Source organism: Pinus tabuliformis, chromosome X (assembly GCF_031772625.1).
Source record: "Pinus tabuliformis cultivar Carrire ecotype Pingquan chromosome X, CPIR1, whole genome shotgun sequence".
Lineage (NCBI taxonomy): Eukaryota > Viridiplantae > Streptophyta > Pinopsida > Pinales > Pinaceae > Pinus > Pinus tabuliformis.
Window position 1 is genome coordinate 210,493,118 of NC_142308.1, and position 72,089 is coordinate 210,565,206.

Sequence of the window (72,089 nt, forward strand, 5' to 3'; positions counted from 1 at the left end):
ATGATATCAATGGCATATTTTTGTTGACCAACAAAAATTCCATTAGTATATTGGTGTATTTCAATGCCTGAAAAGTATTTCATGACTCCTAGATATGTCATATCAAACTTTGTTTTCATTGCTGCTTTGAAATATTTTAACATCATGTTTCCTATATAAAGAAGATTATCTACATAAAGGCATACAATAAGAATTTTACCTTCATGCATTTTGGTATACAAAATTGGCTCGTGATTGCTTCTACAAAAACCACTTTTGATGACATAGGTGTCAATGTGACTGTACTAAGCTCTTGAAGATTTTTTCAAACCATACAAAGCCTTCCTCAATTTGTATACCTTATTCTCCTATCCTAAAACTTCAAAGCCAGGAGGTTGCTCTAGATAAACTTCTTCCTACAATATACCATTTAGAAAGGTAGATTTTACATCAATTTGATAGACTTTCCATTTGTGTTGAGTTGTTGTGGACAAAATGGTTTTGACAATGTCTAACTTTGCTATTGGAGCAAAGGTTTCACCATAATCGACACCAAACTATTGTGAGAATCCTTTGGTAACCATCCTTGCCTTATGTTTCTCAATCTCTCTTTTTTCATTCATCTTGGTCTTATATACCCATTTTACACCAATTCTGGTTTTGTCTTTTGGGAGATCATCTACTTCCCAAGTTTGATTCTTCTCTATGGAAGCAATTCCTTTTTTCATTGCATCTACCCAATGCTTTTCTTTAACTGCTTCTTTAAAATGAGTTGGTTGAGATGAAAGAAATGCAAACATAATTTGCTACCCAAATTCATACTCCTACTCATATATTTCTCTGATGCTTCTTGTTTTCTGATTGTCTTCTGAAGATGTTGAATCACTGATGGATTCACTACTTGAAGATGTACCATTTTTAGAATGGTATGTCTCTTCTTCAATGTGCAATATTGGTGGTTGTGTTGGATAAAAATACTAAGTTGAAGCTTCATCAACTTGATCAGACCAAGATTTATTTTCAAAAAAATTACATCTATGCCTAAAACAAACTTCTTGGTAATTGGATTATAAAGTCTGTAGGCCTTTGACTTCTCACTATAGCCTACAAAATACATCTTTCACTCCTATGATCAAGCTTCTTTCTTAGATGCTCAAGAACATGTGAAAATGCTACTGATCCAAAAATTCTAAAGTGAGATACATTTACCTTTTTACTATCCCATGCTTCTTGAGGTACTGTATCTTGGAGACTGGTTATTGGAGATCTGTTGAGAACATACACTGTCGTCGAAACTGCTTCCACCCAGTATTTATTTGACAATTTCCTCTGGCGGAGCATACATCTATCCATGTTCATGATTGTCCAATTTTTCCTTTCTACTACTCCATTCTGTTGTGGAGTATATCTTACTGTATTCTACGTTATGATTCCTTGTTGTTGAAAAAAAGCTTTGAAGTCATTAGAGCTGTACTCTCCTCATCTGTCAAATCTGTGTACTTTCAAAGGCTTTCCACTTTTCTTTTCTACTTTTTCTTTGAATTCTTTGAACTTGGAGAATGTATTTGATTTATTTTTAAGAAAATACACCCATGTCTTCCTGCTATATCCATCAATGAATGTCAGAAAATAAAGACTACCGCTAATGGACTGTGTCTGCATTGGACCACATAAATCTATATGAACGAGCTCTAAAGGCTCTTTTGCTCTATAGGAGGATGTGGGAAAACTATCTCTTTTATACTTGGACATAACACAAATTTCACAATTACACTCTTTTTCATTCATAGTAGGGAGACCAATGACAATTGACTGTTTCTGAATTGGACTGAGAGTCTTGAATGGGATATGGCCATATCTAGAATGCCATAGTTTAGATTCATCTATTCTTGACACATTGTGGACTAAAGACTGTGAGAGATTTCGACTTCGAAGACTCAAAGGAAACATCATATTCTTGGTTTTTTCAACCTTTTCTATCAGTCTTCTATTGGGAGGTTTATCATAGATATAGCATCTCTTCCCTTGAAATCTTACATCATAACCATGTTCCATCGGTTGTCCTACACTAATGAGGTTATGCTTCAGATTTGGAACATAATAACATCAGGAATGTATTTCTACTGATTCTGTTTAGTAAGAATAGGGACTATACTTTTTCCTTCAAATTTAATGCAATAACGCTCTCCAAGAGTAATTTCTGATGTTATGGAAGCATCAACATAAGAAAGCAGATTTTTGTTACCTATCATATGATTGCTGTAGCCATTGACCAACAACCAAAGATCCTTGTTGTGAGTGTCTTCAAAAAGATGACAGGAAAGAAACATCGTTTCAGAGGTTTTGCCTTCATTGTTGGAGAGATTGACATTTCCTCTTTTCTGATATGACTGTTTCTTTCTACATTCATGTTCATAATGCCCAAATTTCTTGCAGTAATAACATTGGACATTATATTTTCTCCATGGTCTCTGCTTCTCTGAGTTTGGCTTTTTGGAGGTTTCCACTGCTCTGTTGCATGATGATGTTCTAATCTCCCTCTCCTTCATCCTCTGTCTCGCTTGTTGCCGCCTCTATATCCTCTACCTCTGCCTCTGCGAAAAGAGAGTTGTGCTTTGAAAGATTGTTCCATGGAATCTTCTATCAAGTTGAGTCTTGTTTCGTGTGCCAGAAGTGATCTAGTCAACTGTTCTACTGAGAAAGTTGTAAAATCTTTGGATTCCAGAATGACTGTTACAATCATGTCATATTTCTTGGGCAAACTTCGAAGGACTTTTTGAACAATTTTTCGATCTGAAATGGTTTCACCGATGAGCTTGATCTGATTGACTATTCCCACAACTGTAATCATGAACTAATCAACATTTTCTGTGTTAGTCATCTTTAGGGTTTCGAACTATGATCTCAATCTTTGTAATTTTATTGTCTTAACTATATCATTACCTTGATATGCAACTTTCAATATTTCCCAAGCTTCATGTGCTATGGATGCGCTAATTATCTTGTCGAAAATACAGTCATCGACTGAGTTTTGTATCTAACATCTGGCTCTGTGTTCTTTCTTTCTGAGTTTAGTAGTTGCATTCCTCTGATTATTGGACATGGTTGCCAATGCTTCTTGGGTCGACTCTACATAGGCAACTTGAAGTGTATCCCAACACTCTTGAGCTTGCAGGAATGTCTTCATTCTCAAATACCAAAACCCATAATTTTTACTAAACAAAATCAAAATCTGTAGCAAAGCACTAAAAAAGAACATTTCTTAAAAGACAAATCTACGCACCCTTTTATTTAAAAATAAAATCTCCTTTAAGAAAAATGCAACTCCCCCAATTTTTTTTTCTATAAAAAAACATTTTTTGATTTTCATTTTCTAAACCCTCTTTCCACCCCCAAAAAAATAAAAATAAAAAAAATCAAAGAACAAACTCTACCTTTGAATTTAGACAAACCCCTTTTTAATATATCTCTTTCAAAAAAATACCTTCACGAAAATCCTTTTTTTTTAATCATGAATTAAAACCTTTCATAAATAAAAGCCTTCGTGAATAAAGTCTTTTATGACTTTGTATTGTTGTGAACTGTTTTTTCGAGATTACGGAAACAACAAATATTTTTGAGATTCGAAAAAAACAACAAAATATTCAGTGGTTTGGTGCATTAAAAAAAATGAACCTTTGAAAGAATTTTCCGGCAGATTTTGTTAATCTTTTCATTAAAAAAAATTGTGAATTTCTCAATATTCACTTAAATATACACCTATAGAATAGAACTGAAGTAACAAATAAAATGACACCTAATAGAAATAGACACTTATGGAATAGAACTGAAGTAACAAATAAAATGACACCTAACCCATAGTGATTAATATCTCAACAAAACCACAAGGGACTAAAACCATCAATATGAACCTGAGTTAGGCAAAAAAACAGCCCAACATAGTACAAAGGTCTGCATACACAGTAGTACTCGAAGTCAAAACAATTAAAAGAATGGCGGCCAAAGGAATGGAGCGCGAAGGAAAATGTTGAAGCAGAAGAAAAGTTTGTTCAATGCAAGGAGTGGATTCAATTGTCAATATAAATAAAATATATATGCTTTTTCCTTGTCAGTATAAATAAAATATGTGTTTTTTTACTTAATCCCACCAAACCAATTTGGTATTTAGATGTTATGTATATAATCCAATGTTAATATTATAGAGCCAGATGTTGTCGTCCCTTTATGTGGAATAGATAAAGTATATAAGCTAAGGAATATACCTTAAAGCCCATGAAACCATGTACTGTATTTCTAGTGAGCTGCCCGTTAAACATCAACAGCTCATGAGAGAATCTCAACCGTGCCCTATGTTGAACACAAAAGTCCATGGGATTAGTAATCATTCACAATAAATGGTGAGAAATTTTATCTCGACTTTTTATCTCCTACCTGGAGAGGTTAGCTTCATTATTTTGAAAGTTTTGCATATCGCTATATTAGTTGCTTTTCAACCAGATGGAGTTCAGAACTCTCCTTCTAGACTCTAGATGAAAGTACAGCGACGGTGGTAGTATGACTGAAGTCATGAGATGCAGGGTTAAAAAAATCACCGGCCCTGCTTCTCGCATCTCATGACTTCAATCATATTGTCAACGTCGTTGTACTTTCTTCTAGAAAACTCCTTTTCTAGAAGGAGAGTTCTGACTTGATCTTGTTGAATAGTAACTACAATGATATGTAAAAAAGCTTTCACTCTTTAAGTCCTGTCGGTGTGTTCTTTAACGCCACATCTTGTGGATTCAATCATGTTGGCCAACACCGTTGACTACCTTTTTCTATAAAACTCATTTTCTAGAAAGAGGGTTCTGAACCGACCTGTTTGACAAGCAATCATAATGGTATGAAAAAGAATTTCAGAACAGTGAAGCATACATATCCAAATAGGAGATAAAAAGTTGTGATAAACATTCTCGCTACTCATTTGTGATTGATTACTAATCTCGCCGACTTGGGTGTGCATCTTCAATTTGCATGGTGTACGGTTGAGATTCATTCTTCCATACTGTTGCAGCAGCATTGAAGCTTCTCACAAGCTGTTGATGTTTAATGGGCAGCTCACTAAGAATACAGTATATGGTTTCAGGGAGTTTAAGATATATTATTGATCTCTTAGAGGTGAATAAATGGAGGAAAGTATTATTGACGATGTACTAAAATAATGATAGTTTAGAACATAGTGATGTTCATGAGGCTTATTTGTATGTATTTCCAACAGGTAGGCTCTGATAAAATCAAGTCCACCGATTACTCAAAACCCAACAACAGATGGTCAACAGTGCCAGACAGGATCGGAGTTGGATTCCGCGGTCTCTTCGCATTAACGGCAAGCAATTTCATCCACCTACTTATCACTTGTCGTTGTCTCTTCCAGTTTCCCCCACCCAACTGATTGAATTGTCGTTGTCGATTCCAGTTAGGAGCTCTGATTGATTCGCTAGACGCTCAAAACTCTCCCAGTCATATCGAGTTAGCGCTCATTTGCAGCGGAGGAATCTTGAAGCATCTCCAAGTCTCGAGCACACGGAAGATTGGGGTATGTAATGGTGTTTCGCTAGATTCACGCTGGAAAAGCTATAAATGAGTAGGTTTAACAATATCTGGCATAGGAAGCTTCTGTGTTTACTGCCTCTTTTTTATGGTCTTATGATAGGCATTTAGCATTACTTGGATATGCTCCTCAATGAATAGCTGGACATTCCCGAACTATCTCTATTGTATTTTGACCATGTTTTGTGGATACAGAACCGAAACCCACACGCTAAATCAACATGTGTGTCTGAAAGGCAATTTATGTGAACCTACCTCACTTGCATTGAAGTACGACCATAGCCAATTGGTTAGTTCGACGAGGAGGATTCCAAAACTGTAAAATATCACTATTTTCATTTAAGAATCCTGAAATTGCACACTTTGAAGGGACATACCTCTAATTTCCATTACAACAACAAAATATAAAATCATGGTTTCAACCTCCTGCTTTCTCCCAAACTACAGAATCAGGAAACACTGAATTATTGATTATCTTTATTGTACATAAACGAGTAAAGGATAATTACCACTGCAGAATTATTACGATAAACGAGTAAAAGGATAATTACCACTGTAGAATTAAGTATTAAAAGAAAAAATAGAAATTGCCTCAAAAGTGCAAAGAAAGCTTATAAGATTGTTAAATTGAATCTTATAAATTGAAAAAGTTATATCTTTTTATAATATTTGATATATTAAATTTAAATTTTATTAACCTTATTATATATTGAAATATAAAAACATATTTAAATTTTCTTTACCTTATTATATATTGTAATATAATATAAAAATGACAGTTACTAAGTAGTGTTCATTGTACGTTTCAAGCTGAGAATATTCATATCTGAAAGTTGGTCAAATTTGTGTGAAAAATGCCTTATAAGTCGTTGATTTATGGTTAGTTTTAGTGCTTCAAAGATGGCCGCCCTTCCAATCATTCCATAATCTTTATGCGGCTTATCTAGCACATTTCAAGTATGATCTCCTTTAAATCATGGCCATTACTTTAATTTATGGTATTGTTTCCATGCTATCTTTGAATGACAGGGTCGTTTATGACATAATTCTTTCTTATGATAGTTATGTATGTATGTTGGAACTTTCATGTTCTAAGGGGTCTGTCACGCCCCTACACCTGCGGTAGTCTTTCAACCACTTATAGTGAGGTGCGGCACCACCGAACACTTTCTTTTCACCAATACTTATGTTCGTGGACTATGCCTAATCCATTTTCTCCTACTTAGTTTGTGTTTCGCAACCAAGTATTATTATGTTTATCCTTTATACCAATGAATACCCATACTCATTCATTATCAACAACAATTATAAACGAAGAAGACAATTGCACAATATAAAGGGAGGGGCAACTGCCCACAATATGAGTTTGCCCGAATCAATATATTATATAATCTTCACTTTTACAATGTACAAGTTAAATCTTGGGAAACCCCAAATTTACACTTCGTCAATTTTCACAACTTCGGCAAACTCAGTTGCCCAACTTGTCGGCACCTTCGCATGGTCGCCGCACGACTCACCAACCCGTCGTTCACCTCGTTGCACGTCTTCGCCAGTTCGCTATTTGTTTGATCGCAAACACCCAAACCGTGTATCCCTGTCCACACGCAGTCCCACTTGCCAACCTTTGACAAATTCCCAAATCATGTGAACAGCACGTAGTACCGCCTGCCCAACTCTACGACCTCCAGTTCCAACCTTCATTCACCTTCGTGCACACTTGCACGATGGGCGGACGCTCACCTGAGTCACCAAGACACCCACGCCAAGTCGTTGCACAATCCGGGCGCCCCTTCGCACAATGCGGGTGCCACATACCCATGCACATCGTCCTCCAACCGGCGGGTGACCTTGCCCGTGCCCTTCACCCAAACTCAAGACAAGCGACTTGCTACCGTGCGGCTTCGCCCAAGAACAGGTGCATCTCCTACTACACCTTCCTTCCTTATTACTACGCACCTTGCCTTGCGCCTTTCTTATGTGAGCGAAGATCTTCAAACGATGAGCGAGTGAGTTCGTTGCAAATAAGAGCAACCGCTCCATAATATATACACAAGCGTGGGTGAAGTCTGGCTGCCCAGCCGACTCACCCAACGTCTCAAACGCCATCACAAATACTCCACTATACATGTCGGCTCCTTCATAAGTGTAGGTCGGCCTCCACAATCTTCTCTCATGCCATCACGCATATAAACATGCCAAGCTCCTTTCTCTTATGCACATTACTCCATCGCATAATCAAGGAACTCGCATTTCACATAACAGTAGCTCGTGCACTTCGACCGAACGTTCGCACTTCGTCTAAAACGTGCGCTCACCCACGATCACCCGTCGCCCGAACGCGTCGCACATCGGGTGGAGACCTCAGGACGTTACAGGGTCTGTGGGAGAAGGACGCTTTGATGATAGGAATTATTTTGGACATTTGTCCACTTGTGTCTCAAGGTTTTCCTTGCCTTTAAGAAATTGTGCGGTAGAAGATGAGCAAACTTTATCAATTTTCTTTGCGCAGAAGCGAAAGGAACACTATGAGTTCCTCCAAGTTTTGTAGATGTGATCTCTAAAATAAGTTAGTTACATATAATTTTTTTCATATAAGTTTGGTTAGAATGTATCGCAATACCTCCCACTAGATCACCCAATGCTAAGCAGCCAAGTCATTGTACCATGCTTTTTCATCTTCTTTCCCCACATTTCTATGTATTTGGATGGATACAACATAAGAAACACTACTCCAAAACAAGAAGAAAATGTTTCACGTGGCTCCTTGATCCGTAAACTGTCGTGGATGTTCCACTGGATAGTTCGTCACAACAGATTTAATAATATTATATTAAAAATATCAAATTCTACACTATTACAGTTTTATTTAATTTCTAGATCTATAAAATTACCTGTAATTAGTGCATGCATGTAAAAGTAAATCAAGCAGAAAAGTAGACAACAACATAATGAGCTCTCATGCACACAATACACAAGATAAACTTTCTGGGAAACCCTTTCGAGAGAAAACCAGCTAGCAGGTGAGGCTGCTTCACTCTCTTTCTCTGTTTGGAAATATGGATGTAGATACAAAGAAGTAATGTCTATGGCTTGTGGGCTACTGCAGTGCACAAATCCTCTTTGTGTGCTCTACCTCGTATCTCTCCTGGTTGTCTTTACTCAACTACGGAACAAATTTCTCTCGAAAGAATGGAATGCCTCTACCTCCTAGTGGCCGAGTTATAACACAACCCGATAGCCTACTAGTGGTTAAGTTTGACTACATCATCTCTCAACTAGAGTTACAAAATACACTCTTCTAGAGTCTTCTACATCACAAACACATGGCTAGCCCTTTTTCCATGAATAATGGGAGCTAAAGCGGCATCCTCTCGAACTATAGGTGGGAAAACAAGAAGGTCAACTTCTGAGTGACATAACTTTTGAATACAGACTCCGATTGGCACGATTCTTGCATCGTTGGAAAGATTTATGTGTGTAGAATAGCATGAAAAGGTGTTATGCATACGCAAAAGCTTTTATCCCTAAAAAATGTCATTGGATTCCTCAAAACGCTCCTGAAAGGTTTCAGACCCAGTTTCGCTAAACTGGGTCCTGCCGATAAAAACGGTTGCCTGAGCTGATTCCTCCACTTTTTCCACTCCAAATGCATTGAGATGGATGAAAAACAATAGAATGATCCAATTCAGATCACTCCTTAACTCCTTCAGTTTCCACTACCTGAAATCAGGAAAACATTCAAGAACGCGAGCAATCTAAAGGAGACTAAAAAGATATCATATGTATAAAATCAGTCAATATTACCACGGCAATGTAATCAATGATGAAGTGGTACATGGTTTGGGCTAATGCCAACTTGCTAACTAGTGGAAGAACATCAAAAGCATCACATGCTAGTAGAATGGCATTCTTAGGGTGAGGTCCCACATAAGGAATCTTTGCATTTGGAATGGACTCTATGGGGTATGATGCTCTGGTACTATCTAAAAATTAAAGAAATGTCAAGGAGAGATTACTATACAATGCATACGAAAACATAAATATTAGCTTTAGTAGTTCAACGATAACAATTTGGAAATTATGAATTTTTCACCAAACACTGTTTAGAATTTATATTAGATTATAGAGCCAATTGAAGAGATCCCAAGCCTGATTGTCATGTGTATTGATAATCAAGTCAAAATGGCTCATTATTGATTGTCATATTTTAGCTGCATTTATGAACACATTAATCAATATGTTCAAGTTGCAGAAATGATACTAGTGATGGATTTGTCGAGTAATCCAACTCTCTTGTATACATATCAAACAAAATTATCTGATAGTACCACAAAAACAACAAAAAAATTATTTTTTTAGATGAATATTCATCTAATAAGCTATATATGTATGATGAACTCAACTGCACTTCTCTTGAAATACAACCAATATCACTGGGCTTAAATTATAAAATAGATAATAGCAAACTCAATGGTTCCAATTTTTACTGATTTCCATATCTCAGGTTCTTTCTCCTTGAAAGGTCAATACATTTTGCTTAACACCCTCCTTGAATATTTGATATACCATTGTCACTCCAGCCATGCTCGTCATCTCCAGTCAAATACCAGTTTGGGTTTGTTGATAGTGTAGTCTTTCTAGTTCCTTCATGCATACAACCTTTGTTATTGATGAGTTCTACAAAACATCAAATATAAAACAAGAATCCATAAAATAAACATCAAATTGTAGTTAGAATTTGAAATCTACAATTCCTCATAGTCCAAATAGTAGATTCACATATCTTTCCTTTCCCATATTGCAGCTAGAGTGGAGATAAAATTCCTTTCTTGGGAATTAGGTGACGCATCACAATAAATAATCCCTTCTTCATTTCTCTAGCATCTTGGGTTCCAAGAATTACAATTTATTTTTGGGCAAGGTTTAAATCAATGGTCATGCTGGAATTCATATAATGAGTGAATTGAATGCATGGAAATTTCCCAGCATTATAAATGGTGAAATCTAGAGTACCAAAGTTCTCTAGCTCTTGAGAAATAGGACTTATGCACCTATTATAAACCAAAGAAAAATATTACTACACAAGAACTTTTTTGAAGTATTCCTTGCTTGAAGGTAATGGGGCCACATGTAATATATATGAACTTGAAAGTTGAAGCACTTTGTAAAGAACTAGAAAAAATGATGCCACCTATCTTAAGCATCCAAGTGGAAAACAAGGGACCGAGAAAAGGAAAATCAACACAAATACTAAGGAATAAGCATACACTATTGAAAAATGGAGTTGACTTACATGTTATCCACGAATACAAAATGATATAATCATGCTGAAATGATGCACACTTTTAGGTGATGGTCTGAATCCTAGTTCAAACATTGATCGTTCAAAAAAACCTACATAAGAGAAAAATATTAATATGATCACAATTTATTGTTCAAAGTTGGTGAAATTATATTGATTTCTTGAAATCTATACAAAATGAACCTAGATTGCCTCCTTATATAAATTCATGAAACTAGGCATATACAATGAACCATGGTAGTTCATGTATAAATGATGTTATCACCCTGATGAACCAGGCATGGTCAAATGATCATTAGGTCACACTAGTCACCACATGCTTATGAATTTAAGCTTTTTGAAACCATCATGATCATGTAGAAGATATGCCTTAGTGTTATAAGTAAAATCTCCAAATTGTCGGGAGATCTAACTCAGATTTTGTTAAATAAACATTGACTGTGAGCATACCTTATCCAATGATGTCAAAAAATCCCCTGCCCTTTCTCGATTGATGAGGAATTTATGTTCGTCCATTCAATGTTTGGTGAGCTTATATTTAAAAGAGAAATGTAGAAGGTCAATTATTGAGAAAAGGAGGAAATGAAAACCTCAATTATAGGAAAAAAATTATTTTCTTTCATTTTTGTATTAAATGTACTCATCAAGTCCAAATATTGTTGATTCGATAAACATGTGATGTCGACAATTTTACTCTATTCATTAACCTTCAATGCGATTTCTTTGTTATGTAACATTTTCAAATCTACCATATCAGTATTGGGGAAATTGTTTCTTTCCAAGAAGAATTTATTCCTCTTTTGTATGCTCCTATTAAACTATCAAAGTTTTTGAGATCTCATAAAATATCAGAAAGTTCAAATTTCCTTCAATGTAAATGCCTTGTTGTTAAAAGAGTACATACTGCTAGGAAAGGAAGGTAATAAAACTATTCTCATTATTTTCTAGTGAATATGAGCTCATCACTTAGCTAGATGGAAATATTGTTCCTTACCTGAGATGGAAGGAAATGGATTGCTTACATGCCCAAGAAGAGCTAACTCAGGTGAGACCTTTGAGAGCAAACTCTAAGAAGGATTGACTCCACACCAAATAAGTAAGTAAGGTTGGTATGGGATGATCCAAACAACAACAACCCTTGCATCAAAAAAATGCATTAAAACTTTTAAAGGTGGAGCTAAAGTATGCATGCTTGTCCTTTTTGCCTTTGTTTAAGGTGGGACAATGCCCATTCCTCTAATTTGGCTCGCAATGTAAGATTGTATAAAGCTTTTTTTTTGTTTTTTGATTTCTTTTGTTATTTTTTAATTTTTTTTTTGCACCGATGAATATAACACAGATTTGTTTCAAAAATAAAGAAACAAGGAAATAATAACTTACCAAAGGGATTTCTGATTTTTGTCCCAACCCTAAAACCCACCACAATAGCAAGGCATAGAATTATGAGGGCATAGTTAACCTCTGGAGAGTAAATCTAACCCTCATTTTCTCATGAGGTATGAAAAATATTGACTTGAGGGAAAATCAAGAGCCATTAATTGTTTTATAATTGAGAAGGTTGCAGAAATAAATGCTTGGCTGACAAATATTTTTGCTAAAGTGGTAGCGATAAACATTGGCCAAGACACAACATTTGGTATTGACTTGTAGAATGTATCACTTACATTTTCTATATTCTTGATCAAGTAAGTTGCATGGCTAGAAAATGTGAGAATTAGAGCTGGATAAACCATCATATAAAAGGAAATCTACAATTTGTATCAAGAAGTAGAAATTTCTTATGATTCTAGTCTATGAAACACATATAGGACTTAGATGGAATAATGTTTTGATTGCCCAAATCATTTGAACATGAATAAATCTCCTACCAAAGTGGCCCAAGTTAGCAAGCATGGCCTCCACACCTGTTTTAAATAGATAGAAGGTTACATAAGGCATTGTCTCTTTTTCTAACAAGTGATTAGAGGATATATACTCTCAGATATGAAATTAGTGTTTAACAATATAAGAAAATATATTGCTTTGACTTGAGAAAGGAAAGAAAATTCAAAGGTATTATGGCATACATTATAAAATATCTTCAATTGAGCACAAACCTGTTACACATAAGAAAGCACTCCCACCATCAACTATCCTTGCTTATAAGTTAACATTTTTTAGTTTTCAACCATCTCTAATGAACATGACAAAGATTGTGAAAATATCAACTTCACATGTTGTTTATGTCATGAAAATGGTTATTTTCAGAAAGTTTGTCTTATCAATAAAAAGGATCACCTTGACCTTAACATATAATCTAGTCAGAATAAGATCACCAATCTTGAGGTAAGGTTCTCACCTATTGAATATGAATTCTCATCAAAATTCAGATTCAGAGGCTACCTCCAAAACCCAAAAATATTGTAAAAAGTATAGTAACCCATTGGTAATGAAATAGTTCAGCAAAATAAATTTGAAAAACGTATGATAGAGCTATTAATTGACCAACTACATTGTTACAAAATTAGATCCAATGCTTTTGAAATAAGGCTTATGAAGCAAAGAAAGATTTTTTATAGTCAAAATGATGGGAAATCCTCATATATAGTACTTGTGGAGCATCCAGTAGAAAAGCACAAGTGCAACATCCAATAGAAAATCACAAGCTAGTTAATGATGTGCCCCTTCTAGCAAGTTCAAATATAGGGGTGATGTTGTCAAAGGTTTTCTAAAAGTCAATCCCCATGTCACTCTTCTGAGTAAGAAAGGGAAGGAAAATAAATATGAAACTATTAATCTTCTACAAAGGGACCGAGTTTTGTAAAGGGAAGACAGAAATGTAAGCACATTAAACTTATACCAATGAATCTAGGTTCAAATCTCAGCAAGAATAGAACTTGCAAAATGAGTTCCTGGTGGATTTTGACCATGTTTCAAATTCAAAATTCATTCAGAAGAAAAGTTAGGTGGCATGGAGTGATAAAAGTACAATGTACCTACAGAGCCCCGAGGGAGAAGGGAGAGAATTTCAAAATGCGTTCATAAGTATGACAAGATTCCTTCATGTCTCTAAGATAATAATGTGCCTACACCTTCAGCAATTTACACTCTATCTCATATGGTTTCACTAACCTCATTTTGTCAAGGGTTTCAACAATGCCATGTACATTGCACTTCATCATCATGGTATACAACAAAATCTTAAGAGAGTTCATGTCATTGGGTCATGTTTTTAGATATTCAATGACCAAAGCTTCCCCTCCATATCCATCCCCTTCTTCTTCTCCTTCCTTGAATTGTGTCGTGGGAGTTGGAATGGTAAAATAATTTAGTTGGCTATCAATGGCGGAGAAGGAATTTAGCAGGGCGCTCCTCCACATGCCAATGCAGTCCTACAAAGCATCGAGCCGAAGGCATTGAAAATAGCTAGAAAACCTGCCAGTAAGAACATGATAGCAGGCTCTTCTATCCTTTCCTTTTCTTCCGGTGGGGCTGAGTCTGGCCAATCCCTAAAAATGGTGGCCACTAACTTTGATAATTTATTATTATTAAATCCCAAAAAATTATTTGGGTTTTGTTTGGAATGTAATTATTTTTTAGGCCTTATTCAACCTCTCCATCTTGGAAAAATAGTTTTAGGGTTCGATCTTAGTGCATCCCCGACACTACTTCCACACCACCACACCTCGTTCAAAGTCAATGTGGTACGTATTTTTTCTAGTCAAAATTTCAAGTTGACAAGTTGGCTACCATTAATCCTACCTCCATTTTTTAGTGGGAAACCAAAATGTCTATGTTTGATGGACCATCCATTTGGAGTTGGGCACCCACACAACTGTAATATCCCTATCCCATCCCCTCCATCTAGTTATTAGTAGCTAGCTTGCAAACCCAATCCAAGTCAGTTATATTTTGAGGAGTGCCAACTATGTGAACATATACAAGAATAATAAAACCTTATGTGAGGGGAAACATTATAGTTTATCTAAATTAATTTAAGAATAGTAGAACCTTGTCTTATAGCCTAACTTACCCATTTTCAAACATGAGCAGGTAAAAATAAGTTTCAATGGGTGTTAAAGAGAAAATAAATACATACAAACTTTAAAAGCAGCCACAACCTCCCCACCCAACTTTTTAAGCATTCACAGGGGGATTCTATTCTTCCCACAACATTTTGATCAAATTCCCCATATAGAATTGAATTTCTTATTTTTATAGAAAAAAGGGAAAATACGAGAAGGAGAAAGTAAGATGGAGTTCGAATCTCTGCAAAGTGCTCTCGTTGATGCAAAGAAGATGTCCAAACCCTATGTCAAACTTTAGCTAAAGAAAATTAAATAGAAATTAAGATTTATCTTGACTGGAAAAAGCACCTCCATCAAGAACTTATGGTGCTCGCATACTTAATATGCTTCTGATATGACGGTCCACCAAGGTCACCTAGATAAAACTCATTCTCTTGTGAACTCTCATAGGGTGAAATCTGAAATGCTAGAGGCAACCTTCAAATTACACTAAATTATTTCCCTCCCTCTTCCTATTTCATGCCATGATGCCCGCACTATAGATGGTCATCATATAAGTAGGGGCTTCACGAGAATAACCTTGGGGTGCATCGAACCTGCTGGTGTCCCATTTGGTGTTGTACAACTCAAGCGACATGATTCTTAGGTCGACGTCTCAAGTTCGAGACTCTACCCCTAGGGCTGAAATTCTCCAGAGCATGGAGGTGTAGGTGAGGAGGTCATCAACTCCAGTAAAGATAGCAGAGTACTAGATATAGCCGTATTTTAGCTTCGGTTTCTTAAGGAAGATGTCACTACGAGCTCCAAGTCTTTAAGATATATGCAAATTTTTAAGTGGAGGGAGGACAAAAAAAATGAAAGAATCCTGTTTGTTGGTGTGAACAGTGTCTGCTCACCCAAAGCCCGCAGAGGAAATGCCTATCAATGTACTTATGAGGGAAAATTTTATAATTATTTTATTTTGTATTTTATTTAAATACAAGAATAAAATAATCATAATTTTTGAATGTTTTTATTGAAAATTTTATATTTATATAAAAATATAAAGAAATGAAAAAAAATATATTTTTAATGAGATCAAATTGTTTATGATTCATTAAGTGAAATTGAAATATAATTTATAGGAAATAAGTAATTAAATGAAGTCCAAAAAATTGGATCAAAACTTTAGAATCATAGTTCTAATCGTGTCTTTTTAGCATTCATTATTTAAGAAATAAATATTCTACAATATCCAATTTACTTTTATGAATTCTAAATTTAGCCTCTCCTATATGCCAAATACATTTTCATCTCTATTACAATATACCATGTCAATTTATTTTGTCTATATGTTCTCTCTTACGAAATGGCATTGTGACTTAACCTGTTTTGAGCTGGCATGATATACTGGATTGTTTTCTAATTTGATAGAACTTTTGTTATCAAACTTGATGGAACTTTTCTTATCAAACTCGATGGGAAAAGGTACTCATTGTTTTTGTTCAACATTTTCAAGGATCCACTAAAGCAATATCACATCACAAGTAACATTGCAAAGTGTTTTGTATTTAACTCATGTTGATGGCAAGGAAATAATTGGTTGTTTCTTATTTCTCCACGATACAACTCCACATCCTATACTGAACACATATCCATAGGTCGATTTTCTATCATCTAGATTTCCAACCCAATTAGAATCAGAATGACCTGTGGACTTAATAGTAAGTTCTTAGCATATGAATTCCAAGATCAATAGTTCATTTGAAATATTGAAGGACCTTCTTTGCAACATGCTAATGACTATTATGAAGCTTAGCCATGAGTCGACTAAGCACACAAACTTAATAAGAAATATATGATCTTCAAATTTTGTTCTAATGGAGTAGAAATTGCCTTATATTCAGTCATATTAAATCTCTTGAGTAAATCCTTTATATATTTAATGTGTCTGATTAACTTCTTACCATTGTCCCTCCATTCCTCGAGACCTAAAAAATAGTACAATTGTCAAAGCTCCTTCATCTGAATTGCCTATGAAAACTATATTTTCATATCTTCAATCAACTAAGTCATATGCCTCATTATTATTAGATCATCAATATATAAAGAGATCAAAGCATTTTGTTCATTTTTATCTGACTTGATATACAAATTGGAATCACTTTTACCTTTTAGAAAACCCTGTTGAAAGAAGAAGGTGTTTATTTTCACATACCAAGACCTCGGTGGCTATTAAGTCCATATAAATATTTCTTTAGCCTGCAAACAAGATGTCCATGATTATGCTTTACAAATGTTTATGGTTGCACAAGAAAAACCTCTTATAATTCTCCATTTAGAAAAGACGATTTGAGATCTAACTGATATAGCATCCAATTATATATAGTAACTAATGCTATCATTATTTTTGTTGTTTTCATTTTCATTATAGGCGCCAAGGTATCCTTATAATCTATACCTTATTTTTGTGAGTAAGTGTTTGCAACCAATCTTGCCTTATCTTTGTTTTTTATACCATCAATATTAAATCTAAACATGCACAACCACATTGAACTTATGGGGATTTTATTCTTTAGAAGTTTTCTTAATTCCCATGTTTAATTTTTTATATTAGAATTATACCGTTCTTTCATAACTTTCATCCATTCTTTATGATCTTTAGCTTCTTCAAAATTTTAAGGTTAGTTTACATTCATGACTTGAGTCGTTGATGTATAGTGTTTTATACCTTGTAGGTGTTTGAATTTGTCATGTTGATTTCCTTGGTGCTAAATTTCTCTATGGTGGTCCTTCATCTCTTTTTCTCTGTGGACATTATCCATCTCTTCATAACATACTTTGACTATTTGAGGTGTCCATGCAACTTGAGGCTTATCATGAACCTATTCAAAAACTTCTTCTTTTTTAACATTTTCATCATTTCCTTCAAGAAAATGCCATACATCATCATGACCATCATCTTTTCATTTTTCATCTACATGTTCAAGGACTAAAACATCTACGCTTGTGAAGACTTTATGAACGATGGGATCAAACAATTTATATGATTTTTGATTTGTACAATAACCAAGAAAAAAATACACTTGATTTCCATGGTATGAAGCTTTATTCTATCTTCTTAGGGAATATGTGAAAATTTCATGTTCCTATAAATTCTCAAATGTCTAACTTATCTTTTAAAGCCAAAAGATGTTTCAAAAGGTGTTTTATTCTCTAATGTTTTGGTAAGACTACAAAATTAAAGGCTTCAACCCAAAAACCATTAGAGAAACCTTTACCTTTTACTATTCTCGAAGCACATTCAACCAATGTTCTATTCTTCCTTTTAATCACTCACTTTTGTTGAGTGGTATGTGATATTCCATAATTTTATAGAATCTGATTGTTTTTGCAACATTTAATAAAGAGTTATGATGTGTGTTCTCCCCTTGGATTTGATCGAAAGATCTTGATGTACGAGCATATTTGTTTTTCAAACATATTCTTATATTCTTTAAAATACTCAAATACATCACTTTTCTTCCATATAAAATAGGCCCAAATATATCTTGTTCTATCATTAATAAAAATTAAGAAAATAATATGATCACAAAGATTTATTTTTTTGCAATAAGACCACATATATAAATATACATTAATTATATAATATTTTGTTTCCTTTCATCCACATGTGTATGAAACTCTTCTCTATATTGTTTATCTAATGCACATCCCTCAAATTCGATATACTCATTCTTAAGAATTGGAACGCCATCCATCATTTTTTTTCTAGAGTAACATAAAATTATTATGATTTTGATATCCATACATTCGATGCCAGGATTTTCCCATTAACATTATAGTTGATCCCATTAGACAACATGAAATATATATATCCATAACATGTAATTCCATGATATGCATCATCTCTCATATAGATATGAACACTAAAAGTTCCTTCATGAAATATATCAAACCAATCTATATTTCATGACATATGAAGTCAGACACAAAAATCAGTTAACAAAGCATTGACATCACCGTTTTCATTTGATAAAGAAACATAAAAGCAAACACCCTGAGATTTTTGGAATTATTAATTACAAAGGCTCTGTTATAAAAAAAGTTTCATGTATTCCTTCTACGTTTGAATTAAGCATATTTCCTTTACAAACAATCCTTAGCAAAATGACCAATATTAGCACAATAGTAGCATGCATCATTTTTCTTGATATTTGTTCTTGATGGTGGTGGCGTTCATTGACATTACTTTGCATGTGACTTTCCCCCTTTATTTCTCTCATACAATTTTTCTTTAAATGGTTATTTCCCTTTTGCCATCAATACGAAATCTGAACTTTGTGATATTAGATTAAGGTTCTTTCTTCCTTCTTCCTCCTACATAGAAATACCTACTAATTCATGAAATGTGTGGGCGTCTTCTTCCCAGCTGCAATACCCATAATGAACCTTTCATATTCATCCAACCTGCCATAAAAATACCTACTAATTCATGAAATGCGGGTGACTTCTCCCTAGCTGCAATACCCAAAATGAACATTTCATATTCATCCAACATGCCATTCAATGTAATAGTAATTAAATTAGTGCTTGAAATGTTTTCTTCCTTATTTTATTCTAAAAATAAAATTATTGATGTTTTCATTCCCTTTCATCTTAATTGAAAGAAGATTACTCTTTTAAAAACAAGACTCAATAAGTGTTTTTCATCTCATACAACTCCTTCCTTCTTGTCCATGTTTCTCATTAGATCTTTTACAATCTCTAATAGGATGAATGATATTGTCATTTATTATCATTCTCAAGAGCACATTTACATTTTCCTTGATTTGTGGTCACTCCGAATCCTAAATTAGGAGCGTTGCAGTTTCTGGGACTTTTGTCTTAACTTCGTCATCAGATATAATTGGCCAGACATTATAGCCTTCCCCTTCACTGGTGTGTACATCTTAAATTTCCAATTCCCCCTTCCACTAGTGTGTACATCTTAAATTTCCAATTCACATTGTTTTTCCATCGAACTTAATTGACTTATTTAAATATGATTCAACCAATAGGTTTTCCATTTTGACACACTAAAAGAAACACTGCAATTTTAAATTAACGAAAAAAGTATCTGAAAATTGCATCTTATTCCTGGTTCCTCGTTCATGCAGGCTCCACACTTCAAGATTGTGTCCATATTCCATGCCTTTGTCAAGTTCTCTCCATAGGCTTCATGTAGTGCACACCTCTATTGCATGCCTTTAACTTCATCCAGGTTTACATGGCTCGACTCAGTTCACGTAACTGTTTTACATGGCTTACACAATTTCTCCACTATTGGAATATCTAATTCCTACTTGTCTCTAGTTGCGATTCTTACTAAGTAAGGAGTCTGTTCCTAGTAGTTAGGATCTATTTCCTAGTGTAATGTGTGGTTGAGAGATTTCCTCAACCAACTAATTGTGTGTGCATGTATATATGTAATTACATTTGATTAATGAATGATAGACAATATCAAAGCTTATCTTGGTATCATGGTATCAGAGCCCTGAGGGCTAGCCCCTCCTGGGCTAAGGGAAATAAAGAGTTGGGCAAATGGTTTTTTTTGTTTGTCCATCATAAAGGATTCATACCTCCATTTGAGATGGTGACTTGAGGAGGAGGTCCACCGCACCACGCCATTTTTTTGGCACGGCTTCATTGTTTGAAATTTTGCAGGAGAAGTCCACCTTTGCATGTTATTTGGAAGATCCATGAAAGTAGCAAGACCATCGATGATAGCACATGTCCGAGGATATCTCCTGTGAATCGTTGGCTTACAGTAGTCTCATTCAAGCTCAGTGGGAGACTGTAATCAGTGGATTGCTTGAGCACTTCACCAGAAGAGAAGCGGTGGTTGTGGCGATCGACCCCTAAGATTTGCTTCAAGATCTGTGGTTCTTTGGTGGACCTATGGATCAGATCTATGGCTGTTCGATGGATCTATGGATCAGATATGTGGTTCTATTGTTGTGCAGGTCGATCTTCAGGTGGACCATACTCAGTGGATTATTAACGTGGGCTGTGTGAGCGGATCGGAGTGTGAGCAGTGGTGTGATCGATTCCTTCACATTTCCTATGTCCTTGAAGTAGCCTAGACCGAAAGATTTTGCTGTGCAATATTTTATCAAGCAAGATAGCAGTTGAGCCGACGGTGCAGCGTGGTCGAGCCGGTGGCGTTGGATGGGTTTCCATGAATGCCATGGCTTCTCTGTTGTATGGGCCATGCTTTGGTGACCAAGTAAGAAAGATCTGTGGATGTGTTGTTTCCTGGATAAATGGTCTCTTTGTGGATTCACCGCAAAGAAATCAGGTCTGCGTGGCCTGGGAGGTGCAGGATTTCCATCCGATTTAAAATGGTCATTTATGCCAAAAGTATCAGATGGAAGACCATCATATCTTGTTGTGAATGCCGATGAGAGTGAACCGGGGACCTGCAAAGATAGAGAGACTATGAGACATGATCCCCACAAGCTTATTGAGGGATGCTTGATTGCAGGTGTCGGTATGCATGCTAGTGCTGCATACATTTACATTAGAGGGGAATATGTAAATGAGAGGAAAGCCTTACAAAATGCTCTCAATGAAGCATATGTAGCAGGATTCTTAGGGAAAAATGCCTATGGTTCAGGTTATGATTTTGATGTTCATATAAACTTTGGAGCTGGTGCTTACATATGTGGGGAAGAGACTGGTTTACTTGAGAGCTTGGAGGGAAAACTAGGCAAGCCTCAATTGAAACCTCCGTTTCCTACCAATGCTAATCCTTATGGCTATCCAACAACAGTTAAAAATTTGGAGACAGTGGCTGTTTCGCCAACCATACTCCACAGGGGCCCTGAGTGGTTTGCCAGCTTTGGGCGCAAGAACAATTCGGGGACAAAGCTTAGCTTGGAGGAGAAGTTCCAGCTGATACACAGTGTGGGGGAGGAGTGCATTCAAGAGAGCGAGTTGAGAACCCTCTTCAAAAAGAAGGACCCTCTCTGCTATGATGGGAAGATTGATCGTATGTATTGCGCCTCCCACCTCCATTGGAGGTCACTGTCGTGCATACTAGTGTAAGTGTTCTTGAATTGTTTTTAAGTTTGTAAGTGAAACATGTTGAGCATGATCAACTCACTATGTAAATGCAATTAGTTAGAATTGATCACTCTAGCAATTTCTAATTGAAGTTAGAAAGATTCAAGATGAAAGTGCTGAGTATGATTTTAGGAGAAGTTGGTTGATGCAGCAATGGATCGACAAACAAGGTAAAATATTGTGTGTTGAAATAAGGCAAACTCATAGTATATGTCACATATATTAGTAAGCAAGTCTAGGATGTTTGTAGTGGTTGTTGTAATGTATGTACCGGGTAAATCCAGAGTTGGAGTGTGAAATGTAAGCCTTGGAGTATCCCCATATAGTTCGTAATAATCTAAAAACCATTTTGTATTTCCAATGTTAGTTTGTGGTAAGCCAGAAAGCACATGAAGTGGGACAAAGATTCCTGTAAACATGGTTTAGGGTTCGCCGACAAAACCCTTGGCCCAGAGTGGCTAGAATGCCTTAGTGATAGGTTTGTGGCCCAAAGTGGCTGGAGTGCCTTAGTGGCAGGCTTATGGCCCATGGTGGCTAGAGTGCCCTAGTGGTATCTCATTTTAACATGGTATCATTTTAACATGAAGAGCCTTCGTGGCTGAATTGAGTGCCTTGATGGTATTGTTGAGCCTTCATGGCTGTGTTGAACCCTGGTGGCTGAGTTGAGCCGTGCTGGCTGAGAGCTCTTGGTGGCATGGTTGAGGGTGATCCGTTAAAAACAAGAGCATGGTTACGAGTAATCCAACAAAACCCAGGTTAACAATAATGGAGGGGGTTTTACAAGTATCTTCCACAACGTCCATATAGTTCATCATTGTGCACCTAAGCTCTGCGCTGCTCAGCTCCTACACAACTCTTCACAGAGAAGAACTACAAAAGCCTTCACTGGATCTCTTCCTTCAGGTGGGCTCCTCCATGCCAACTACGCGCCATTGTTTTCTTTCTTCACTTTTACAAATGCATACAAACACGTTTAGACACATAACTCACTCGTCTCTGCCTTATCTACACGATCTTCATGCTCATGGCTCTATTTCTATGCGGGATCCTTGCAACCCTAACGGAGGATCTTTCCAAAGCAGCTCCTCCTCTCAACAACAACGAACATGTGGTCCTTTTCTTCCGCACGACTCTACTCTCTACTACGCACAAGCGGCTACCTTTCAGGTTCGATCTTTCATGGGAGGCTCACTTTTTTAAATGCATCTTATACAAATGGGGGACAGTGACTTGAACTCATAAATTAATATTCCCATCAGCTCCTCTATCGCTCGATCGGAGAGAAACTCAGTGAAACACAACACTTAGCAAGACCAAAATCTCTCACAATACAAACAAACTCTGATTCATTATGTGAAATTGAGTTATAATTTACAGGGAAATGAATAACAAATTCCCAAAAAAACTAAATAGAAAAAAACAATAACTTGTACTAAAATTCAACAAACTCTAAAAAAGCATTTCTAACAGAATTCTAATTTATTCAATTCTCAATTATTCTTAACCATATATATTAGATAAGAGATACATTTAATTTACTTAATATTTACAATGATTTTTATAAGTTTTATTATTTTTCAATGGCGTATGGAATGGGTGCGGAAAAGTGTCCCTTTCAAATTCAACAAGACCTCGTTGGAATATGAGGACTTCAATAAATTGGTTTCGGAAGTTTGGAATTCCTCTCGGATGTCGCATGGGTGCTTGGCGATAGACAATATTTATGAGAAACTTACTCTCCCAAAGAGTCTGGTTTGGTATGGGAGAGGGTTTGTGTATGAGAGAGGGAGAAGAAGGCTCGACCATACATGGAACTGAAAGCTCTGGTTGATGAAATTCAAAACATCGGTATGAGTTTCTCAGTGGGGCCACCCTACCAACACACTTTTGATAGATTGAAGCTCTTGGAAGAAGAGGGAAGCACATCTTGTTGATACAGGGGCACAAATGGAGACTAAAAATCTGAGCAATATGGATTGGTGCGGGTGACCGCAATACAATTTTTTTTCATCGATTCGCCCACCATCAAAGAATATCAGCTCTAATTGGAGCATTAAGGGAGTGGATGGGACATATAGATATTATGGTGTGGAGATCCAAAGAGAGGCAGTGAATTTTTTCCGGAGCCTCTACACAACCAACAGTAAGACCCTCATTGAAAATCAACTATGGGGTGTAGAGGAATACATAATGATGTTTGATTACAAAGCAAATGAGACCCTCTATACATCGGTATCCTCGGAGTAAATTCTATCCATCTTGAAAACTTTTGTTAAGGACAAATGCCCGAGACCTAATGGATGGACCGTGGAACCCTTTCTACATTTTTTTGAGCTTATGGGATGGGAATGATTGGATATGGTTGAGGAATCATAGATCAAGAGGTTTATTTCAGGTTCTATTAAATCTACCTTCATCGCCCTTGTCCCAAAGGTCAACTCTCCTCTCAGACCTTAGACTGATCTCATTATGGAATATTATATAAGCTAATTTCAATGGCGATTGCTAAACAGATAAAAGGCACACTCTCTATACATATTTCCATGTACGAATTTGGGTTTCTAAATAATAGATCTATACATAACACTGTTGCCATTGCTCAGGAGTGCATCCACTCCATCTAGACAAAAACGTTGGAAGCGGTGGTGATGAACATAGATTTGTAGAGAGCATATGATTGTGTGGACTGGAATCTTCTCAAAATCATTTTGCTGAAGATTGGGCTTGAGATATGGAATGTGGAATGGATCATCACATGCATGACAAATGTTTGGCTCACTATCCTAGTAAATGGTTTTCCTACTAATTTTTTTTGAGCAAGCAGAGGTCTTCGTTCATTATCCCCACTTCTTTTTGTATTGGTCTTAGACGATTTTAGAAGGAAGATAAACTTGACAAAGGTCTTGGGAACATTAGAGGGACTTCAAATGGCGCTACAGGTGAGTGTATCACACTTTTTTTTTTGATGATAGCCTTCCCTTTGGGATGGTCATTCAGGCACAACGGGAGGTTGTTCACTATATATTACATTGCTTTGGTGAGGCTTCAAGTCTCATTCCAAATGGCCATAAATCTGGTCTTATATTCTCATATGGTAATCAATTTGATATCATCTACATTGCAGATTTATTTGGGGTGGGCATGAAACACCTATAGGATGACTTCATCTACTTGGGTTTTAGGCTGAAGCTGACATGATACCATTCGGAGGATTGGGCATGATTTTTTTCAAAATTTGATAAGGAGATTAAGGTTTGGAAAAATCACTGCCTCTCATTGGGTGGGAGATTTACCCTAATTCAATATTTCCTTCAACAACTTGAGATTTATTAGATGCACCTTTTTGCTATCCCGACCCACATCAACTCAGAAATCCGTTGCCATTTGGCACATTTCTTGTTGTTTGGTGCAGTTCTTGAATGAAAATATCATCTTACAATTTTGAGTTCTATCTCTAAACCAAAGCATCTAGATGGCTAGGAGATATTGAATTCCCGACTATTTGGTTGGGCCTTGTTAATGAAGTCTCTATGGAGAGAACTTTTCAGTGGAGGATAATGGGGGCATATCATCTTAGCAAAATATCATAAACTAAGGGATAACACATACTAGATTAAGATGGAGGAGATTAGTATCAAGAGGGGATCAAACATTTGTGTCAGTTTCCAAAAGATCAACTTTTGGTTTTTGCGTCAGGTGAAATGGACATTTGGGAGAGGTAACCTGTTGATTATCGGGTATGAAAATATTATTGGCATTCCAAAATCCATTTCCATATGTGATGAGATGATTGCAACACTTCAAAAAGGGGGAATTATTTATTTGGATCAGGCAATCAACTACTAGAATGGGATCCTCCTGACATGGAAAGGGGCGTCACAACTTGGATTGACTGGGAATATCATTGTAGATTGGAATAATTATGTCTGAGCCCTCAAAGGTGTTGGTCTCTACAGGAATGTAATGGGTGGCTTCTTGTCATGGGGGGACACTCTTCGTAATGGGGCTATGGTGGTTGCAGAGAATTGCAAACTCATTATGCACCTTACACATGATAATATTACATCGTCGTGGTTTTCTGCTATATAGAAAATACATGTCCCTTTGAAAATTATTTTGTTGTCTAGCTAGCATGGAAGAAAAAGATATTGACATGGGATAATTTGTGTAAAATGGGATTTCAGGGCTCAGGTTGTTGTCCATTATGTGGTGTTGATCTCGAAACTATTGTATATCTATTTCTTACATGCAGAGAAACACTTCAAGTTTGGTCGTTGACACTTTCTATCTTCAAAATATCTCATAGAACATTTTCTTTAATCGAGCAATATCTGAGATAGGGTTTGGAAGGATGTCATTTTCAACATTTCATCCCATTATTTATTTTATGGGATATCTAAAAGTCTCGAAATCACTACATCTTTAGGGGTATTCCTCATAATGTCTACAAAATTGTTTCCAAAATACAGGCTTGGCTTGATTATATGGAATTGCTGAAGGAAAAATATAAATCCCTCTCGGGGGGGTATATGTGTCCTCAGATTACATTTCTAGTTGAGTTTATCGATGGAGTGTCACGACAAGGTAAATGTGGTTGCGGAGCATGTTTACACATCAATAGTAATTATTTTTATAAAGTACATTGGTTTGGGGGCTATGGTACAAATACCAAAGTCGAGTTGGTGGCTCTTTGAGGCCTTCTTTACTTCGTAAATGACATGAAGATCCAACAAATTCATGTATATGGGGATTCGAAGATCATCATAGAGGGAATTTCAGGTAAAACAACATTTGATCCCCTAGAGCTCTGGGGTTCGCAGGTTCACACAGATGGCCTCATTCAAACATTTCAGAGTTTTGACATACAACATATATACCGAGAATCGAATGGGATGGTAGATTCTCTGTCTAAAAAGGGTTTACTAGATGTCAAGGGTTACATGTTTAAGGCATACATTTCTCAAGGGATTGTCAGGGAGGAGGGGAGTATTTCTCTTCCGTAGTTGGTATACTAGTTTTTTTCTCTCAGAATTCAGGTCGATACCATGTTTTTGTTGTTTCTTTTCCTGAACTTTGTGGATGATAATGCACACCCTATAGCTAATAGATGAAGTCTTCAGTATTTCTTTTGACGATTCTTGAATATGTACATGGGGTTATTTTGAACTCTTCTTGTTTTTATTTTCACATTGCAAGACGGAATATTTGACAATGAAAGAGACATGTAAATGGACTTTTGTCTTTCTTAGTAAAATTTAGTTTAGCTTTTTTCCTCTCATTTTTTTAGTTATATTTTTGCCTATTTAATAATACCATAAAAAAAATTAAAGAATGCCCAAAAGTGCTTAACTAAAATTAGGTAATATCAAGTTGTGGAGTATAGAAATTTTTGTTCAATATAGGTGGATTGAAGAATAAAGAATAATTCAGAATTTATGAATCTTTCCAGAAATTGATTATACAAGGAATCAAATTTGTGTTCCTAAACCATCATAAATATGGTTTGCATAATTTTTTTATATGTTAGAACAATGAGGGAATAAAATAAAGTAATATTAGTTTATTTTATTATTATATATTTTTTCAATACAATAATTACTTATAAGCTTATTATTATTACAACATTAAAATCAATTTATTTTGATCACCGCGGTCTCATGATCTCTACAGTCTGGTATGATTATAATTAATGTTTTGATCTGTTCGATCCAATAATCTCTATTGTGAGAAGAATTTGATCTCTGCGGTCAAATATATATTGGTACTCTGAGGTGATAATCATTACCTTTGCGGTCCAACACAACTACTTCTTGTCAGGCCAGGCAGTAACTCCATAAGGCAAAGTGATTCGTGTGTCATATTCTATCAGGTAGGTCTTCATTATATACATGAGGGAGAGACTGTTCAATTCATCGCCCGATGACTGTTCATATTTCTTATTTATCTATTTACATATATTTACCCAATCACAAGGATTAGGTGTCAACATTCCCCCCCTTAATCTGAAGGGATGTTGGTGAGTCCAAGCATCATTCTGAATCATTCAAGCTTTTCTCTTCCAAGCGCTTTGGTGAAGATGTCTGCAATTTGTTCATTTGTGGAACAATGAAGGAGATGGATTGTTTTGGCCTCAACATGATGTCGAATCAGATGATATTTAGTATTGATGTGCTTCATTTGATCATGGAGCTTTGGGTTCTTGGCCAACTTTATTGTAGAGGTATTGTCAATCATGAGTGGAGTTGATTGTACTTGTTTTACCTGCAAATCTTTAATAATTTTCCTGAGCCGCACAATTTATTTTGTTGCTTCAGTTGTTGCCACATATTCTACTTGTATTGTGGAATCTGCTGGAACTGATTGTTTGCGTGATCTCCAGGAGACAGCTCCTAATCCAAGACTCATAGCATATCCTGAAGTAAATACCCCAGTTTCTTTGTCTCCATCGAAGTCTGAATCAGAGTATCAAATCAAGCTGAAGTTGTCCACCTGTGTATACTTGATTCCAAAGTCTTGAGATCCCTTCAAGTACCTTAGAACTCTTTTTGCAGCAGACCAATGTCCCTCACAAGGCTTTTGCATAAACCTGGAGAGGATTCCAACAACAAACGAAATGTCTGGTCTAGTAGTAGCTAGGTAGTTGAGACTTCCTACAAGTTGTCTATACTTTGTTGCATCCTCAAATTCTTTTCCTTCAATAGATGTGAGCTTTAAGTTTTGTTCCATTGGAGTAGTAAGAGGATTGCACTCTGTCATGCCAAACTTGTTCAACATATCTCCATTGTATTTATTTTGAGAAATAAATATGGACTTTGGATGTTGGGTTACTTCAATGCCAAGATAGTAATGAACATAGCTTAAATCAGTCATTTCAAAACTTTTCCCCAATTCCTTATTTATGGATGCAATGTAGCTTTCATTGTTCCCTGCCATCAAAAGATCATCTACATATACCACAAGATATACAACTGTTTTGCCAACTTTCTTGACAAATAAAGTTGCATCATCAAGATCATAATGTTTTAAATTGAGTTTCAGAAGATGCTCAGTTATTTTTTCATACCAAGCTCACGGTGCTTGTTTGAGGCCATACAAGGACTTCACCAGTTTGCATACTTTATGTTCGTGTCCTTTCCCAGCAAATCCTTTAGGCTGGGACATAAAAACATTCTCCTTTAGATCTCCATTTAAGAAAGAAGTTTTTACATCCATTTGGTGGACTTTCCAACCGTTCTGAGCTGCTAGTGCAAAGAGTGTCCGGATGGTAGCCCATTTTACTGTGGGGGAAAAAGTATCCTCATAATCAACCCCTTCCTTCTGTGCAAAACCTTTTGCCACAAGCCTAGCCTTGTGCTTGTCAAGTGAGCCATCAATGTTATACTTTTTCTTGTAGACCCACTTGTAGCCAATTGGTTTGGTTCCTAATGGAGGATCAACCAGCTTCCAAGTGTCGTTCTTTATGAGGGCATCATACTCTTTTTGCATTGCTTCTTTCCATTCATCATGAGAAGAAGCTTCTTTGAAGGAAGTTGGTTCGAAATCTGTAGACAAGTTCAATTCACAATCATAAGAAACATCCATATCAACAAGTGAATTAGAGTCATCCACATCACCTCTAATTTGCCGGTTTGACTTTCTAGTTCCTGTCTTTCCAACCTCATCAGGATGAACACTTTCAAGTGTCTTTGTCAGCCACTTTGGGGGAAATTTTTCAGATGGTCCAGGCTACTCTGTTGATTGAGTTGGGACTAAATCAAGATTGAGTCTCCCAATTCTATCGATCACATCACTTAAAGCATCATCCATTGTTGGAGTTTCATGCGGGGGAGAGTGTTCTTCAGAAGAAGATTCCACATGTTGATCTAGTATAGGAATCCCCCCTTCAAGATGTGGAATCTGATTATCAAATTCTTGAAATTATTTTGCTTTTGCGAATCTATCCAAGCGATCCATTTGCCGCTCAACAACATTGTCAGTTTTGGATGATTCAAGAAAAATTGCATCTCTAGATACAACAAACTTCTTATTTACTTCATCATAGAGGCGGTATGCTTTGGAGGTGTTTGAATACCCCAGAAAGATACACTTACGACTTCTAGCACCAAGTTTGTTTCTATGTACCTTTGGTATCAAGGCATAATAGGTGGAACCAAAGACCTTGAGATGCTTTACCGAAGGAACATATCCATACCACATTTCATATGGGGTCTTGTTTCTTATAGCATTAGATGGACATCTATTATTTATATATGCAGCACATAGAACCGAATCAGCCCAAAACATTATCTTTACATTTTTGAAGAAGAGCATGGATCGTACCATATTTAAGATTGTCCTATTCATTCTTTCAGCTACACCATTCTGTTGGGGATTATAAGGCATAGTTGTTTGATGTTTGATCCCATGTTAGCGAAGATAGTTTTCAAATTCATTTGATGTGTATTCTTTTCCATTATCAGTGCGAATAGACCCAATATGAGATTGTGCATCATTTTCAATCCATTTATGAAAATTCTTGAATGTTTGAAAAACATCAGATTTGTTCTTCAATAAATAAACCCAACACATTCTGGTGTAGTCATCAATAAATGTCATAATATATTTATTTCCATTTGCAGAAGGAACAGGCATTGGACCACATAAATCTGAATGAATGAGTTCAATATTTCTATGTGCTCTTGAATGTTAATCATGAAAAGACTGTTTGCTATGCTTTCATAGAATGCAAGCATCACATTGCTTAAGTTTCCTAGGAATTGTAGGCAAACCAGCAACCATTTTTCTTCAACAAGCAGAGACTATCATAGTTCAAATGTCCAAATCTAGAATGCCATAATAAACTTGATGGAAGTGTACCTTCTTCATGATGAGAATTGTATGAGAAATGTTGTGCACGAGCAGAGGTTCCTTGCAGCTTGAGAAGGCTTTCTTCTTCTATTCCCCTCATGACAAGTGAGTGGTTAGATGCTTTTCTTACCTCAAGCTTGCCATCAAACATATGAATGGAGTGACCTCGCTGGCGGATGTGGACCAAGGACAACAAGTTTCTCTTGAGCTGTGGGAGATATAGAACATGATGCAAAAGAAAGTCTGGAAGACCAGGCAGTTTAAGCCTGATTGTGCCAAGCCCTGATGGCTTGATTTTTGATTGGTTTGCAAAGCATACTACATCAACATTGTCAGTGAAATCTTCAAAAAAATCTTTTCTATGAGTCATGTGGCAAGTTTCTCCTAAATCAAGCAACCAATCATTTTTCCAGGAAGCAAGTGAAGCATTAAATAAATCTTCATTTACTGCAATGTTACATTGTGCCACAACATAGTGAGTGGATTTAGGTGCTTTACCTTTGTCTGTATCATTAGTTTTACCTTTCTGTTGGTTTCTTTTCTGTTCAATTTTGTCCCATGGTAGCTTGCATGTAGAGGCATCATGTGATCCATTTCTTTTGCAGTGTATGCAGTGAAAATCTACATTTTATCCTTGAGAATCTCTGCCCCCCTGCCTCTGAAATATCTTCCTCTTCCTCTTCGACCACCTCTTCCTCTTGTAGAATATTGAGCAAGATGCTTTTCTTTACGAGCAAGGCACATAGCCTCTTCAGAAGATTCAGGGGCTATCTTCTTTACAAAGGCTTTCTCTCTTTCAGCAAACTTTTTCACAAGAGAGTCAAAGGTTATATCTTCGAGATTTCCATTTGCTTGCAATGACTCAAGATAATTGGAGTAAGTAGGATAAAGTGCCTTGAGAAAAGCGATAAGAGGAATATCGAATTCAACCTTAGTGGATTTGATATCATGCATTATAGACTTTACTTCAGATGCAAGAGCAAGAGGATCATTATTTTTCAGTTCAAGAGTGAAGAGTTTAATCATGAGTTGAACAACTTCAAGTGCAGAATGTGAGTCATAGTGTTCTTTCAGCTTTTGTAAGGCTTCAAAGGAATTTGAATATGACGAAATATGGCGAATGACCTCTTCATTTACAGATGCTATGATTAATGCATAAGCTTTGTTGTTCTTGTTTTCCCAAATGACGATCTCTTTGTCTGAGGTAGGCTGTACTGGTTCATTGTCTCCATCTCCGACACACACTCCTTTCTGCAACTCATTGAAAATGAGGGTGTGTTTTATCATCTGGGACCATTCAGGATAGTTCTCCTTGCCACTGAGAACTATTCCCACCATGGATATGATTGAATGCATTCTGTAAAAAAATTATTTTTGCTGATAGAAAAATACTTTTGCTAAAAAAAATGCACTGTGGTAGCAATATTCTGAAAAACGAAATTATGGTAGCAATTGGACAAAGGTGTTATTGTGGGAGGTATTATATGGAGGAGTGGTATGGAAGAGGTATTATATGGTGCAAATGTCAAGCTCCACACATTTAATAATCATATATGGGAATCATACCATTGCACAATACAAGATTCATACCTCATTATACGGGAGTCATTCATATATATGGTATACGCCAACAGAGGAGCAGGACATATTATGGTTGAACATTACAGAACAACACCAGCAACATCGCTTCAAAACACAGGAAGAGCCCTTCTCAATTTGACTTTACATAATTTTCGGGTCAATCCAATGAAATCCTCCTCGAATAACCGACAGAAGGTCTGAGTTACGTAAAATTTATCTCGAGGGTGACTTATTCACACGAATTTGTCAAATCTGGTTTGGCACAATCCTTCAAATAACGCACAAGAAAGGCACTGGTAATATCTAGCTATTATAAATTTGTGTTGCAGCTTGTCAGAACATTACATTACAAACAACAAGGAAGTATGAGCGTGGGAGCAAGCGTGGTTCACTGTGTATGAGTGCGGGAGCAAGCGTGGTATGGTTAAGTGGAGCTGTTGTATTAACAACCACAACTGTATTAACACTATAACTGTATTAACACTAGAACTGTATTAACCCGCAGATAATATGCCAAAAAAAAAACGTGAATGGGAACGGAGTTGGGCAGTATGGGCGGTGTAACCATGAACAACCACATAGTCATGCTAACAACATAGTGCTACCAATGACACAACTCATAGTCTAAAAAAGAGGAGTTGGCATACCGTTCACCTTGATATCTCAATGAACTTGACAGAATACCAGCAGATATACCAGACAGCTCCTTCGGCTTCAATGCAATAACATTTAATTTTTCACGCCTTTCACGTAGAGATTTGGGACATAGGGATTATGCATTGCAGGAAAGATTTTCTGTCAAAGGAGAGGAGCAGAGGACAGACTGCAAAAAAAATGGTAGAAGGGAGTTACAATGGCAGAAAGTGATGCAAAAAATGGAGCTAGCTCTGATACCATGTTAGGCCAAGCAGTAACTCCATAAGGAAAAAATGATTCGTGTGTCATATTCCATCAGGTAGGTCTTCATTATATATATGAGGGAGAGACTGTACAGTTCATCTCCCGATGATTGTTCATATTTCTTCTTTATCTATTTACATATATTTACCCAATCACAAGGATTAGGTGTCAACACTTCTCATTACCTTTGTGGTGGTACTTCTCTGAGGCTCTTGACAATTAACATATACCTAGTGGTGGAGGCTCTGCAGAATCTCATTAAAATATGTGTTATTATTATATACCCGAGGGTTTCTGAAGTATCTCCATGAGATGTCCAAATTTCTGAAGTTGAGCAAGGAGGGTTGCTGAGATTTAGTTTTTTAGATCAGACATGAGTGATAGAGCGAATATTGAGGCTCCTCTACGGTGCAACCTCGCATTGGTTCTGTGACACTCAATACAACTATGACAGGTCGATACGTTCCCACTTACCATCATCTTGTTAATTGTTTCTTATTTACACTATGAGTACTTCCCCTCACATGCCTAAGCCCCCCTCTAGCAAAGGGAGACCAAGTAGAATTACCCTAGAGAGTCTTTATGATTACATTGAATATTTAGAAAGACGAAGAGAGGAAAGAGAAAACCATTTTAAACTAGAATTAACTACAATGCTAGACAAAAACAACAAATCACTAGAAAATAAAATAATCACACTCGAGACTAAACTCCAAGGAATGAAAGGTAGAATTCAAGAAATAGAACATAGTAAACAATCAATGGTTTAAGAAAATAACACCTTGAAAAACAAGATTAAAAATCTAAAAGAACAACTAAATAGTAGCTCAACTCTAAATAACACGGAGAATAAATTAGATATTAAATCCATAAAAGAAGAAATTAATAAACTAATTGTACTCAACCATGAGCGCCACAAAAGAACCTTACACCTTATAATCGTTGGTATAGAAGAGAAAAATAATGAGGACACATTAGAAATAGTAAAAGAACAATTAAAAGTAGAATCTCAAAATTCAAACAGCTTATCTCATAGATGCAATAAGGGTAGGAAAGACACTTGGGCATAAATATAGGCTAATCCATGTAAAGTTTATCTATAATGACCATACATTAGATATAATTAGGAAATCCCCAAGCCTAAAAGGAACATGAATCTTTATAAATGAAGATCTTGTTCCAGAAGACCAATCTGAACTTAGAAAAGAAGTCCAAAAGGTGAAGGAGGCAAGAAAAGAAGGAAAATGGGAAATCATTAGGAATAAGAAATCTATTATTAGAGATAGAGTCCCAAATTTGAGTGATAAATATGGATTAGGATCACTCTAGATCCTCTTCTGGAATTTCTGTGGTTTTCCATGGTGTAAAGGTCCTATGTTAATTTGGATCCCGAGTGATATTGATCTTATTCTTTTAGTTGAAACTTGGGAGCATGACGAATCTAGGGTACCTCAACCTGATGGATTCACTCTTTCATTAGCTTGGAATAAGAAATCTTCCTGGAGGGTTTTTGGCGTTATATCCTTTTATATAAAGAACATGATTTCCTCTCACATCCGACTTCATAAAATCGACCCCTTCAATCAGTACATTTGGATCGAGGTTTCTGATTCTTCCACTAATAGGGTCTTTCTTGCAGTATGCTATTTCTCTCCTATCAACTCTACATCTTATAAGAAAAACAACTTGGATAATAATTTCCCTTTCAATGCCTTAGAAAAAGATATCTACAACCTAAGGAATTAAGGTAATATCCTTTTTCTTGGGGACCTTAATGCTAGAACTGCTACTAACCAAGCTATTATGTTAAGTAACAACTCTAACCAACCCCTTGTGGCTTGATGAAGATGGTAACATTTCTAATAGATTCAAGAGAAAGTCTGAAGACATAATCGAGAACTTTTTCGGCACTGAGATCCTAAAACATTGTAGTTCTGAGGACCTAATCATTTGTAATGGTATTAACTAGTGGCCTTCCACCGGTAATATGACCTGTTTCCACGGATTGGGTAACAGTTTTTTGAATTATGCGATTTCTGACACCCATATCCTCAACCGTATAAAAAAATTTGAGCTTCTTAATGTGTACAAGCCTATCTCTGACCACAAACCTTTATCTTCATCCCTCAATCTTGTTATGCATACCACCCACATGCAGGGGACCAATGAAAGAAAAAGACACATTTGATTTAATAGAGGTAATGTCATCCTTTTCTTAAGGGATTTAAAAATGGATTTAGGATCCCTGACTTATAATAACAACATTTGTCAAATTTATTACCACTTCACTACTATCCTTTCCACTACCATTAGCATGTTATTTAATGCAACTTCGTATAAGAAGAATAATAGAACGTCCAATCCTTGGTATGACAAGGACTGAAAAATTACCAGGAAAGTGATCAAAGACACTCCTAATGAAATCATTAAGCTCCAGAATACAAGTATATACAAAGATCTAATCAAAAGGAAGAAGAGGCCATATATTAATAAGAGACAGGAGCATCTTCTCCACCTTTCTAAAGTTGCGCCCAAATTTTTTTTGGCAGAATGTGTGTTCATAAAAAAAAAGACAATTGTTCTATCCCCTTAGAAAATTAGAACAACTATCTTAAGAAGTTGTATGACTCTTCGAACACCATGGGCACCATCATAAACACTCCTATTAAGGAAGATATATTTTCTTTGGAATAAGTTGAGTGTGGGATTAATAAGATCACTAATGGCAAAGCTTAAGATATTGAAGGATACCAAGCTCAAATCTTTAAAATGGGAAGACCTATCCTCATTCGTCATCTCCACAAGCTTCTCAATTTGGTTGTAAAGCATGGCTTCCCTAATATTTAGCCGTAAAGCCTTATTTTACCTATCTTTAAAAATGGGGTAAAAATCATACCCTCTAACTACAGGACCATTATGATTAGCCACATTCTAGCCAAGCTTTATGGGCTCATTTGGAAAAGAAGCTTAGCCATTAGCTCGAAAACCATGATAAAAGAGCTAAAGGACAAGCTTGTTTTAGGAGACATCACTCGACTATTGACCATCTTGTCACTCTTAGGATCATTGCATAGAAATGTTGCAATAGTAATGTTGATCTCTTTTGTTTTTTTGTGGACTTCCGAAAATCTTTCGACATTGTTCCTTGAGCTACGCTCTGGGAGAGACTTGAAGAGATCATGGTTCCTCCTGAACTGAGGATTGCTATGATTTGCCTCCATGAGACTATCATTTCCAAGCTTAAGACTAACGAAGGGTTGTCTAAAGATATTAAATGCAATATCGGGGTTAAGCAAGGGTGTCCCCTATCCCCTACCCTTTTTGGCATTTACATCAATAAGCGAGAGGAGTTCCTTGAAACTATAGGATGCAAGGGCACCGACCTTGCTGGTCTAATCATTACTCTTCACCTTTATGATGATGATATCGTTCTTCTTGCAAAAAGCCATGATTACCTAGATAAGTAGCTTAAGACTCTTCAGGTGTACTGCAACAAGATGGGTATGATAGTTAATACTGACAAAACTAAAGTCATGATCATTAAATCCAAAAATATCACTCATGGTAGTTTCATCTATGATAACCATTGCTTAGAGCAAGTTTCTTATTATACATATTTTGGTATGACTTTCCTCATCAACTCAATTGGAATTATATCATCGAGAAAAGGATTATTGGTGGTTGGAAAGCTTATTATGATCTTGAAAACAATTCTAAGTCAGTCAATATTTGCATTTGGAGTAAAAAAGGTTCCTCTTTGAGACTCTCGTCACCCCTGGTTTCTTATAAATATGTGAATTTTGGGGTTGTAGTATATCTAGAGAGTCACAGAGAAAGATTGAGATGATTCAAAATAAATTCATAACCTACAATCTCAATATCAAGGAAAATACTCCCTATCTTATCCTCTTGATCAAAGTTTGCATGTCCCCTATTGAATGTACGACTATGCCTATATATCAATGTATAAGAAGAAGGTTTACAACATGGAATCCAAGAGGCTCCCAAAAATTTCTTTTAAATTTAGTCAATACCCCACCTTTGCCTCAAGCACAGCTATCATAAGGATGCTCAGTATTGGCTCGACCATTGGGGGATTAAGGAGAATATCATCATGGGAAGAAAGGATAGTTTCAAAGATACTATTACCTCAAATTTTAAGGACAAGACGTGGGATTATAAGCAGATGGAGGGTAAAAGGAAGCTAAGATACTATAAGGAGGTGATCAATCCCACTGTGGATAACCAAAATGATCTCTCTGTGCTGACCAACACTAAGAAAAAAATGAACATCGCTAGGACGATAGAATTTGTCAAATTTGTGATACTAAGAGGGTAGAAGATGAAAAACATTCCTCTTAGACTGCTCGACTCTTATTTGCATCTACTCTCAATTCCCTAACATATGTCACACTTCCAATCTTCTTGAATTATTAAGTCGACCCAACTATACCGATTTTGGAGCACTTCTTTCCCATGTTTTTGAACATAGAAACACAATTTTGAAGAATCACAATTAGATTCCTTTTCTTGAGGTCCAATAGACCACATTGGTATTAGAGGAAGTTAATCATCATCATCATCATCATTATTATTTTAATTTTGAATGATATCCATCTCAATCACTCATGATATCCATTTAAATATGAGGGAATTGTCATTTAAGCCAAGTATTTCATGGATTCTTATGTTATTCTTAAAGATGTTTTCAATGATATCCATGTTATCACCATTGATATTTTTAATGGATTAAACTAAAGCCAAGTCTCTTAAGAAGTATTCTATTATTCTTAAAATATTTGAAATTTATAGGATTATTGCGTTATTCTTTGACGATCTAAAGGTTTTAAGTAAAAAGATAACGATTTCAAAAACCTCTAAGATTTTGATGGAAGGAGACATTGATTTAAAAAATCCTTTAGTTTGGTGTTCCATGTTTAATCTGCCACACACTAGAAAGAGAAGCCAATCAACCATTGATATTGATTGAAGAGTGGTGAAGGGATGTGCGTTGTAATTGATCCATACGATTGCCAATTGGATCCATATCTACCATGTAATTCATAACTTAAAAATATTGACATTTATGAAAAAGTAATCCAAGGATTTATATTGTGATACGTGAGCCCATGAACTGATTTTTGCACATGAAAATATAAATTATTGTTCTTTAATATCCTTATGGTAATTACATAGTAAACCTATCGGATCTAATAGAAACTTGTCTTCTATTTAATTTTCTTCTTAGAAGTAGCTGCTTTGGCAAGATCGTTTTTGTTTTCTTGAGGGATAGGGTAGTTACATTTAAAGTTTCTATCAATATATTTAACAATTAACTCGATATTGCATTAATACAAGTTAATCTCATTTTGAATTCTTCTACCATATATAATCAAATTTTACATTTTAAAAAATTGTGTATCAAAAAGTAATCAAGTATAATATTCTAACATGAGTTTCACTTATTAATCCCTACCTATGGCAATGTAGGGACTATAGTGTTCATTGGAGCATTGACAAGCTATTAATTCATCCATTGACTGTAAATTTTCACTCCTTAAGCAAAGTTTATTGTTGGAAAATTTGTTGCAGGAATTTTTAACCAGACTTTTGAATTTATCCTCTTATTGCAGGCTTTATGTGCCTCAATGTTGTTTTAGCGAGGGCAAGCTATTTTTTCCTAAGTTTTTCAACTGAAGGTTGGGGCAAGTTATTTTATGAAAAGCTTTTGAAAGAAGGTCAAAGAAAAGTTTCCAAAGTTATTGAGGCAACATCGCATAAAGCTATCGAGCTTACAGTCATCACTACTCACTGCCACGATTGTTTATAACTACCACCTTCATTATGTTACCGTCTTGCGCCCTCTTCCCCCTCCTCATTGCATTTCAAACATCTTGTTCTCCCACTCTTCATTCCAGTGCATGTTATCTTCCGCTCGGGAGAGGAACTTAGCATCTTCTCAGGTTCATTCAAGTTGTGAGGATGAACATTCATTGAAATGATCTTTGTTCCAAGATGCCAACACGTTCATTGAAATCATATTTATTCCAAAACGCGAGCACGTTCATTGAAATGATCTATGTTCCAAGACTACCACCTAATAATAAGGATGTGTCTCACCTCATTCAGATGGAAATTGTGCATAACCAATTGTAAAACTCCCCATTTCACCTCTAACCGCCTTCCTCCTTCCTCAAAATTGAGCATTTGTAAAATTGTAACACAAATTGGAATTATTTGGTTCTTCATACCTCATACTTATATCTCACATCTGTGTTAAATTAACAATCAATGTAACATTTTGTTGGGAAGGTATTCAACCAGAAAGAGTTGCAGATTACTCTTTTGCACTGCACCTTACAATCTTCTGGAGAAGTTCAAACCCCAAAGTTGTCTTATGTTTAACAAATTTCATACCATTAGGAATTTCATCTATGGATTTTATTTCTCAAATCATGTAAATTGTAGAACCTCCAATAAAAGAGTGTTAAGAATATTTTTATTTATTTTCCTTTATTAGGTGATGTCTTATTTTTCTTTTGAGTCTTGTTCAGTTAATACATAATGAACTGGTCATACATTTTTTGGTCTATGATGATGAACTAATCCAAGTTTTTGTTCGACATATACTTTCAAATGGATTGAAAAACTATTTTTCTTACTGAATGTTTTGAGTAGTAATTTTGTTATTGAACACTAGGTTTTGGTGAATTTGATTTGAAATCATATTTTAAGATGAAGTTCACTGCAAATGATATTATTATGAACTGATGGTGCTTATTGTGGTGAAACTCATAGGTGTGAGGATGAGACACTGAGCTTCAAAGTAATTTGTGATGGTGCTGGTTATTTGATTGGTTGTGATAAATATCCCAAATGCTAGTAAGTATAAACTTTCTATCATTTTTTAGGGCATCACAGTCATAATTATCTGATGAATACTGCACAGTTGATTTCAAGAATTGGCTTCTTATGATTTAGTCAATTCATGCTGTAGTTTATATATTTTGTATGCACTAAATTATCTGATTAGTTGCTAACAAGTTCATTTACTTCCAACATAGCCATTGCCTTTATCAATGTGTGCATAAAACATTGGAAACCAATAAACGATTGATTTTTTTATAATTTAGGTATGACCTCTAAAAATTTTAAACTTCCCGAAATATACTAAAATAATGGTAGCATATTGTGTGAAATTTATTGATATGTCTAAAAATTTTAAACTTCCTGAAAGATACTAAAAGAATGGTAGCATATTGTGTGAAATTTATTGATATGTTTAATTTTTTATGATTATAAAATGCATATTATTTTGATTTGTTTATGTTTTGAATTGCATTACTCACTAGATTGAATACAACCCCTGCATTTCAGCAGGAGTCAGCATGCTCTCTTCAAACCAACTCTTCACAAATTGACCAAATGTGTAATATAAGGTTACGTTAATGATGAAACAATTACCAAATTATTTTCAGGTTCATGCATGGGTATGCACAATAAATTACCAATTAGAATGCGTCATTATGAAAGTATAATTCATCGGCTTCTTAATACTAGTAAAAGATAAATCACTATACCATTGTTGGACTCCTGCACTAGGATTTACAAATATAATGCTTGGTTAGTTGAAAATACCAGTTTCATTGGTAATGTTAGCTTCATAAATATAGATTATGTTAGATTACCAAATGCGTAAGTTTGGATCACGACATTCCATTTAATGATATAACACTGTATTAATTACCCCATCTTGCACAAAATATTATGCAAGAAGAATCATTGTTGATACTCATGGGGTGTAGATGCAGATCCTCAAATTGTAGATTCATCACCAGATACAAATCTTGTTGAGTTAAGTCTGATAACCACCCCACATAGATTGAAAACCATTAGTAGATGCATAGGAGGCAAAGAACCCGTAGAATAAGCACCCATGCTTTGTTTTTCAAGGATGTCTGGATTTACCTGGAACTTTTCTTAATAGCGAGGCAAGTGTGTTCAATGCAACAGGGATTCCTAACTGGTAGGAAAATGTATTGCATGCAATAGGTTCCTTAGCATAGAAAGGGTGGGATGCTTCGTGTAGATACAATGGGGGCCCACTTTAAAATAAATCCCCCTAAAATTAGGGGTTCTTAATCTCAATTTTCCATGGATGAAGCAAGTTCCATTGCGTGTTCAATCAAAAGAAATTTATGAGGTTATTTTACAAATTAAAAATGGCATCTCCATTGTGGTTAAATATCCAATTCAACCCTTTTTCTTAGCATTGTATGATGTATCTGTTAGGTCCCTATACTACTAGTGTAACCCCTTATTGTTATTAGTACAACCCCCTTATTATATTGTTGTGCCCATGTAGTCCCAATATTGTTATTATTGTGCCCCATAGAAGCCCACTATTGTTATTATTGTGCCCTTACACTACTATTGTTATGTCGGCTCTAATTATATTATGACCCCTTAGACTCCTATATATAGAAAGGAGGTTTTGTCATTTGTATCATCCAAGAATTATTCATTTGTGTGATGTAAAGGAGGTTTCCCCCTCGAGGAGGCTTATTTCTAAGGCGTTCATCTATCTTTTCTATCTTTTTGTGAGCCGGTTTTATAACATTTGGTATCAAAGCTTTGGATTCTAGGGTTTCGTTGCTCCAAACAGGTCATCGTGAAATTTTTGGTATAAATTGTTTCCTTCGATGTTTCAGAAGGTAACAAAAAAACCCATTTGAGATAAAATCTCGCTGAACCTTGGGTCTAAATTTTAGATCTTGTCTTGCTATATTTTTGGAGATATGATTTGAGTAATTTAGGGTTTTTGCAAGCTCCATAGTTTCATTTAAAATGGGTCATCGTGGAAGTTTCGCAATAACTTGTTCGCTACAAAGTTTCAGAAGCTAAACAAAAAACCCATTTGAGAAGAAGGCGGTATGAACCTTGGGCCTGAATTTCAAATCTTGTATCACTATATCTTTGGATATATGATCTGAGGAGGTTAGGGTTTTTGCAGACTCCCGAATTACATATTAAACAAGTGACCTTGGGGAAATCGTCACAACTTTCTCTCTGAACATCAGATTGAAATTTAGTAAGAAGTTATAGAAAGAGGACAGAATGTAGTTTTCTGTGTATAGTTTTCAGATCCAGAGGTCAAAACAGTGGCACGTGGAACTTCATACAAGTTTGATCTTCTGAAAATGTATATAATCAGGTCATCTTGGGAGATTGTGCATAACTCTTTCTTGGAGAATCCAATTTTGATCAGACTAGTGTCATTGGAAAGAGGACACAGAGGGCTATTGCAGGTCATGATTTCAGAACTGGAAGAATCAAAATTACAGAGTTACATTTGTTTCAAGGTCGAGCTCCTAAAATCGGGAAAAAGCGAGATGAGAAACTTTGATGGCAAGGATCCGGTAAATTGGATACTACAGATGGAGAAATATTTTGATCTACATGGTGTACCACTGTTACAAAAGGTATGTATTGCATCTAATTATTTAGAATTGGATCAATTTTTATGGTATAAAGGATTGTGTTCTCATAAAGAACTTGTCACTTGGTCAATTTTCACGGAAGAAATGATAACACATTATGAGGATAGAAAGAGTAACACCTTCTTTAGCCAATTGATAAATCTCAAACAAAAGGGTTCAACGGCAAAGCATATTGAGGATTTAAAAAAATTGAATATAAGGGTAAATGATATTCCCAAGAATCAAAGGATTGATGTCTCCATAGGGACTTCAAAGGATAACATTCAATGCAAGGTTCGTCTTTGGGAGCCTAATTCATTGGAGAAGGCATTCAGGTTGGCAAGAAAAGTGGAAAGCAAAATTATGGCAACAAGGAATTCTACCCCTCACAACTATAAACATTGAAATGTTGTTTCTCCTAGCCTTCCACAACCTACAAGGGTGACACCACAACAATTGGAATAAAAAAGAGCAAAAGGACTTTGTTACAATTGTGATAACAAATACATTAAAGGTCATCAGTGTGCTGAGAAGAAATTATTTTACATTGTATGTGTAGAGGAGGAAGAAAAGGATCAAGAAACATCAAAAGAAGAGGATATACACTAGGAACCAACCCCAGAGAAATAAGAAATGAATCCAACCATATCTTGTAAAGAATTGGCAAGAATTACCACTCCTCAAACTCTCAAGATAGAAGAAATATGAGGAAGAAAAAGGTTAAAGAAGTGAAAGATCACATCAAAAAAGAAGAAATGAATCTGACCATATCTTGTAATGCATTGGCCGGAATTAACACTCCTCAAATTATCAAGATATAAGGACATATCAAGAAAAAAATGTTCAAGAAGTGAAAGATCACATCGAGCATCAAGAAATGAAACCGACCATATGTTGTAATGCATTGGAAGAAATTACCACTCCTCAAACTCTCAAGATAGAAGGACATATTAGGAAGAAAAAGATTCAAGAAGTGAAATATCACATCGAGCATCAACAACAAGTTCTCCAACTTTTAAAGGATAACTCCACTTTGGTGCAAAATCGAATGAAACAATAGGAAAATCAACATTGTAGTGAAAGACGTTTTGATATAGGAGATTGGGTATTTTTATGGCTACATCTCAAGCAAACTATTTATGAGAAGGAGATGTTGGCAATACTACATGCACTTAAGAAATGGTGACCTTACCTAATGGGAAGATGCTTCAAGGTAAAAATGGATCATGATAGTCTCAACTACTTTTTAGAACAAAGATTATATTTAGAAGAATAGAAAAATGGGTCACAAATATGTTGGGTTATGACTTTCAAATCATCTATGAAAAAGGGGAGAAAAATGTTGTTGCAAATGCACTCTCAAGAAAGGATGAGGATGTGGAAGCATTGTTTTGTGCTATTTCTATTATCCAAACAGATTGGATAAATGAAGCAAGGGATGAATGGAAGAAGGATGAAGAAGTGTGGCCACTCATTCAAAAGTTGCAGAAGGTCCCAGTTCAAACAATATTGCCAGAACTTGACAAGGAAGGAAAAATCATATTGGAACCTGGAGTAGTCATAGAAACAAGAACCCGACAGTGACGAAATCGATCAATTTTAGAGTATCTCATCAAGTGAAAGAACTTACCCGCTGAAGATTTCACATGGGAGGACAAGAATTTATACATAAGCATCAAGAACTACTCAAGTTTCGAGGACAACAACTTCTGAAGGAGAGGGGCATGTTAGGTCCCTATACTACTAGTGTAACCACTTATTATTATTAGTACAACCCCCTTATTATATTGTTGTGCCCATGTAGTCCCCATATTGTTAATATTGTGCCCCATTGAAGCCCACTATTGTTATTATTGTGCCCTTACATTACTATTGTTATGTCGGATCTGATTATATATAACCCCTTAGACTCGTATATATAGAAAGGAGGTCTTGTCATTTGTATCATCCAAGAATTGTTCAATTGTGTAATGTAAAGGAGGTTGCCCCCTCGAAGAGGCTTATTTCTAAGGTGTTCATCTCTCTTTTCTATCTTTTTGTGAGCCGGTTTCATAACATTATCTCATTCAAGTTTCTATCGTGGTAGGACTAAAGTCACCAATTTCCACGATTACAAGTGGGGTTTGTTATCTCCATTCCATTATGTTTTAAGTTCATTATGTTTTCAAGGGTCAAGGACAGCTTGGCCATAGTGTTTTATGAAAAGGAGGGGCTAGCAGCAGTTTATTTGATTCCTTCCCCTTCATTTGCATTATTCCCTTATAGCTTCTGCCTCCTTTGTTTCCTCCTTTCCCATAAATTCACCTTATTTCCTTTTAAAACCCTTTTATCCTTCTTTTTTTCTAAAACCTATATAAACCCCGTTTACCCCTTTTCCCTTTAGTCCACGAGTCATTTTTGTGTTTAACGTTATTAACCCCCGATAACCCTTTATAAACCATATTAACCTATGTTTTTGTTTTACCCTGGCGCTAAAGTTTTAACTTATAATGCCACGCATATCATAAAATTCATATCCCTAAGCTTTAATAAAGCCCGGGCTCGCCCTTTACCTGTCACGTCACCCGCAAATGCATGTATTAACCTGTTGACCGTCCGATTCTCCGTTTGATGATCCAACAATCGACGCTTCCCCCACTCCGCGAACATGCCCAACTGATAGCCCGCGGGGAAGTGGTTTCTCACTTGCCATGCATCATCATACTACTGCATCGCACCACCCTGTACGTAAACCACTACAGCTCGAAAGCGGTGTGGGGAATAATGCCCGCCCGCGAAACCGCTTGTCCCCCTCTCATTAACGATCGACCATCTATGCCTCCCGTCAGCCATTGGATCATTCCCATCGTGATCCAATGGCCATTGTTTGCCCATCCTCGTTTACGCCTGATAGCACCCTCTGATTCAATCTGCACCATTCGTTTTCATGATCCGACGGCTACTATTGATCCCTGCGCCTCTGTGTCGTCCACCGCCGCCCGATAGCTCCTTAGATCCAATCTCTGCCGTCCATCTGAGCTATCCATCGGACAATATTCATTTGTAGGTCATCGTCCAGTTTCATGCAATTTTCAGTGTTTTTGGCCTGTCTTGTGCACGCAGAGAAGGAGGGAAGCCACGATCCAGTGACCTGCACATTAAAGCCCTCAGCTATTGCATTCAACAAAGTGTACCTCTGAAGGACAAGAAGGACCACCTTGAGCAGATAAATGACTGCAGCAATTATTGAAAGTCATGCAAATAATACTTCACCTGTTCAGGAAGGACATCAAAGTACAGAAAGAGCCATTTTGTTCATTAAAAACAATCAAACTATTATCAGAGACGCATATCTAATTGTAAATGCGGTTGGTGGTTAGTTATGACCCCTCCACACATGGGTTTCCATAGATTTTTGTAAACAAAATCTATATATATCGAGAAAGAGGATGTAATGAGGTTGATGAGTGTTATTTTGTTGTAAGGATCAACTTCTGGAGATTGTAACTGCTGTGATACCTGCAGCGTCTGGTCTTCATTTTCAGCTAATGCAAGTTTCTTTTGCTGTCAATTTCTCACTGTCCACTTCTTCTTCTTGTTCCAGGCTGTGCCTGTTTTGCATTTATTCATGTGATGTTAATGTTTAGCTTTAGAGGGGCTATCATCCCACCTCTGTGTTAGGATTTAGCATGTATCATTGAATTTGTTTGTAGGTTTCTATTATTTTAATGTCAGAGAGCTGCCATCCTGTCTGTGTATTAGAAAATAGATTTACAGACCTTTTAACTAGTTGCAACTGGCCATCATGGGGTCTTGTGCATCTGCTGGTGTGGTCAGTCTTCTCCATCATCACATTTTTCTTAAGCTGTTAGTAATTGGTGGTTAAAAGCCTTGTAGTCTGGGGGTGTTCACCCATGTCTGGGGTTAAGCATAGTAGAAGTGGTTATGTGGCTTGAATATGCAGCATTTCTTTCATTCATCCACCATTTATCCAACTTTTTGTTGAGTTTGTAATGTTCCCAAGAATCTCTGATATATAACCTAGGAGAGTTTCTTGGGGTGATAACATTAATTGGCGTCGTTGTCGGGGAGAGGAGAATTGAAGCCCAGCTTCCCTGGGAGAATGACACAGCTTCAAGCCTTGATGATAGACAAGGTTTGAACAAAGTTTTGGTTGTAATCATCTACCTGGTGACTCCATTGGAGGAAGACCATCATTTGGTGACTCCACATTGAAGTTCTGGCTCAGTTTGTGAGACACACTTGAATAAATTGTTAGAAATCACCTGTTGAAACAGTCACTAAACCTGAAAGGACTGTCAAATCGAAGAAATCATCATAGAAAGGGGCATCAGGATCAGGTAATCCTAAGAAATCTTATTCATCTCTGAAAGATAAAGTTATTGCTGAAGATTTATAGTTTGAAGATTTAGAAATCAGCACTGTTAATAAGGAAAAACCTTCAGAGATTAGTTCAGCCCCTTGTGCAGTTAATTCCCCTTTGAATCTTAGTCCAAAGAAAGATTCCAAGTCAATCCAAAACATCCATTTATCTCTGCCATCCATCACATTACTCCCTACCGTTCAATCTTCTAGTATTCTTCCAAATATTCCAATCATGGCAGGACAACAGGTACCTACGAGGATTGAGAGAATTGTTGCTACTAGATATGGACCTTTAGTCTTGCTTGTCCCTTTAAATCCAATGCCTGTCGGAGAATATCAAAAGTATATGCCTAAATTCACTGGCACAGAAGGAGTAACAACAAATGAACACCTTGAAGCTTTTTACAATTATGCTGATAATTTAGATATAAGTGAAAATGATGTGTGGATGAGAGTTTTTGTCCAGAGCCTTGATGGAGAGGCTAGGAAGTGGTTTAGAGAATTACCCCAGAGATCTATAACAGATATTGAAGCATTAGATGATGCATTTTTGAAGCAATGGAGAGATAAAAAAGACTTGCTGTATTGTCATACTGAGTTTGGTAATCTGAAAAGGGAAAATGATGAACCTTTGCCTAATTTTAATAAAAGATTCAATCGAATGTATAGTAAGATACCAGCTGAGGTAAAGCCTACTCCTACCTCTACCAAACTCACTTATGCCAATGCTTTTGACTCTGATTTCTACCTGTTGTTGAGAGAAAGGAGATGTGCCACTCTAGCTGATATGCAGGATGCAACACTAGAGGTGGAGTCTAATATTATGGCTGCAGAGAAACTAAAAAATCAAGCTGAGAGAAGGAGGCAGAGAGGTCAAGCTTCTACTTCCTCTAGTTTGTCTTCAGAGCCAAAATTAGATAAAATGACTAAGATGATAGAGTCATTAGCTGCTGAAATTTCTAAGCTAAAGGTTGAGCAGAATTCAGGAAAAACAAGGCAGCAGAATACATTTGCTCCAAGAAATCCCAATCCATTTAGAAGAGCAAATGAGCAATTACCGATTATGAAGAGGGGTGAAGAATCAAAAGAAGATCAGAAAGTTAAAGCTCCTTTCCAAAATGTAGTCATGGAGGAGGAACAATTTGAAGAAGATGAGGATGAAATTCACTGCATGGAAGATAAAGGCAGCGCTGCATTTTTTACATCGGCTGAGTATGAACAATCATTGCTACAGGAACAAGACAATCAAGAGTGGGACAGAGGAGATGTTCTACAAACTGGTGACCAGCAGAGATATAATATGAGATCCAATGCAAAAAATGCCAAAGAGAATCCTGCACAAAGAGCTGTTGTCCAAGCAGAACCACACAATATCAAGCAGAGAAGACCAGCAGCTGATCCAGTGATCCTCAAAGCTTCAGTTCAAGAGGTAAAAAGTTCTGATAAATCATCTTCTTCTTTCAGCTTTGAGTCAAAAGTTCAGAAATTGAAAATATCTGTGCCTCTAGTTGAGTTGGTGAAGAGTGAAGTATTTAGGAAGCCTATCTTTGAAGCCCTTGAGCTAGAAACCAAGCAAACCTCCATTAACTCTATTAATTTACAAGATGACAAGGTTGTTATTGTGCTCAGCCCCATGATTGAGCCTGCTGATAATAATTCTCCATCTTTTTATGTCTCCTTGACCATTCATGACAAAATCCTTCACAACTGCCTGCTAGACGCAGGGGCCAACCACAATCTAATGCCTAAAGCTGTCATGGAAGAGTTAGGCCTTGATATCACTAGACCCTATCATGATTTATTTTCTTTTGATTCAAGGAAGGTGAAATGTCTTGAATTGATTAAAGATCTGACCATTACCTTAACTCAGCTGCCTATGAAGATTATGATGATGGATATTGTGGTAACATATGTCCCTCCTAAGTTTGGCATGCTGCTATCTAGAGGGTGGATTAAGAGACTAGGTGGGACACTACAGAATGATTTATCTTATGCCACTGTCCCGGTGTTTGGAGGGGAAAGCAAGAGATTGTACAGAGAAGCACAGTTGGAATATATCATTAGTGATGACAAGAATCCCACAAATCATCCCATTTATGCAGTGGACACTGATTTTGGAGCATGTATTCTCCAAATAGAAGAATCTTAGAAGGCCGAAATGTAGCTAAGGAAACCAATAGTTTAGGCCGATGAAGAGCAAGGAAGTTAGGTTTGGGAGATGTTCTTTGATGGAGCATGTTCCAGGGAGACTGCAGGAGCAGGGGTGGTGATAGTATCTCCACAACAAGAAAGCATTCAGTTGCCTTTTAAGCTGGTTTTTCAAGTCACAAAAAACATAGCAGAGTATGAGGCTTTTCTGTTGGGCCTTAATGCAGCAAAAGACAGAGGAATCAAGAATCTGAAGGTGTTTGGAGATGCTAATTTGATTATTCAGCAAGTTAATAAAACATTTCAAACAAAGCACCCAAGGTTGAAGGCATACAGAGATGAGGTATGGAGAATCAGGGATTCCTTTGATTATTTCTGTATTTCATATATTCCAAGAGCCCAAAATCAGCTTGTTGATTCCCTTGCTGTTTCTGCTAGTCTATTTATTCCTCCTATGCCTCCCAAACTAGTGTATAAAATTCAAATGAAGTATAGACCATCCTTGCCTGATAATGTCCAGCATTGGAAATTTTTTAATGATGATGATGAGATAAATAGGTTCCTTCAAGTCATTGATGAATTCTTTGAAATGCAAATTGACCAAGAAAACGATGTTTTGTTAGAAAATCCCCAGTCCCAGCTTAGAAATAAAATTGGTAAAAACAACATTGTCCAGCTTCCTAGTAATCATATTCCTAAGGGTCTAATTCCTCTTGAAAAACTGTTTGACCAAAATGATGTGCCTTACAAAGCTGTCCGAAAAGAAGACCAATCTGCAGTTTGTAAGCATGATATAGGAAGTCTGGGTTAGCCTAGGTATTTGAATTTGTCCACTCATTTGTCTGCTAATCAAAGTGCTGAATACTGCAATTTAATGAGTCAATTTGCTGATGTGTTTGCCTGGGAGTATAGTGACCTGAAAACTTATGACAAGAACATAATTCAACATGAAATCCCTTTGGAGAAAGACACTATTCCTTTCAAATAAAAGCTGAGACCAATAAATCTTATACTTCTTCCTTTGATTGAAAAAGAAATTAAAAAATTGTTGGCTGCCAAGATAATAGTACCTCTCAGATATTCAAAATGGGTAGCCAATCTAGTGGCGGTGAGGAAGAAAAGTGGTGAAATCAGACTGTGTGTTGATTTCAGAAACTTGAACAAATGCTCAAAGAAAGACAACTATCCTCTACCAAAGATGGAACATTTGTTGCAAAAGGTCTCAGGAGCTAAAGTGATGTCATTCTTGGATGGATTTTCAGGCTTTAATCATATTGTTGTGCACACAGATGATCAAGAAAAGACTGTGTTTACCACTCCTTGGGGCACTTTTATGTATGCCAAAATGCCATTTGGATTGATGAATGCTGGAGCCACCTTTCAGAGAGCTATGGATATAGCATTTGTGGGAGAGAAGGACAAATTTGTGCTTATCTACCTTGATGATATAACAATTTACTCCAGCATCCATCAAAATCATTTACAACATTTGAAAAAAGTGTTCTTGAAGTGCAGGAGGTTTGGAATTTCAGTCAATCCCAAAAAGTCACAATTTGCTTTAAATGAAGGCAAGTTGTTAGGACATATTGTGTCTGTTGCAGGTGTTCAAATTGATCCAGAAAGAGTCAAAGCAATACAGACTTTGTCTGTTCCTAGATCAAAGAAGGATATCCAATCCTTTCTGGGCAAAATTAATTTTGTCAGGAGGTTTATTCCAAATTTTGCTGAATTGGTGAAGCATATTACCTCCATGTTAAAGAAAGGGGTAGAAATCAAATGGACTGATATGGCAAGAAAATCATTTGATTCCATCAAGAAAGCTATAATGGAGGCTCCCACATTAATGAGTCCAGATTATAGCAAGGAGTTTCATGTATTCTCATTTGCCTCTGAAGATACTGTTGTAGCAGTTTTATTGCAGCAAGATGAAGAAGGTTCAGAACATCCAGTGGCATTTTTCAGCAAGAATTTGAGGGATGTCGAACTGAGGTATGATATTATAGAAAAACAGGCATATGCTCTTATTAAATCCTTAAAGTATTTCAGAGTTTATATCTTGCTTTCAAAAATAATTGCATAGGTGCCTTCTGCTGCAATAAAAGATGTCTTGACTCAACCTGATGTTGATGGAAGAAGGGTAAAGTGGATTGCAAAAATGATAGAATTTAATATAGAGATGAATCCCACCAAGCTGGTCAGAGGTCAGGGTCTTGCCAAATTATTAGTTGAAGAAAATTGCAGATTGTTAGACATTGATTTCCTATATACAAGTGCAGAAAATGGTCAGGCAGAAAAAGAGGAAGCAGTTGAACCAAAAACAGAGCAGTTAGTGGCTGAAAATCTAGTTAAATGTAATTGGTATACTGAAATAATTAATTTCTTGCTGAAGCTAGAGATCCCTTCAGGATTTACTCAAATTCAGGCTAGAACTTTAACGCTTAGAGCAGCAAAGTATTGCATTATGGAAAATTTGCTCTACTGGAGGGATCCTTTCGGAATATTTTTAAGGTGTTTGGACAAGGAACAATCAAAAGAAGTTATGCAGCAGTTTCATAACATCATATGTGGAGGACACCATTATTGGAAGATTACAGCCCATAAAGTTCTCAGAGCTGGGTATTATTGGCCCACTTTATCTTTTGATATATTTTCTTTTGTGAAATCTTGTGACAGGTGCCAAAGATTTGAAGGAAAACAATAGTTGAAGTCCCTGCCCCTAAAACCAATTCAGGCAAAAGGACCTTTTCAAGAGTGGGGCTTGGATTTTATAGGAGAAATGAATCCACATTCTAGTGGCCAGCACAGATGAATACTAGTAGTCACTGATTATTTTACTAAGTGGATTGAAGCAGTCCCTGCTAGGAAGGTTGATCATAATGTGGCCATGAAGTTCTTAATTGAAAATATCTTCAGTAGATTTGTTTGCCCACATAAATTAATTACAGATAATGTAGTAGCCTTCAGGGCAAGAGAGCTGGTGGAGAAGTGTGATTCAACGGGTATTAAAATTTTTCATTCCACCTCATATTATCCTCAAGGAAATGGTCTGGAAGAATCCTATAATAAAAGTCTGATCAGGATAATTAAAAAATGGTTAGAGGACAATAAGAAGAATTGGGATTCAAAGCTCAAGTACGCACCGTGGGATGACAGAGTGACCATTAAGAAATCCACAGGGAATTCTCCTTTCAAGCTGGTAGATGGCACTGATGTTGTATTTCCAATTCAGCTAACTCTCCCTGTGGAAAATTTCCTTCAAACAGAGCAGGATGAAGAAGAAGATATGGCAAAGAAAATCACTGATTTGGCAGAAATACATCAGATCAGAGAACAACTGGTTGAAAAAGCTACAGCACATGAGAGAAGGATCAAGGAAGCCTTTGACAAAAAGGCAAAAGCAGATAATTTTCAGATTGGTGACTTGGTTCTGAAATGGGATGCACTAAAGGAAAAGAAAGGGAATCATGGGCAATTTGATGCTTTCTGGACATGGCCTTTCATCATTTCATAGGTTCAAGGGAACAACACTTTCATACTGAAAAGTATGGGAGGGGAAGCAGTTTTTGATGGTCCAGTTAATGGGCGGTTTTTTAAAGTTTATGTTGTTTAAGGTCTTTGGCCTTAAAAGTTGTAAATATTGTGTTTTTATCAGTTTTAGTATAGATGCAGTAGACTCCATGCCCAATGGAACACTAGGAATTTTGGCTAATTTGTTTTCAGCTGGAAAGGCATTCATCTATATGTTCTTGAGACCTCGCAGGGAGGATCTCATCCCCAGAAGGAGCCAGTGTTAGCTCTGCTACATGTTTGAGCATTTTTAAGGGTCAAGGACAGCTTGGACGTGGTGTCTTCTAAAAATGAGGGGCTAGCAACAATTTATTTGATTCCTTCCCCTTCATTTGCATTATTCCCTTATATCTCCTGCCTCCTCCATTTCCTCCTTTCCCATAAATTCACCTTATTTCCTTTTAAAACCCTTTTATCCTTCTTTTTGTCTAAAACCTATATAAACCCCATTTACCCCTTTTCCCTTTAGTCCCCAGGTCATTTTTGTGTTTAGCATTATTAACCCCCAATAACCCTTTATAAACCATATTAACCTATGTTTTTGTTTTACCCCGGTGCCAAAGTTTTAACTTATAACGCTGCGCATATCATAAAATTCATATCCCTAAGCTTTAATAAAGCTCGGACCCGTCCTTTACCTGTCACGTCAACCCCAAACATATGTATTAACCTATTGACTGTCTGATCCTCCATTTGATGATCCAATGATCGATGCTTCCCCCACTCCGCGAACATGCCCGACCGATAGCCCGCAGGGAACTGGTTTCCCACTTGCCATGCGTCATCGTACTACTGCATCACACCGCCCTGTACGTAAACCACTACAGCTCGAAAGTGGTGCGGGGAATACTGCCCACCCGCGAAACCGCTTATCCCCTGCTCATTAACCATCGATCATCTTCGCCTCCCGTTAGTTGTTGGATCATTCCCACCGTGATCTAACTGCCATCGTTCGCCCATCCTTGTTTACGCCCGATAGCGCCCTCTGATCCAATCTGCACCGTTCGTTTTCGTGATCCGACAACTGCTATTGATCCCTGTGCCTTTGTGTCGTCCATCGCTGCCCGATAGCTCCTTAGATCCAATCTCTGCCGTCCATCTGAGCTATCCATCGGACAGTATGCATTTGCAGGTCATCGTCTAGTTTCATGCAATTTTTAGTGTTTTCGGCCTGTCTTGTGCACACAGAGAAGCAGGGAAGCCACGATCCAACAACCTGCGCATTAAAGCCCTCAGCTACTGCATTCAACACAGTGTACCTCTGAAGGACAAGAAGGACCACCTTGAGCAGATAAATGACTGCAGCAGTTATTGAAAGTCATGCAGATAATACTTCACCTGCTCAAGAAGGACATCAAAGTACAGAAAGAGCCATTTTGTTCATTAAAAACAGTCAAACTGTTATCAGAGACCCATATCTGATTGTAAATGCGGTTGGTGGTCAGTTATGACCCCTCCATGCATGGGTTTCCAGAGATTTTTGTAAACAAACTCTATATATACCAATAAAGAGGATTTAATGAGTTTGATGAGTGTTATTTTGTTGTAAGGTTCAACTTCTAGAGATTGTAACTGTTGTGATACCTGCAGCGTCTGGTCTTCATTTTCAGCTAATGCAAGCTTCTTTTGCTGTCAATTGCTCACTGTCCACTTCTTCTTCTTGTTCCAGGTTGTCCCTGTTTTGCATTTATTCATGTGCTGTTAATGTTTAGCATAAGAGGGGCTATCATCCCACCTCTGTGCTAGGATTTAGCATGTATCATTGAATTTGATTGTAGGTTTATGTTATTTTAATGCGAGAGAGCTGTCATCCTGTCTGTGTATTAGAAAACAGATTTACCGACCTTTTAATTGGTTGCAACTGGCCATCACAGGGTCCTGTGCATCTGCTGGTGTGGTCAGTCTTCTCCATCATCACATTTTTCTTAAGCTGTGAGTAATTGGTGGTTAAAAGCCTTGTATTCTGGGGGTGTTCACCCATGTCTGGGGTTAAGCGTAGTAGAAGTGGTTATGTGGCTTGAATATGCAGCATTTCTTTCATTCATCCACCATTTATCCAACTTTTTGTTGAGTTTGTAATGTTCCCGAGCATCTCTGATATACAACCTAGGAGAGTTTCTTGGGGTGATAACAGGACTATCAATCAACAGGCTTTGTTGAAACTATCAATCAACAGGCTCTATCAATAGGTTCAAGGTAAAAAATCCATCATTGGTGGTGAATGTGAAGTAGGGTCAGTGACAAGAGAAACCTAGACTTTTACTCAGTCACTGGTGCTATTTCCTCTACGTCCACAAGCCACAAAATATTCGTACTAGTGCAATATTCCATTGATTATTAAGGTCACTGACAGCTCACTCAACTTGCTCTGCACGCATCTAATGTAAGGTAAAAAGCCAGGTGACCTATGATAGTTAGCATATTGGCTACACTTACTCACCAAGGTTTGACGGTTAACCTCATACTACTACTTGGGGATGAATATCTATATCATATGTTAGTATAACAATGGGAATCATAGGTAATATAAAGGTAATGTAATTAAAGTTGGAAACCTCAAAGTATCGGGGGTTTATACAATATTCTTGTTGATGGAATAATGGAAATCATTTATTCAAGTAGAGGAAGGTATATTGTCAATAAGACATAGATGTGTCAACTTATACCCATTCTATCACTATTCTAATAACATTGAGGCAATAGATATGATTGATCATTGATTACACCCTTCCAACTTTAGAAGGACCATATTGTACATTAGCCAAGGACATTTCGGAGGACTAAGTAGTAGGGAAGCAAAAGAAGCTTTGTTGGGGCAACAATCTTCTATTTTATTAGGGATTTATCGCTCGATATTTATATGTTAATATACAATACATTCGACAACAAAAATAAGTAAAGACTATGCATTTAATGTCCAAATACGTAAGGCTTTTTGTACATACTAAACAAAAACCTGTGTACATACAAAACAACAACCTTGCATACAGATATAGGCTAAGACTAAATATCAAAATATCTAATCTTGATATAGATATAAGACACAATTTTTCTTTACATATTAAATATTCTTCAAATTAAGAAATGAGTTAATCAAATCACAGATTTTTACTTCTGCATTGCATTATTTTGCTTATATTTAACATTATATTTGTTTACACAGTTTCCTTTCAAATATATCATATCACACCAAGTTTTAGACAATGTTAATAAATTTTCATTCAGGTTAATATAACTTTTGTGGCACGAAACTACATGACAGGTTGTATAAGCGATGCTACCTGAAAGAAACAAACAAACATTATGGAAGGGATTATCCGCTGCATGCAAAACTTGTTTATAATTTTTGTCTCAAGTGTTTGTACATGGCATGAAATAACGAAAAAAATTGTCCACAAAATGAAGAAAACGAATAGTTTTTGCATGTTTATAGCAATGTTGCGTTAGTTATGTATGTAATTTGTAAATCCATGGGTAACCATGCTCTTTGATCCACAATAAGAAAACGTTATCTTAATTCATATGGAGTGTCTAAGTTTGTTGGTACTAACCATGATCTTTTCTACATAATAAGGAAAACAAACTCTTTTCGTATGTTTTTATCAATGTTGTGTTAGTTTGTATGGAATTTGTAAATTCATTGGTAACCATTCTCCTTGATACACAATAAGGATCAGATCATTTGATCGATTAGTTTGTTATAAGTAGATGACTTAGTCAACATGTTATGTTTAAAACTATGGCATAGGAAGCACACTAGGTGAGAGTGAAAACTATTGTTTTGGGACTTAAAAAGGTTAAATTGAGATTTTCAAATAGAAAAAAGTTTCAACTTATGCAATTAAAGGTTTCTTAAATGTATTTATTTTTTATGTTTTTCCCCTTGTCTAATATAAATTTTAAAAAGGTGTAAAACCAAATTATTGTAATATATATATAAGAAAATCATGGAAAAGTAAGTATCCTTTGAGATTAAATTTTAAGATGATATCAAGGTTATAACATATTTCATGAGTTTCAATTCCCCTCTGACCTAAGAAATTTATGGTGTCCATTTCACACCACCATTTGGGGGACGACTCAAGCCCAAAGGCACTAGCTTTTTTATAACACAAATGATTCTTTTGTTGGTTAGGGTGGAAAGGAATTGAATATACTTGAGTGTTTTCTAAGATTGATATCATCTTAAGATCCAATTTTAAATAATATTTCATATATTTTTTATGATTATCTTTTTTATTTTATTTTTTTGAGAATATCATTTCTATTAATTCAAATTTAAATAGGAAGTGAAATTATGAGAATCCTTTCATATCTACTATTTTCTATGGAGTTAGAGGGAATGTTATATATTATTAAAGATGTCTAGAAATCAGATTTCCAACCGTATATCCTATGCTACCATTACAACTAGGTAATTGAAGTACAGTTCCTTCAAGGATAGGGTATCCAAATGGGGCTTAGAAAGTCTAAAAACAATATTTTCAGCTCTCTTCATTTTCCAATCTTTGTCTTCGACAGAAGTAGTCCCCCCCTATATTTAACATCAATGATAACAATATTTTCAATAATCTCTCCCATTTTTATTAGTGATAATACTTAATCAATTCTGCAATAGCATTGTAGAACTTCTCCTATCTGCAATTCTCCTTGTGTTCACAACTTCTCTTTCTTTGACATCAATGGAAAATGGATTATCACCCTGAACTTGTTCTTCTCCTTATTTGTAACTCTTATTTTGTATTCACATTTTCTTAGTGTTTAAACTCTTCCTCTATTTGTTACTTCTTTAGTTACTATAACTACTCCCCTATTTACAATCTTTCTTGATGTCTACATGTTCCTCCCTTTGGTAATATCGAGGGTAATATATTGTCGCCCCCCCTAAACATATGCATTATTATTTATTAGAATCCATTATTTAATTCAATTTCTTCACACATAATCTACTATCTAGATCTTGCAAACTCACCATTTCTACCTTGCAATTAATTTTCTCACACTTCCATCATTTTGATGAGACCTTCCACCTCTTGATTCACATGAAACTATACTTTCTTTTACTGATATTAGGGATATTTCCCCCATAGTGTAGTTTTTATTTCTTTTAATTTCATTGAGAACATATACATTGTTTGGAGACCTAATTACATTTGATACTATTATTATTGAACCTACTTTTCTTATTTGACATCCTTTCAAATTAAATGTGATATCATACCCTCGATCAACCATTTTATCTACACTCAATACAATGTGCTTCATCCCTTCAACAAGAAAAACATTTGAATTTTTTGCCTTTCATCATCAAAACTAATTTTCCCCTTTCCAACAATCCTTCATGTATCATTATTTCCATGGATGAAACTGCCTCCTTGAACTTCGTTGAGAGAGAGATTTTCTTTAATCACTTGTCCTATTATTTAATCATACATTGTCTATAAACTATTGGCTTACTATCTTAAACACATTGAGCTAGATTACGTTCTTTCTGTTTCCCTTTCTTTCTTGTCGATATCTCCATACTTTGATTACTATTGATGATGATGTATTCTTTTGTTATTTGATCTTGAGGCTTTAATACATTGCTTTGAAAATGATGATCCTTTTATATGAAATTGTTGCACTTGAAAAATTTAATCGGATCCAGTAAGGGAGAAAATAAATTGAGGTTCCAAATACCATTATTATAGGAATTTCTAAATCTGATGGGGTTATTCGCTAATGCTTGATAATGATTTTTGCTACTTGTTAATCACCAATATTTTTCTTTACGTAAAATGTTAAGAGAAATAAGCTAATATTGTTAAAGAAATTTGAGTACCTTGATGTGAATTTTCTTCTTGGAAGAATTAATCCTTTTCAAGGAATTGACTTGCTTTGGATGCTTGCTTGAGCAAGTTCAAACTTTTGTTGCTTTCTTAGTCCATTCCTTCTTATGGGGCTAATCTAATTTTAATTTAACTAATCCTCACTCTCATTTTTGTTGTTCATGTGGTTGGTTTGCTTGATACTCTATTGATCTTTGGGATTACTTCTCACATTGTTTGACTAATTGTTGTTTAATTCAACCACACTAACATAGTTATTAGGTTCTTATGTCCTTCATGTATTTGTTGTTGATTCTCCGTTAATGAACTCATGATAATCGGTGCCTATTCAATAAAATGGTGTCTCTGGATGTTGAGTATATTGTTTAAAATTTTAGAACTCCCTCTAAACTTTGACTAACAATTTTCGTTTTCAAGATCATTTCTAAGGGAAGCAATATTAGCTTATAGTTTCTCACAATGTCCTTCCATTTCTTTTGGCTAGCATGTTACTACTTCTTTCATTTTCTTTGGCTTCTCTATTTAGGTTTTAAGGATGACAATCATGTTCTCTTTTACATAGCTACCATGATCCCTATCTTCACACTCTTGCAATAACTTCTTCTGAATTTTGTTTATTATTGTGTCTCTTTATCTCTTCTAGGGTAGTAGAGAGCTCACCTTGAAAATATTTTTCAATTCCAATATCTTCCTCTTCGTTTATCTTCTCTTCCTCATTATATTTGTTTTTTTAATTAATATATTGATCATTTAGAACTAGAAAATCATTTTCATTTTCATTTCCTTCATATTTTCCATATAGACATGTAGAGATAAAATCACTTTCATTTTTATAATTGAAATAGAGTGGACGATTACCTTTTATTTGTTTGTTCATTTCAAGATAGATTCCATTACACCTGATTTATCTTTCTGGTTTGCCAAGGCCATGAGTGCGCATTCTTCTTAATCATCATTAGATGCATCTTCATACCTACCTCCTACATTGCTTGAAATAGAAACTTATCTTATTAAGAGATCTTCCCTTCCTATTTTTAGGAAACTTTCATCCATTTCTATGTTCTTTTTCATCATCACTATCTTCCAATTTCTTTATGGACATTTGAACATAATGGCTTATTTAACAAACCTCTAACATTTGAATGGTTGTTTTATATTTTACAAAGCCTCTTTTTAGGTTTCTCATAAATTGAACTTCTTCTTCATTTGATTTAGGATTGGAGCAATGATGGTCCTTATGTTCTCATGTTTTCTTTAATGCTTTGAAGGTTGCTTCCTTTAGTCTATGCATCTCTTTTCCTGTTCTCGTCTCATATCACTACAACACATAGGGGGGTTTCAAAACAATTTTTTGGTAAATTGTCTTAACTTGAGACAAAAAAAAAACTTGTTTATTGTCTTGAGTATTGTCTTTATGTGGGTGTCTCAAATTATTGTCTTAAAAAATTGCCTCTATAAAGACAATATATAACACAAGCATTATTGTCTCTCGAAAGACGATAGGTGGGATTAAAGACATATTTTCTTTATAGTGATAGTATGTCTTTAATCCTAGCTATTGTCTCTCTAAAGACAATAAAAAATTATATTTAAAGAAAATACAATATCTCTTTTGTCTCTTTAGAGAGACTATAAAACAATGAATCCAAAAAAATATCTCACCATTGAAATAAATCAATATAAAAACTATTTAATTAAAAATAAACTACAATATCATTGATTAATTCATGTTAGGGCATAGTGGAATTGAACCACCAACCTTCTGCTTATAAGATAGGTGCTCTTCCACTGAGCTAGCACCCTTTAAAGAATTATGTGATAAATTATGAAAGTCCTTGAAATTGTATTATAGGAACTGATTTTAAATCAAATGCTGGACATATCATGTCATAATATTTTTAAATTCTATAATCATGCAACCCCTACTTTTAAATTAATAAAAAGTAACTCAATGGAGTTAGCATAGCTTTTTGACTCCATTCAATGTATTACTACAATAAATATAACAACAATGAGAGTTAATTTAACTAAGAAAGGTTAACAAGAAAAGGTGGAATATTTGCATACCATTTTCTCATGATCTGAAAGCTTGTTCCATAAATCATTCACCATTGTAACAATTTCACAGTTTGTTTGTGCATTGTAACATAAGTATTCGCTAAGTATTGGGTAGAGCTTGTTCGTGAAGTAGTGAGAGAGATTGAGATTTTCTAGAGGTTGCTTGAGCTTGAGAAAAGCATTGTAATATTCTCATATTTTTTTATTAATGCAATATATAGATAGAAGAGGTTTTATTCGTGGCTCTCCCTAGAAAATTATTGTCTTATGTGTGACTGAATTCTTTCACTTTTATGCTTCATGATTTCATCGATTGTTTATTCTTTTCGTTGATGAGTAGAGTAGATTCAATTCAATTGTTTTAGCATATTACAATCTATAGGTTGAATCTACAAGGAATTTCTACATGGTATCGAAGTTGAAATCACTATAGATGAGGAGAATACAAGTTTGTCTTCTGCAGGAGAAATTGAATTTGCAATATCATACTTCCTAGCTAGCAAGATGTCATTCTACGGATGGAGACTCAAATATGCTCTTGAAGGTAGTTAGAACTATATTGCTTTGAAGGACATGATGGAGGAAGTGTTGGAAGTTAATGGGATTAAGGAATTCATAGACAAAGATATTCCTAACCAGTTCATGCTCAGGATCTAGCAAAGTGGAGAAAGTTTGTGGAAAAGGTGAGAAGGATTATCCTAGAAGGATTTCGAGATCATATTGTATTGAACCTCCATGGTGAGGAAACTCCATTTGCAATGTGGAAGGTGTTGACGGGCCCATTTCAAAACAATAGTGACCACAGGAAGCTGGCACTAAAGGAGAAGCTCAGAAAGATCAAGATGGAGAAGGGCGCAATAGTACTAAAGTAATTCACCAAGTTCACCCAATGTTGGAATGACCTTAGAAGTGTTGATGTTATAGTTTTTGAAGACAAAATGGTGAGCCTAACACTCATACGACTTCCCAAGAGCACATAGTTACCAGGACTCAGTTAATGGGAGGGAGAAGCTACCAGAGTGGTAGTGATTATGATCTAACTTGGTATAATAAGAGTTTTGACGGAACGCTAGGGATGGATCAACATCCAAGCATGAGGAGGAGGAGAAATTTGCCTTAGATGGAAAGGGGAGGAAAGGGGAGGTGAATTTATCCCATTCCAAATCATATTCTAGTCAGGGTGGCAAGAAGAAGGACATGTCAAAGATTAAATGTTTTCATTGTCAAAACTTGGGACACTATACCACAAATTGTCTACACAAGAAGGACGGTAAGAATCCCTCATGAGGAGAGGTAGGTGAAGCTCTTAATTCACAATTCAAACTGGATTTGATCCGCATCACTTTCATGGTGACATCGTTGATGGGTAGTCTGTGGTACCTGGATAGTGGAGCCTCATTCCATATGATCAGAAAAATAGTTCCTTAGTGACCTGGAGGAGAAGGATCTCCAGATGCAGATCGGGGTGGGAGATAATGGGAGGTATAGCATGGCTGACATCAATTCTATTACCTCTCATAGGGAGTTTGGTTCTCCTCTCACATTAAAAGGTGCCTTGTATGTTCCAGGTTTGAAGAAGAATTTGGTTTCAGTTGCCATGTTGGAGGACCATGGATACGATGTGATATTTAGCAAGGTAAAGGATTTTCTTCGTCACATGGTCTTAGGACAGGTTAATCATATTAGGGTTTGGATGAAGAATCTCTACAAATCCGATGTAGAAGATTTTGCTTCTTTGAGCACTAAAGTAGAGAAAGTGCATAGCCCAGACATTGGTGAGTTGTGGCATATAAGATTAGGTCACTTGCACCACGAAGCTTTGAAGATTAAACTATAGCATAGAGACACATGAAAAGGGTGTACATTGGGGAAGTACACCAAAGCTTCCTTTCATGATAAAGACAATTGAGTGCAAGCAATCCTTGATAGAGTTCACTCAAATGTTTGTGGACCATTCTCGACAACATCCATGGCCAAGAACATGTAATATGTAGTATGTCCTAATGATTTTTCTCTTAAATGCTTTATTTTATTCATGTAGAAGAAAGATCAGATGTTTGCTAAATTTTGTGAATTTAAAACACTTGTCGAGAAATATACTTGCAAGAAAGTTAAAACTCTCAGAAGCGATAGCGGTGGAGAAAATGTATCAAATGAATTCATGAACTTCTATGTATCATAAGGCATTCAATGGAATTTAATAGCACCTCATAACCCAAAGTAGAATGGGGTGAATGAAAGGAAGAAAAAAATTATCGTGGGCGAAACATGGGTGATGTTATCAGGGCCTACCGCTGCACTTGTGGGCTGAAGCATGCAATGAAACTTCTTATTTGCAAGACAGAATCCCTCATCAAATTCTTGGGATGAGTATAGTAGAAGAATATTTTTTAGGTAAGAAACTAGATGTGGCACACTTCAAGACCTTTGGTTCATTAGTCTAATGTCATGTTACCAAGGATGCATGGAAAAAGCTAGAGCCAACAACTGAGTTGGGTATATTTGTGGGGTACATTGATATACCTCACAACTATCGGGTGTACCTTCCATCGAGAAGGATGAAATTGGTTCATAAATATGTGAATTTGGATGAAGATAAGGCTAAAATATGTTCCCTTTAGAGGGCACTTCAGTTACATGCAGATGAGGAGCTTTCAGCTCCAATGTTGGAACCTCATTATGGAATGACCCACTCATGCAGAAACTTCTAGAGATGGAAGGAATAAAACCAGAGAGGCTGACATATTGATGCATGATGCTAGATAGAATGTGGGAACACCCACATCACAGTGCAGGCAAAGGAGGTCACCAGATCAGTACATTGGCTACATGGATATGATGAGCGAGAGTGTATATATTGAGCCATCCTCATTCGAGGAAGTAGTGAAACAACCAGTATTGGTTGATTCCATGGTTGAGGAGTATTACTCTATGATTAGAAACAGTGTTTGGAAAGTGGCCCCAAGACTAGCAGACAATTTAGTGGTGAGTTTAAAATGGCTTTACAAGGTAAAGAAAGTAGCAGAAGTGAGTGTGGAGAAACAGAAGACCAGATTTGTGGCCAAAGGTTTTTCTCAGTAGGAAGGAATTGATTATGATGAGACATTTGATCTAGTAGAAAGGTACTCTTCAACCACATGTAATCTATCACTGTCAACGCAGATGGGATGGAAGATACATCAAATGGATTTGAAGACAACATTCCTCAATTGTATGATTGAGGAAGATGTGTATATTGAGAAGCCAGAAGGAGTTGAGCCTTCAACAGAGAGTCACATGTGCGCAGACTCAAGTGAGTGTTGTATCGACTAAAACAAGAACCCTGTGCTTGGTACACTAGGATTGAAAACTATTTCATCAGGTTGGGCTTCACCAAAAGTGAAGCAAATTCGAACATTTACCATATTGTGGTTCAAGATAAATTATTGATTATAGTATTATATCTCGATGATTTGATTCTAACAGGTGATGAGAAGCTGATAAAATATTGCAAAGAAGATCTTGCAAGAGAATTCGAGATGAAAGACCTGAGACATGAATTACTTTTTTGGTATGGAAGTATGGAAAGGAGATGAGAAAATATTTGTCTCTTAGGGAAAGTATGACAATGAGATATGGAAGAAGTTCCACATGGAAAGCACTAAACCCATGGAGACTCCTCTAGCATGTAACTAGAGGAAGGAGGATGCTACTTTAGGTGAAGTAGTGGAGGCTACTATTTATATTTAACTTGTGGGTTCACTTATGTAGTTGGTGAACACACGATCGAAGATATTATTTGCAGTTAATCAAATTAGTCAAGCCATGGTTAAGTTAACCAAACTTTATAGGAAGGCAATGAAACATGTGTTGAGACACTTTAGAGGCATCACTCAGTTTGGTTCTTGGTACAAACGAACATAGGGGTGAAGCTTCAAGTCTTCACAGATGCAGATTAGGTAGGGAGTCCATCTAATAGAAATAACAGATCAGGGGGAATATTTAGTATTGTGTCAACAACATTTTCTTGGTACAATAGGAAGTAGATATCAGTTGCACTCAGTTCAGTAGAATCATACTACATGGCTTCTAGTTAAGCATCTTATGAGGCTATCTAGATGAGGATGATCCATGTTGGGTTTTTTGGTCAGCAGATGGATCCTATAGTGATTTACTGTGACAAGCAAAGTTGTATTGAAATCTCTGAGAATAAAGTTTTTCATGATTGGTCCAAGCATATCGACATCCGGTATCACCATCTACTAGATTGTGTGTAGAGGAGAATCATGTCTCTGTACATTCCTAGTGAGGAGAAGTATGTAGATATTTTCGCAAAGGAATTTTCATGAAGAAAATTCATGTTTCACAGAGGTAGGATTAGGGTAGCAGAAAATACCTTTCTTGTTGAGAGGGAGTGTTGAAAAGAAACAAGAAAATCCTAATTTAATTTTTTCCTTGAATTAAATTAGGAATTAAATCGTAATTTTAATTCTCCTAGCAACTTGTAATAGTTAACTAAGTTAATTTTACTTATTTGACTTAGTTAATTTGAATTGGGAGTCTATCTAGAGTCACGTAGAGTAGTTCCTAAATTTTAGGGTGCCAGGATGAGTTCTTTTGAATTGTAATTATTTAATTTAGTTTAACTGACTTAAATTGAGTTAAACTAGTTCCAATTAATGGAGGAATTAGTGGGAGATTCAATAGTGGGGTGTAACCTAGAATAGTGGGGTGTAACCTGTAGTAGTGAGGTGTAACTTGTAGTATTGGGGTGTAACCAACACTTATCAACCAGTAAACTGAAGATTCACTCATAATTAACTCATGCATGTCAGATCAGTGAAATACCTAGTTGAGATTGGAGTTTAGGGACAATGTACTATTAGTTGTATAATCATCAGAATTATACAGGTGGTGCATAAAATCATAGGAAGGCCTATGAGGATTGTGCAATTCATAATTGATGAATTTCCCAATTACATATGGGCTAATCCCCTAGGAAACTATGCAAGTAAATAGGAACTTGGAAGACAACAGATTTGGCTGAGTATTGCATGGATCTTGTTTGTGGAGCAGTGAGACAGATTGATATTCTGTAGAGGGTGCTTGGGATTGTGCAAATCATTATAATCTTCTCATATTTTATGATTATTGCAATATATAGATAGCATGGAGTTTTAGCTATGGCTTTCCCTAGAAAATTATTGTGTTATGTGTGATTATATTCTTTCACCTTTATGCTTTGTGATTTCATAGATCGTTTATTGTTTCTGCTGATTAGTAGAGTAGATTCAAGTCAATTGTTTTAGCATATTACAATCTACAGTTTGAATCTACAATGAATTTCTACAAAATTAGTGAGAGCAAAGGAATCATTGTACAAGTGTACTAAGAAAAAGAAACAACAACTAAAAGAGTTGTTATATATATCCAATGATGTGTTCTAACCCAAGAATGAAGTGGATAATGAGATCTAGTTATTACCAAAATCCCCATTTCCTAACATTGGGATATAGAGGAAATATATCGTAGAAGCAAGTGAGATGAAGAAACAATTGAACCATCTATTGGAATAGGGCATCATTCCACCGAGTACATCACTATGTGGGTCACCCATCATCATTATGCTAATGAAGGATGAGACTTGGTGAATGTGTATATATTATGGGGCATTGAAAAAAATTATGCTAAAGAATAGGTGCCCCCTACCCAAAATAGATTATATGTCGGATCAGTTGGAACAAGAAAAATACTTCACCAAGTTGGAATTAAAGTATAGATATTACTAGCTTCGAATTATAGAAGAAGATACCTAAAACATTGCATTCAAAAATAGACATGGTTTGTATGATTGGTTGGTCATGCCATTCAACCTATGTAATGCACCAACTAAATTTATGAGGTTAATGAATGATATACTACACACTTTTATATATTCATTTGTTATTATATATTTGGATGGTACATGAGTATACAGTCATACCTTCAAGGACCGCAACTCGCATTTGACAACTTTCGGAGACATTAAAAAATCATCGAATAGTAGAAAATCTCAAGAAGTGTGAGTTTTCACAATATTGTTTGGTCTATCTGGGGTATGTGATATGATCTAAATGTGTAAACTTGAAGACTTTTAGCAATTTGCAAGTTAAATTTATATGTGTTTTGGGTAGTGAATCAGTTTACTAAACACATAAACAAGTAAATTTTATCCACGATTTATAGCCAAATAGAGAAAAAAATAAGCACATCTAAAACACAAAACACAAGCATGATAAAGGAGTTCACCCCTCTCTTGGGCTACATCTCCTAGTCTAGCTTCCAATGCAGGGCCTCTTTCATTAAGAATGATCAAAAGTGTGTTTACATGCTTTAAAAATCTCAAACGAAAGAATTGTTGTCTCCAATGGATCCATCAGTGTCAAAAACCCCAATTTTGGTTCTTATGGCACCTCATTATGCCAAACATTGAGTAAATTATGGCCATTTCAAATTTTCCCAGATTTTGAAGCTAACCATCGTCCAATTCAGCCTAAACCTAGATTGAGAGCCCAAAACGCGGAAATGACGCACAAACCTAGCCTACATTCCAACTCAGTGGGTGAAATTGTAGAACATATAACTCTATCATTAAGCCGTCGGTTATGAATTATGGTCATGTGGAAGCCATAAGACCACATAAGGGGTTGATATTTGAGGGCTGCTATGTAGCACCTAAGTGGGTGCATGCTCTAGGTTGTATGGTCATGCATATGACCATGATTTGGCCCCTCTCAAACAATTCTATTGCACTTGTGGTTATATGGCACCATGTGCCTTGGTGTTGGTCCCCTCCATCTTCCGCCAGGTCAAGCGCTAGTTCTTTGCGGCTGGGCCCCATCAGGTGTTACGGATTGCGCCATGGTTATGAGTTGGGATAAGGCCGAGCCCTTGGGCCCCCACCTACAATCTGGTGGTGTTGTAGTGGCCAAGGGCTAGGGCTTAGCCCGACCCCCTCCCCCATATGCGCATTATACCAAACTTAAATATAATTTCATTACCACTATAGCCAAGGAATAATATGTAGTGTAGTTGGTTAGGCCATTGGAATTATTGGTTGAGATTCTGGGTATGACCCCCATGGCCGCCATTCGCCCCTTCACCACAAATTTTAATGCATCCTCCAGAGGCCACATGGCTACCATTGGCTAGCCCATGTGGCCCTCCATAACTGGCCTCTTTCACTGAGTTAGCAATAATATAAAAAATTTGAACCAATCACAATGAGAGAAATGGCGAAAAAAATTTGGCCAATAAAATTCAAATTTTTCGACCAATCAGGAGATGCCACATCGTAGCATTCCACTGGCCCGAAATGTCTAGTCATCTGTCCATTTTTCCAAAATTTACCTATTTACCAATTCAATCAGAACGCGATATCGGGAGCATTCGATATCGGTTTTGAGTGAAACCAATTTCATTGGATTAATATCGCTGAGATATATAAAGTTGTTTAGGTTTTGAGATCTATCACAAACTATGAATTTTGAGCACTATTTTGATCTACTGGATCACTCTTCCCCATTGGAAGATTTTGGACATCCAAAAGCTCTTTATTAGTCAACAAATAGATGAGGGTACAAATCCCTCACCCGTCCAGTCTCAATCCATTGAAATTTTCTTGAATTTGTCGCTTTGATCGTTTCGTGAAAGTACATCACTTTCCCTGATTTTGGAGTCGTGGACTTTCTGTCAAAGGTGAACCCTTGCTGCCATTTTTCAAGATATGTAGAATAGAAAATTGCCTTTGAAGGAATATGCACATTCCCTCCTTAGTCTTCAATCAAAGGAAATTTAAACAATTTGAAATTCCTTTCACCTTGAACATTGTTGTCATGACGATGCTTACATGTCTAGCTTTACACTTGGTTTAACTCTTTACCAAATGTGATCGCCATCGCCATGCACCATCGTTCTTCAAAGCCAAAACATTATGAAACCCACAAGAACATGTTTTGGGACCAATGTTATCTTTGTCAAATTTCCTTTGCATTTTCTTTTTGACCTCTTCATACTTTAACATTGGCATCTTTCTCACACCAATGTTAAAATATGATGCATCTTGATGCAAATTCACTTCATTTTGTTTACCTCTTTTAGGAGGCAACATGTTAGACTCCTAAAACATCTTATCAGATGAATTGAAAAACTTAATGAAATAAGATTTCAAACTTGATTCATATCCTTGAAAGGCTTTCGGTTCCTCAACATCTTAATGTTTTATCATTAACAATGCAAAGTTTTGACTAGAATTAACAATCCTCTCCACTTGTCCCGCATTTACAAGAGATGTATTCAACTTCTTGCTATGTGCTCTAACAATGTACTCAACCCCATTCTTAAAAAAATTATATTTGTTCTCATGGCGATGAAAAATAGGTCTCTTATCATATAGATATGGACTTCCTAAAACAATACCACATATATCAATTGGAATAACATCAAGCTCTACCTCATCTAAATATTTTGCAGTGATTGGAAATTTCATTTTACATATTTTTGTCACATGCAATTTTGCATTGTCACATATCCAACCTAGAGGATAAGGTTTAGATGAGGAATGGTTTCTAAATTCAACTTAACAATGTCTTTTGAGATAAGATTTTCTTGTCAACCACTATCAAACAATGTATCTATCTTGGTATGTTTTGAAATAACTCTAATCTAAAAAATCGCTATTCTTGTTTTTTCATATTGAGTTTCAATGAGACAATTTGAATAACTAGTGCTTAAAATATCCTTTCCTTTCAAAGCCATGGCTGTGATATTTGTTTCATCTCTGGAATCAGAACCTAAATCATGTTGTGTAGTTGCAGTTGTCTTCTCTTTGTCCTTATTTTTTGACTTTTTGGATCTCATGTATGATGAAGTTTATAGCAATGATCTTCATCATGGCCCTCTTTGGAACAATGTTTACATATAAGTTTTTATTTCTCCATCTTGATGGTAGCATTCTTCTTCCCTTTTCCCTTGAACTTTCCCTTTCCTTTTTCTCTAGAGTCAAAGGAACTCTCACCAGTTTCTTTAGAAAATTTTTCCCTCTTACCTCTAAATGAGTTGTCTCAACACAAACTTTATCTAGTTTTGTAGGGTTAAACATGAGAATGACACGTTTCAAGTAATTATGCAATACTCCAATGTATTTGAGAAAAGTATCTTGTGAGGAAAATCTATACACAAAATCAAATCTCTTTTCCTAAATTCTTGAGTATAATATTGCACATTTTTCCCCTTAGCTTGCCTCAAATTTTCCCAATCCATAATAGCTTTTTGCATGTATACTAATGGATAAAATTTCCTTCTTATTGCAACAACAAAATCATTTCAAGGGGATAAAACCTTACCGTGTTTTTTTTTTCCTCTTGAGTTTTGGATTACCACAAAATTAGTGTTGGACCTTCCAATCTAAGAGAAGCAAGCTAAATCTTGTTTTCATCATATTTTATTGTTACTACCCTACAATACACTTCAACCTCATGAATCCAATTATCTAATATCTCTGCATTTACCTCTCTATTCTATATAGGAAATTAAAAATTAATCTCAAGCTTAAGCAAAGGAGTTTTACCATGACCGCTTGGGTAGAAGAAGTTGAAGATGAGGATGAGGATGGAGGTGAGGGTGGTGGTTTGTCACCATTCCCTCCATTCCCTTTTTGAGGCTTGTCTCCTTTTCCTCCATCTCCTTTTGGAGACTTTGATATTTCTCCATACAGTCTGGAATTCCTCTCCTCATACAGAACCTTAAACATATCAGACATATCAAAGAATGCGTTTTTGAAAGTTTTCTCATCTTCATACATCCCTTCAGGACCTTCTTCATGTACCATCACTATTGAAGCTTGAGGTGTGGTTGTTCTCCTTGAAACAATTTGAGAGATTGGCTCCACAAGTTTTCCTTGTCCTCTTTTAAGTTTGAACCTTGTAAGCATCAGAAAAACACTTGCAAACAAATCAAATCTTCATAATAACCTGTTTCTATGATACCAAAATAATCTGAATGTGTAAACTTGAAGATTTTTAACAATTTGAAAATTAAATATATATGTGTTTCGGGTAGAGGATTGGCTTACTAAACACATAATTAAGTAAATTTTAACCATAATTTACAGTTAAACAGAGAAAAAATAAGCATAACAGAAACACATAACACAAGCATGATAAAGGAGTTTTCACCCCTCTCCTGGGCTACATCTCTTGGTCCAGCTTCCAATGTAGGGCCTCTTTCATTAAAAATGATCAAAAATGTGTTTACATGCTTTACAAAGCTCAAACAGTAGAGCATATGTCTCCAATGGATCTAACACTATCAAAAACCCCTATTTTGGTTCTTTCTACACCTCATTTGTCCAAACATTGAGTAAATTATGATTGTTTCAAGTTTTCCCCAAATTTTGCAACTAACCATCTTCCAATTTGGTGTAAGACTTACTTGAGCGGCCCAAAAGTGGAAAAGGTGCAAAAAATTGGCCTACATTCCTACTCAGAGGACGAAATTGTAGGACGGATAACTCTACCATCAAGCCCCTAGTTCTGAATTATGTGGTCATGCGGAAACCTTGTGAATTCTTTGGTCATGTGGTGGCCATAAGACCACATAGGGGGCTGATATTCTAGGGCTTTAGTCTAGCACCCAGCTAGGTGCACACTCCTGGTTCTATGATCCAACATATGACCATGAGATGGCCCCCTAGGGGATGGCCCCTCTCCAATAGTTTCGTTGTGCCCGTGGTTACATGGCATCATTTGCCTTAGCGATGGTGCCCTCCATCTTTTGCTTGGTCAAGCATTGGTTCTTTGCAGTTGGGCTCTGTTGGGTGTTGAGGTTTGGGCCATGGCCATGGGATGGGTTAAGGCCTATCCATTGGCCCCACGCCTATGGTCCCATAGCACTGGGGTGGCCAGGGGATAGGGATTATCCAGCCCCCTTCCCCATATGCGGATTATACCAAACTTAAATATAATTTTGTTACCACTATATTCAAGGAACAATATGTAGCACAGTTGGTTGGGTCGTTGGAATTGCTGGTTGAGATTGCGAGTTCGACCCCCATGGCCTCCATTCAACCCTTCACCAAAAATTTTAATGCATTCTCTAGAGGCCTCGTGGCCACCATTGGTTGGCCCACATGGTCGTCCATAATTGGCCTCCTTCACCCAATCAACAACAATATAAAAAATTGGAACCAATCACAACGAGACAAATGGTGAAAAACCATTGGCAAATAAATTTTAATTTTTTGGACCAATTAGGAGAGGCCACGTGGCTGCCTACCACTGGCCCAAAATTTCTAGTCATATGTCCTTTTTGCTAAAATTTGTTTGTTTAC

The 72,089-nt window shown here is 36.2% G+C and overlaps 2 pseudogenes; both read right to left on the reverse strand.

Moving 5' to 3' along the window:
• Positions 1-8,202: 8,202 nt before the first annotated feature.
• LOC149139102 (phosphoenolpyruvate carboxykinase (ATP)-like) lies at positions 8,203-11,389 on the reverse strand (annotated as a pseudogene).
• Positions 11,390-13,848: 2,459 nt separating this feature from the next.
• On the reverse strand, positions 13,849-20,529 carry LOC149139103 (uncharacterized; annotated as a pseudogene).
• Between the last annotated feature and the right edge of the window lie 51,560 nt (positions 20,530-72,089).